The sequence below is a fragment of the Benincasa hispida genome, chromosome 1 (assembly GCF_009727055.1).
Source record: "Benincasa hispida cultivar B227 chromosome 1, ASM972705v1, whole genome shotgun sequence".
NCBI classification, from domain to species: Eukaryota; Viridiplantae; Streptophyta; class Magnoliopsida; order Cucurbitales; family Cucurbitaceae; genus Benincasa; species Benincasa hispida.
This window is the reverse complement of record NC_052349.1, coordinates 69,405,491-69,475,461: the sequence shown is the minus strand read 5'-3', so window position 1 is coordinate 69,475,461 and position 69,971 is coordinate 69,405,491. Positions and strand designations below refer to the sequence as shown.

Below are 69,971 nucleotides of genomic sequence, written 5' to 3'. Positions count from 1 at the left end.
GCCGATTAGTCTAAGGGTGGAACATTGTACTGAAGTTTAATCGGGTCCCCAATGTCGCCTGGAGACTCTTCCAGAAGTTAGATGTGAATTGAGGGTCTCTGTCCGACACAATGGACACGGGTACTCCATGCAATCTTACCACTTCCTTCATGTATATCCGTGCCCACTTATTCACTGAAAAGGTGGACTTTCCAGGTATGAAATGTGCTAGCTTCGTAAGCCTGTCTACAACGACCCATATCACAGTGAAACCTTTAACTGTTCGAGGCAACCCCACGATGAAGTCCATAAACACATGCTCCCACTTCCATTATGGTACATTTAATGGTAGTAAAGAGCCTGCTGGCCTCTGCCTTGGGGCTTTCACCTGCTGGCACACCAAACACTTACTAACGAACTCTGCAACCTCTCTTTTCATATCATTCCACCAGTAGTAACGTTTCAGATCCTGGTACATTTTGGTGCTGTCGGAGTGAACCGAGAATAGGGAACTATGAGCCTCTGACAACAGCTTCTTCTTAATGTCACTAACCACCGACAAGCATAGACGCCCTTGATAAAGGAGGCCACCTTCTGCTGATACAAAGAATTCGCTATCCTGGCCTGACTCCACTCTACGAACCCTCTCCTCCAAATAAGGGTCGTCTCGCTGCGCATCAATAATCTTCTGCCTTAGGCTTGGTTGTACCGACATCTGTGTTAACTGTGTCGCGACCTTCCCCACGACTACTGCAATCTCTGCCTTCTCCAGTTCCCTGCATAGGTGAGTTTGTCCGATAATGAGAGCTATGGAATGGGCCACCTTTCTGCTTAAAGCATCTACCACTACGTTTGCCTTCCCCGAGTGGTACAAAATTTCACAGTCATAATCCTTTACTAGTTCCAACCATCTTCTTTGCCTCATGTTTAGCTCCTTCTGAGTGAAAAGTACTTCAAACTCTTGTGGTCGGTGAAGATCTGTATCTTTTCCCCATACAAGTAATGTCTCCAGATCTTAAGAGCAAAAACCACCACTGCTAACTCCAAGTCATGCGTGGGATAATTCTGGTCGTGCTTCTTCAGTTGACGTGAAGCGTAAGCAACTACTCTACCCTGCTGCATCAATACGCGTTTCAACCCCTTCTTGGATGCATCACTGAAAATGACGAAACCACTTGATCCGTCCGGTACTGTGAGAATGGGGTTGAAACCAGCCTCTGCTTGAGGTCTGTGGAATGCTTTCACAAGCCTCATTCCAAATAAATGCTGCCCCTTCCGGGTCAATCTGAGTTTAATGGGGCGCTATGCCGAGAGAGAATACTTCACGGAACTGTCCTTATGAGCTCTGCTAACCCCAGGAAACTGCCACAACTCACTGACCGTGGTTGGACGAGCCCCAAACCCCTAACTGCTGCTCATCCTTGCAGGATTCCATTGAGAACACCTTTAACTTGGTTACCACATTCCCTAGAAATGGACCTACCTGCTTCACTCAAAATTCAACATTAGAAAACTTAGCATATAGTTATTGGTCCTCATCATCTGAGTTCTAAAACTCTTCGCAAATGCTCCCATGCTCGGTCCTCTGTCTGGAAGTAAAATCAAAAATATCATCAATTAAAAACAATACACGTAAGGGTGTCGAGGAAATTCCTTGAACACCCTATTCAATTCAGATCCATGAACAGCGTACTGTGCAAATTCGTTAGCGAATGAACATCACTATGAACTCAATAATGTCCATACCTTGAACGAAAGGCTGTTTTTGGATATGTCAACTTGGTCGCTTTATCCTCAGTTGGTGGTACCTAAACAGCTCAATCTATAGAAGAAACGTAGCTCCCTGTAACTGGTCAGACATAATTCATCGATCCTGGGAACGGGGATATTTGTTCTTGACGGTCACCTTGTTCAAACTCTTGTAGTTCAAGCTCAGACGTAAACGACCATCCCTTCTTGAACGGTTCACAACAAAAACGGGTTGCAGACCCTAGGTGACACACTAGGGCGGAATGAAACCCTTGTCCAATAACTTCCTGCCAATTGGCCTTCAGGTTCCGTTCAACCTGTCGGGCCATCCTGTACCGGGCCTCGAAATAGGGGTTGTGCCTGGTCCAATTCAATGGCAACAATCTGATCCTTCCATTGCGGGGACAATCCGGGAAGGTCTTCTGAACATCTGGAAAATCCCTCACTACTGGCTCTGAAGTCAAGGTAACTTTGTTCTCCCTGGTGTCTACCACACTGGCCATAAAGCCCCAGGCTCCTTGGTCGAATAGCCTACTGGCCTTCAATGCGGATATCACCTTAGGTAGGATTACGGTTCCAAGCCCTTTAAACTTAAAACTGGCTTTTGTAGTAGGCTTAAAGATAACCTCCTTACGAGAGAAATCTATGTTGGCATGGTTAGCAACTAACCAATCCATGCCTAATATAACATCAAAATCGCGCATATCCAAAATTATCAAGGTTACATCTAATGCGCGGTTTGCTACCTCTACCTGATATGCCTTTATCTTTTCTGTAGCTAACATGATCTCTCCCGAGGGAGTGGAAATAGACAAAACAAATGGCAATGGTTTTGAGTCTAACATGGCGTGTCTCACAAATATAGCAAATATAAATGAGTGCGAAGAACCAGAGTCAAATAAAACAAAAGCATGGTGTCCCAAAATGGGAAGTGTACCTGACTTCTCGGCCTCACGCCGAGTGGTAGAAAATACCTTTCCCTGCTGTTACTGGCGGTTCGGGCCTCCCTGGAACGATCCTACGGGCTGGCTTCTGTGCTCAGGCACATTTCTCCTTGGGCATCTATCTGCCATATGTCTCTTCTGGCCACAACGAAAAAAATTCCTAGAGTCGGCTAAAAAACGTCCCTAGTGTTGCTTACTACAAGTGGTGCATATCGGTCTATCCTCCCTACCATTCCTAGCCTGGGTACTCTATTGTCCCCACTGACGTGGAACATGCACTGTGTTCTGACCCCTCTGCTGATGTTCAAGAGTCCTATGCTCAGCCTTTCTTTTCTACCCTGCGGAGGTCCCAACCCGAGGTGACCTCCTGTATTCCTCTCCCCCCAGGAGTCGGCATCAATCCTCACAGCAGCTCGCAGTGCCGCGGCATAAGTCTGGAGATCCAAGGCATGCACCATCCCTCGCAACCCGCTCCTCAGGCCCTGGATAAATCTCTCGGTCCTCGCTGCCTCGGTGGCCACTAGCTCAGGAGCAAACTGAGACAGCTTATCGAATTCTTGCTCGTACTCCTCCACTAACATAACGCCCTGCTTCAGGTTCGAGAATTCTGCCTGCTTATTGTATCGGGTGTTGGCCAAAAAGTACTTCTCATAAAAACGTTCCTTGAACTATTCCCAAGTTGCAAGGTCACCTCCAATATCGATCATCTTTTCTGCCGAACGCCACCAGATTTCCGCGTTACCAGTCAGCATGAAGACTACGCATTTTAGTTTGTGCTCTTCTGGGCACCTCATAAAACGGAAAATTGTCTCAATGGATGACAACCACAGTTCTGCCTTGGTGGGGTCTCCCAACGATCCATCAAAGGGGCGAGGGTCATACTTTCAGAAATCCCTTAAATGCTTGGCCTCGAGAGACAGGCTCTGCGTGTCCTTATCCTGCGGACGGGTTTGTCGTAACGGCTCAGGTGGCACTGGTTCCTCCTGAGCCTGAGTCTGGGCAGGCTGTCCTGCCATCGTGCTACGGATCAGTTCCTACAGCTTCTCCATCAGAGCGGTTGCAACAGCTTCACTAATTCGGGCTTCCATTGCCTTTTCATCCACTTGAGTCGGAGGCGGAATTGGCGCCGCCGGAGCAGTTTGATTACTCCTCTCCCTCTCTGTTGGTATTTCTTCTCTAACACTTTTCCTTGTTCTACGTTTAGGTGCCATATCCTGTCATAAATTCGTACGTTAGCTAACTATTTCTGGGTCTCTCTCAGACATCATGTGTTTAAAACACTACACACTGTCCTCATATACACATGGAAACTTTCGTTAGTAGAACGTACCTGGCGATGACGAGGAATTCGTTACTGGCCACAGGGACTACCTAGACTTACATAGTAAGTCAGTCTACAGAACCCAAAACATGGGCTCTGATACCAACTATAACGACCCGACCCCCTAGGACTTAGGTTAGGTCGTTACTAAAATAAATGCATGCATAGAATTTAAAATGACGCCCAGTTATGATGAAATAAATGCTAATTAAACAAGAGAAGTTCAAAAGACATTATTAAATGCAATTGTTAGAACAAGAATAGGATGTCCATAACTCGTAAAGACTATTAAAGGTATATAAAAGAAATAATCCTTAATAATAAGTTTAAAATGATAAAACTAAACATTAAGGGAAAAATAAGGACTCTAAATGTCATATGCGGAAGCGTAAAAACTAGAACCAGTGGCTCGATCATGATATCCGCTGTGCCATCGCTGGTGCATCTCTATCCTTATCTGAAACATCAACATAAGAAAGAATGAGTATAAAATACTCAGTAAGTAACCCCACCACTAGGGTCAGGCTAGGCATCTGTGTCCTCTAGATACCCACATATGGCACATAAATACATGTAACATATAAGAGACTGAGTCCTATCCTATTGTAGTTAAGTATGCCCACAAAACTGGTGAATCCTGAAGGAAACACAAACTGGTGAATCCCAAAGGAAACACAAAACTGGTGAATCCCGAAGGAAACACAAACTAATCCAAAAATTGATTCTCATTAAATCCCGTTGAGCTATTGAGGGAACCTTATGGGCCTGTAGCTTAAAGCTCTAACGGTACATGAATAATTAGTTAAACCCTTTAATTTAAATTATTCACCATCCGTTAATGGACGGACACTCCACTAAAGACCGTTTGCACTCTTCATACTACAAATATATTTCTGTGTCTATTGGATATAACCAATCAACAGTACGATGAACCTTCACAAATTGCTCGTAAGTACAACTAGATCAAAATTACCGTTTTGCTCCTGTAGTTACATCTAACTCTTTAAGTACCACTGATTCCTCTAATGAACAATAAATCATAGTCCAACTATGACCAAATTCGTCTCGGTCCAAGAGAGGGTGTGGCACCACATTGTTCAAGCCCTGTAATCAACCCTTAAGGGAGCAATTTATCTACTTATCCTGACGTTGGGGAAGGAGTGAATTCCTTAGAGTTCTCAGGTTCCAAATCAGAAGAATCTCCAAAATGGTAGGCTTGTTAAGTCAGTGATCTATCCACTCTCACCCATACAAATCAAAGGACTGCCTTCATAGGCAAGAGTTCATAACTCACTCAGGATTCAGGTCGTGTTACCTATAGTCATCCTGATAAAATGTAGGTCTCCATTATGAACGGCATTATATAATGAGACTTGTGGTCTGGTCTTATACAAACTCCTTTGTATAGAATATTCCCACTTAGAAGTCTCCACATGAATGATCAGGATCAGATCATTTGTAGCACTTTACAACAATTATAACATCTATAAAATGGACATACTCGTAGTGTCACCAGGATAAGGTATCCAACCGTATTCATCTACTACAGATCATTTAGATTATCACTTAAACATGATCCACCTGTATATCTCTACACATATGTTTAAGCTAGAAGATAACATTGGATGTTAGTTTATTGGTTTGTGGTTAATGCAACTAATTTTGAAATAAAACATCAAATATTTTATTTCATAAATAAAATGTTTGTACATTACAATTACAAACTATAGAACCCTATGAGATTTAGAGCATAAACCATGAGGAATTTCTGAGATCAAATTTGAAAGTAAGCATGTTAAGACAACTTTGAATAAGTTTGTAGAAGAAAAATTTCTAAGAAAAGGGCTGGAAAATAAGTTATTTGAATTATAAGTTAAATCTGGAAATCTTGAATAAGTAGGTAGCTACTTAGGATGAACAAGCAATCAGTTTGAATAGCCAGATAGAGGCATTGGTGAGTGTGCACATGAAGGCTGATTGACGCAAGGCCCTGTGCAAGTGAAGGCGTTAAGCTGCGTGCGAAGGTGTGCAGGCTTGCATCAGGCTGAGCGGGCGTGTGCGCTGAGCGTTGAGCATAAAGGTTGAGCAGCGTTACGTTGGTGTGCTAGTTTATGTGAGTTGGTCTCACAAACAAGCCATAAATATTGGCTAAACTTGTTGTTCATGTTCATAGGGTTAATGACCATAGGAGAAGCCTATCAACCCTAGGAGGAACGCACAAGGCTGTGAGTAACTATAAATGTTTTCCAAATATTTTAGTAAATTCATGTTTAGTTGAAAGTTTATTCTCATGCTAGCTTACTCTAAAGCAAGTTTTCCAAACAAACCAAGTTTAGAAAAGATGATTAACGCATGCTAGTTTTAAAAGAAAGTTTCTAAAACATGTTTAAAGTATTGATGTACTTAGTTACATGAAGCATGCGTTAGAAGTTATGTTTTATGATACAATGTTTTCAGTAAGCTTGTTCAATGGAAATACTTACTTAAAAGTTATGATGAGCTCGATACTGAAGTATTTAAAGAAGGTATCTGAGTAGTAGTACCTAGTTGCAGTAATGATCCTTGACACCGAAGTTATGGTAAGGTGGGCAGGATCCAATTTAACTCTGCGTGCACGTATGAAAGGTTAGTTATGTAGGTGGGATTGGGCAAAAGGGTTCTTTCCTAACATTGGTTGTAAGGTGATTGAGCAAAAGGGTTCTCACCCCAGCCCAGGCTTATATTTGAGGGATTGAGCAAAAGGTTCTCTCTTAAATAAGGATATTCAATGTTGAAAGATCGAGCAAAAGGGTTCTCTCTCAACTTTAGCTATGTTTTCGGATACGATGGGTTTATAAGTTTTATGTGCATGTTTGCTTGGCAGGTTTCCAGTTTTCTAGCTTTCCGTTTAAACATGAGATTTATATTTTTATTAAGTCACTCACTGGGCTAGTAGCTCACCCTATTTTTAAATGTTTTCCTTTCAAGGTAGAGATCATCTCCCCAGCAGATAGTTGCACTGCTGCTCTGCCACTTAAAGTTATAATTGAAGGAAGCCTAGGTGTTTGTTTTGTAAATATTTGTACACATGTGTTGCATACTAGGGACTAGTTTTGAGTGTGTGGGACCCACTAAACCTTGCTTCTGTATGTACATGTTATGAGTTACTAGGTATGGTGCCCTAAGTTTGTCTTAAATGTTTGAAGTTCCGTTAGTTCTTGAATATTAATTATGTTATTTCAAGGTTCCTAAACAGGTTAGTTAGGCAGTAAGTGCCATAAAAGGGTTGGTAACTGCTGCCTTCACATTCTTTTCCAGGTTAAGAGGATAATCTGAGAGGGGGGGCGGGGTGTGTGACATAACGCTTTGCTCCAAAAAAAAAATCAAACACTTCGAATTCGTACATCACATTATTTTAAGGTTTAGTTTTATATGAGCTAGTAGGGGGACCTCATGGACCTAATCTATGGGCTGCAACGATCCGAGATTAACCGGTTAAACTCTTTAACCTAATTAACCACTATTCGTTAACTACAGGGTCACTCCACTAAAGTCCAGTAATTGAACTCCCCTCACTGTAGATATTGTGTCCACTCGATATAACCATGGCTAGTAAGTTAACCATTCATAGATTGTTCGTAATAACGGCTGGGTCAGTAGCTATTTTACCCTCAAGATTACATCTTGCTTCTTAAGTCCCACTAATCCTCTAATAAACAATTATTTTGCGATCCAATCACTAAACCGAGCCCCTCTCAAACCAATGAGAGGGTGGGGCCCCTTTTTCAAGACCCGGAGTCAGAACTAAAGAGAACAACATCTCTACTATCCCTAAAAACGGGTAGAATTGAATTCCATCTTGCACCCTATGTCCCATGCTATCTACCCGGTCTTACCCCTGAAATGGGAGGCTTATTAAACTGGCGTTGTTGAGCCAACCCTCACCCATGCAAATCTAAGGATAATCTCGAATAAACAAGACTTCGTAGTTAGGTCAGAATTAAGGTTAAGTTACCTAGGTCATCATTTTGAAATAGTCAGTCTTAAACAGTAAACAATGTTATAAAATAAGAGTGACTCATTTCTTGGTTCGATCTTATGCAAACTCATTGCATAGGACGCCCTCACTTCTCATATCAATATATGAACGAATAAGGATCACTTCATTTGCAGTACTTTACAACAAATTATAACAATTACAGAGTAGGCCACATTCGATAGTGTTACTATTAGAATATAGAAACATACAACAGAAGAAAACAAGATAATTAAGCATTCTAATTCCTTAATTTTGACATCAAAATAAGTATGTTCATAGGGTATTAAGAAGGTTTCAACACATACCTTTGCAGATCTTCTTCAAACATGAATTTGAGTTGCAATCTTCTCTAATTGAAGTTGTGGACTACCAAGAGATCTTCTCTACTATTCTCAACCTTGAATTTGAGTGATCGAACTCACAATTGAACTGAATTTGTGAAGGAATTGGTGTGGGTTTTTAGAGAGGGAAAAACAATTTCTGCATAAACTAGTTTTAAGTAGTCTCCTGATGCGTTATTTTATGTAGTGAAAATATGGAATGAAATGCTGTGATGGAATTGCGTTGAGCAACAAGTTTTCTCAGTGGAATCCAAGTATAAACTCCACTGAGTTTCCTAGTAAGTTCAGGGTTGAACTCAGGGACTTGGGAAAATGGTATGAGGTGATAATTTTTCACGAAAACTTTGTAGTAACCGGTATCTCAAATATTTGTTTGGTTTGTTGTTTGCGGTAATAAAAATAAACGAATGTGGCGGAGTTTCGAAAAGAGTAGATAAAATGGAAGATGCGATGAGTATGCGGTGAACGAGTTGAGAAGGGTTTCGGCTAACACTTCCTAGGATGCGTTCATGCTATGCGATCATACAACACACATACAATAGTAAACCATCTCTCGATACGAATGCTACGGCTTCTAATGCTAGAACGCATGCGATATATGCGATAAGTCTATAGGACCTACACATAAGCCTCTATTCTTATTTATGCAATGACAAAATGACACACACAAAAATAAGGTGACCACATAATATCATACCTATCTCTAGGGTGCATGCGATGCAGGTTGACAAACAGAGCTTATCTCTAAGTTACTATCTCTTGTTTATGCAGATTTAATCTCGCTCTCTCGAGTCTAGATTCTAACCTAGCTCTCTCAAGTCTTAGGTTCTTTCTTTAGACTCTCTCTCGAGTAGCTCTAAAGGGGTGTTGGGCACAACATAAAACAAGATAATCGCATGCGATGAAGATTCTAGGTCATGTTAGTCTTAGTTCATCTCAACCCATTCAATTAGTTTAGCTACTCATGCGTGTTAAGAGAGTGAACAGATATAGAATAAGAATCTTTCATTGTATAAATATAAAGTTGAAGTACAAAATAACAATGTAAAGAAGAGAATAAAGAGCCTGGTAGCAATCCTTGCTTCCCAGGCTTTTACACTGTCTTTTCTACTCTTGTTCAAAAGATAGTCTCGCTCTCGCGAGAGTCGGCCCGCTCTTTGCTTTCTACGCCTCCAGGTTCTCTCTCAAGTATTCCTGAGCGATCTTCCGGCATCTCTTCTCTTCTCTTGCTCCGCCTTAAAATAAAAAGGAAAATTATGGACAAAGCTATTCTAAAGGAAAATTTTCTAAGTATTCGAACTAGCTGAACTCCTTTTCTAAAGGATGCCTTCGATATTTATAGAGCCTTTGGGGTGAAAGATGACTTCTCTCTTATGATTGCACAGATGGGATGGCTTTAATTCTCTGACTGATGCACCGAATATTTGTCACCGAAAAGTTGAGTGTAGTTGTTATCGTCAGCGGCTTGTCAACTTAATTCGGATTCGACCTCATCAGCTTTTTGTCCCATCGTGATTAATTATGTCTTTCACCCAGATACGCCCACCAAGTTGCGGTGACTCTATGCGGCAATCCTTCTTGAGCAGATGTTTGCGAGCACAAATCACCGCAAAGCCTTACAGTAATGCTGCGCTCAACCGTTGATTTCTTGTGATCGCGCTTTTCGCCTTGCGTCAATGCATATTCTACATAAAAATACAAAAATTAATTGTTTCTATGCAATGGACACATGTGGCCGCAATGTTATGAATTTAATATTTTTTGGACGCAATCTAACATATTTTATCAACGCAAGCCAGGAAGAACAGGTAATAGACATAAAACCATCCATTCGGGTTAATCCCCCTTTTTTATTTATTCATAAAATTGCAACAAAATCACCCCATTGATGAGGTGATGTACCACTGTAATAACATGCATTACTGCACTATATCATCTACCTTCTTTCAATCTCAAAATTGAAGAGTTTTATCATTCCCTTTCATGCAAACACTCAAGAGACTAGCTTATGCCACTTCAAAATGCATGAAATTAATGGGCAAGGTGTGTTAATTTAGGATAAACACCTCTTTACTACACCAAAATATAGAAAAATCCACTACCAAGTTCAAAAATCCAATTTCCATTTTCAAACTTTAATTTTAATTAATTCAAAATTAATTAAAATCAAAACTAATATTTCAATTTCTGAAATTGAAATAAAATGAAAATTAATTTTGATTTTTAATTAATTGAACAAATTTTATTAATTAAATAGTAATTTAATATCAAATATTAAATTAATAACACATCTAATTTTAAATATGAATCATACTCATGTAATTAATATTTAAATCAATATTTAAATATTATAAACTCTCCAATATCGTCTAATTTTGATAAATTAAACGTTAATTAATTATATCAAATAAATTATACAATTTCTAATTTGAATTTGAACTATTCAAATTCAAACCCTAAATTCAATTTGAACACTTCAAATTGAAATAATTCCAAATTCACTTAATTTACTAATTCAAGATGTTCATGTTTTACGAGCTAGTAGAAGGACCTTATGAACCTACAGATCATGAGCTCCAACGATTTGAGATTAATTGGCTAAAACTTTTTAGACCGAATTAATCAATATTTGTTAACTATCGAGTCACACCATTATAGCTTAATAGTTGCACTCTCCTCACTGTAGATTTATTTGTGTATACTTGATTTAACCATAATCAGTAAGTCAACCCTTCAAATATTATTCATAATAACAGCTGGGTCAAATGTTGTTTTACCCCCGAATTTACGTCTTGCTCCTTAAGTTCCACTGATCCTCTATGAACAATTGGTTTGTGATCCAATCACTAAACCAAATCCCTCTCGGACTAATGAAAGGGTGGGGCCCCTTGTTCAAGACCTGGATTTAGCACTTAAAAGAACAACTTTTCTCCTATCCCTAGATCGGGTAGGCGTGAATTCCATCTTGCACCCTATCTCCCCAGCTATCTACTTGGTCTTACCTCTGAAATGGGAGGTTTATTGAGTCAGCGCTGTTCAGTCAACTCTCACCTATGTAAATTTAAGGATAATCCTGAATAAACAGGAGTTCATAGTTAGCTCAGGATTAAGATTGAGTTACCTAGGTCATCTAAGCGAAATAGTCAGTCTTAAATAGTAAACACCGTGATAAAATAAGAGTGACTTATTTCTTGGTCTGATCTTACGCAAACTCATTACAAAAGACGCCTCCACTTCTCAGGTCAATACATGAACGAATCAGGATCATTTCGTTTGTAGCACCTTACAACAAATTGTAACAACTACAGAGTGGGCTGCATCCGACAGTGTTACTAGAATAAGACACCCAACCTTATTCGCATACTATGGATCATTTTAACTATTTATTCGAACCTGATCCACTTTTATGTCTTTACATAAAGTTCAAGTATTCATATAATAGTCATGGATCTTAGTTTATTTGATTTAGTCTTTACAAGTGTAATTTATAAATTCAATAACAACATTATTGAAAAAATGTTGAATAAAATATTTAATCCTACAAACTGTGAGTTTTAGGACATACAACCCAACAATTAATTCATTCTTACTGCTTCTTATTGGACATGTAAATGGGATAGGAAGACCTCCTCTAGCAACCAAAGCATACATGAAGACATAAGGCAGCTTCTTAGAGAAACCTGCCTCCTTGATTTGGGCAGCCAGTCAATTCGGCTCCTTGATCCAAAGTAGAGATTAACAGCACTGCACATCCAAGCTCATCGATTGATGAGTCGCTAGACTTGTATTAAATTTGAAAAAATGGTAATGTTTCTTTAGATTATAGCATTGCATCAATAAACTCTTTTTGATGCTTTGTGGAATGTGGCAGATGCAGTAGTAGTAATATCTCATGACGTCGGGTTTGAAGTAACAACGATGAATTTAATAGTATTTTATTCTTTGTTGATTATGGATTTGTTAATGATTTGGGTTCTTTGGATTCTTCTCTTTGTTTGTGCACTCGTTTTATGAAAATAATGGGACTCATGTTCTTTTCTTTAAGCTTCCTACATTTGTTTAAATTCTTAACAGATCTCGAGTAATTGGATTCATATATGTGGAGTTCATGTGCAACATTTTATGTTTCTGAGTTACAAAAGTTGAAATACTTGTTATGATTAGATGGCTTGGAATTGATTGCTTGCAAAATTGTATGCAAATACATGGTTTGTGAAAAGCCATTGGTTTCCTTTTTAAAATGGATTTTGCTCACTTGAATGAATGTATGTGCATGGCTATTCCCTCTTCAATTTTCACTCTCTGCTCTTCTCCAACTGTTCCATCTTCTTCTCTTCTCTTTCTCTCTTCTCTTTCCTTCTTCTTTATTTTTGACTGACTACTTCTTGGTCTTGATTTAGGGCATGAAGCTTCACAAACCATTGCAGATTGGGAAATTTTTGGGTATCAAAGAAGAGAAATTTCATTAACTCACTTTTGAAAACTTTGAGTTGGTAGAGCTTTTTAGACTTGTCGATTAAGGTCGGACTTGCTTCATTTTAAAACCATTTCTCAACTTCATCTCCTTTGATTATTGCACACAGATTGTGTTATGCTGATGGGTTTTTTTTTTTTTTTTTTTTTCTTTCTTTTTTTGTGCTCTCTTATAACTTTTTCATCTCGATTAGATAGACTTCAAATGAATTTCGACAATCCGCTCAAGTGGACGACGACTTATATGACCACAGTCAGTGACTTGTAATGTTGATTTGAGAATCTCATCTCGAACGACCCACATCTCTTAGTACCCACAACCTAGTGAGTTCAGATCTGTGTTTCCCTTTGTTTAATTAAGATTCCCTGCTGGTTTTTTTTGTTTGAAAAGCATGATTCCGTCTGCAATGTTTCTCTAATTTAGCTTAGCTCCAAGTGGCTGAAATTTTCTTTCTTTGTTGTGGAAATGGAAATAGTTTACAGCATAAATGGTGGGGACATATTTCTCGATACTTGCAGGTGGAGAATCAGAGGTTGTGAATTTAAGCAAAGACAAAGTCTTTGATTTCCCAAGGATTTCAATTGTTTGGAGTTTCGTTGTAATAGTCATCGTTTATTCTGTTTGCCAAATATGTAGTGCTCATTTTAACCCTCCATTCACCATAGCTTTTGCCACTACCAAGAGACTTTTCATGAAAAGATGTAAACCAACTACTCTGCTAATTTCTATTCTTTCTTTCTTGAAGATGTCAATACAATTCAAATTTGCTGAAAATATTTGGTGTTACTTTTTATAGTATGCTTGGACTCCAATTAGCCGTTAGTTTTTTTTTTTACATATTTTAGGTTGTTTTTAGAGTTTGATACTTTTAGAAACTTTTTACATTGTTTTCCTATTCACCTTTGAATTCTTACAAATTTTTTCTCGATGAAGGTTTGATTGGTTATTCATTTAATATTATATATATATTGGCCAAAGTTGGAATGTTATTTGCCGTGGAACTTCAAGTTCCACCTCTTAGCTTGGTAGAAAAGAATGATACAAGGTTGGGAAAAATGAAAAGGAGATTTTGCTGTTTGTGCATCTTAGTCTAAATATTTCTGTATTTGTTTCTCAATGTATAAAAATTTAATTTTTTTTATTATTTATGCTTTCTTAGTTAGAAAAGTTGGACAGGTTGAAGTTAGATGTTAATAGATAAGTTCTACATAAGCCCTTTGAATACATTTGATTTATGTTTTGCTAACAATACTCACTTTGAAAATGTCCATCATTCATAGCATTTGGCAAAGATGTTAGGTTGTATGTCCTAAAATTCGCAGTTTGTAAAGTTAAATATTTTCTATTTATCAATAAAGATGTTATTCGACATTTATTCAATAAAATTATTGTTGAATATGTAGATTGCACTTGTAAAGAATAAATACAATAAACTAAGGCATCAGATACCCATTATTTCTCCCACTTGCCCTAATTCTAACTATCTTGTAGTCCTAGTCTCATTAGATGACCCTTGAACACTTTAGCCGAGAGGGCCTTTGTAAATGGATTTGCCAAGTTGTTTTGTGAGGCTATCTGCGTGACAATCACGTCTCCTCTGTGTACAATCTCTCTAATGAGATGATACTTGTGCTCAATGTGTTTTCCACGCTTATGGCTTTTAGGTTCCTTTGAGTTAACAACCGCTCCACTGTTATTACAATATAAGGTGATCGGCAAGTGCATATTTAGAACTACTTCCAAATTAGTTAAGAACTTTCTGAGTCATACTGCTTCTTTTGCTCCTTCACTTGCAGCTACATACTCAGCTTCCATTATGAAGTTAGTAATACAACTTTGCTTGATACTTCTCTAGACTACTGCTCCTCCATTTATATTGAAAACTGACCCAGAAGTTGATTTCCTTGAATCCATATCGGTCTGGAAGTCAGAATCAGTGTATTTAGTAAGGAACGGATCTTTAGCACCATATACGTGTTGGGATTGGTGTCCTAATTCTCCCGCAGTCTCGTTGTTTTGTAAAGCTACACATTATTCAATGAATAAAATAAGTGTTATTTAATTCTAGCATTTACTCATATCCAATAAACAAAGCACCTTGGTTATCTTATGTGAACTTAAGCATGTATATGTGATATACAAGTGGATCATGCCTTAAGTGATAACCTAAATCGGTCTGTAGTATAAGGATTAAGGTGGGATACCTGATCCTGGTGACACTACGGATATGGCTCACTTTGTAGAGGTTTGCAAGTGTTCTAAACTACTACAGATGATTGATCCTGACCATTCGTGTGGAGACGTGGAGCGGGGGTGTCCTATACAAAGAGTTTGGACGTGACGCCATTGATACTAGAGACTTGCATCTCACCTAAACAACCATAGGTGACACGACCTTAATCCTGAGTGTTTTATGAACTCCTGCCTTTGAGGGCGGTCCTTTGATTAGTATGGGTGAGAGTGGCCAGATTGCCAACTCAACAAGCCTACCTTTTTAGGGACTTGTCTGATCTGGGAGCTAGGAACTCAATCCACAAGATGGAATTCACTCTTTTCCCATAGTAGGGATAAGTAGAGAGATTTCTCCCTTAAGGGCTGATTCTGGGGCTTGAACATAGTGACCACAGCTTCTCTTTGGAAGAGAAGACTCAGTCATAGTAAGATTATGACTTATGTTCATTATAGGGATCAGTGATATTTAAGGAGACAGATGTAACTACAGGGCATAACAGTTATTGGCCCAAGTGTACTTACGAGCGATCTGTTAAGGGTTGTCGCACTGCTGATTGGTTAAGATGGACACATAATATATTTGTAGTGAGAAAAGTTCAACTGTTGGTCTTTAGTGAAGTGTCTGGTAGTTAACGAATGGTGGATCCCATGACTAAAGAGTTTAGTCAGTTATTCACGTACCGTTGGAGCTTCGGATCTACACGTCCATGAGGTCCCCTTAGTAGCTTGGATTCTATTGAGGATCAGTTCTTGGTGTTGATTTGAAATTTTCAAATTGACAAGAGGTATTTTGATTATATATGATATAATTGGTATGATGTATAAGATACATTTAGTGGAGGATTGATGTAAATGAGATTTACATTAAGTACCATGGAATAGAAAAAGAACTATGGTTTATATGTTTCATGAGATGAAATATTAAAACTATAGGTTATAAATATAGTATGATAAATTAGTTATCATTTATGTTTATAATAATATTAATTATTAGATAATTAATAATTTTTCTTTTAAATAACCAAAGTAGTGGGTGGTTATTAGATCATGGTAACCATGATTTTAAAAGGAAAGTGGTTTCCTATTTTGAAAAAGGGGTTTTTATAAAAGATTGAAAAGAATTTTGAGTTTCTCTCGTGAAAAGAAACTCATGGTGGTCGTTAAGTAAATACAAATTTACTAAACGACGACTGGGCGAGCTAAATGATCATGCAGGTGCGAGCTAAACGATCGTGTAGAGTCTGTATCCGACAGACCAAGGTAAATGATAGAGCTAAACGATCGCATAGCTTTTGCTAGACGATCACATAGTTTTATCTAAACGATTGGGTTGACCTATGCGATAGGTCTCCGACTTCTCCCACTTGCCAAGTTGTGTACTTGATCGTTCTTTTCCTCCGTCGTCTGCCTCATACCAAGTCCGAATAGAGCCCACCCTCTAGATTCTCACACCGAGAATACCAAGGTCACCTTGTTAGTTGATGTCAGACTCAACTCGACACCGTTGAGGTTTTCTGGAGGCCGTCTGTGGTGCTATGGAGGTCGTTCATGTTGCTGAGGACGAGCGCGGTGTTCATTCGTGTTGCGGAGGAGATCGTGACCGAGGAGATTGTTGAGGACGAGCGCGAAGTGTTCATGCTGTTTTCGTGCGGTGTTGTGGTCGTGTAGATCAAGTGTTCGTGGTCGCTATGTTCGATCAGAGTTGCGCATCGGAGCATGGAGACGCTTCTACCGATGTTCGTATAGAGTTTGATCTCTATTCATTTGAGTTTATTCATGCTGTAATTTCTCTATATAATTGTATAACCGTTTGTTTGAAGTCGACTGTAAATGATTTGTTGATTCATGATTGTAATTTGGAATAGTCTTGCTTCTGCTACTCATGAAAATCTCGATTCTGATTTCCTTCAATTGGTATAAGAGCATATAGTCTCTCGTTCTTCAAAGATACTTGGGGATGTTTTTAACGGCAGTCCAATGATAATATCCTAGATTGGACTGAAATCTGCTGACAATTCCAATTGCATAGCATATATCAGGACGAGTGCACAACATTTCATACATTAAACTCCCTACTGCTGATACATATGGAATTTGTTTCATAACCTCAATCTCTTGAGGTGTCTTTAGACATTTTCCTTAAATAGATGAATTCCATGTCTGAATGGTGACATACATTTCTTGGAATTTTGCATTTTATATCTAAACAACATCTTATCTATATAAGATGCTTGAGATAATGTTAAAATTTTGTTCTTGCGGTTTCGAACTATTTGGATCCCAAGAACATACTGCGCTTCTCCCAAATATTTCATTTGGAATTGCATAGCAAGCCATCTCTTGACGTCAACAAAAAATTCTACCTCATTTCCTATAAGTAGAATATCATCAACATACAAAACCAGAAAGGCTACAGTTTTGTTGCCAATCTTCGTGTAAACATAAGGTTTGTCAACATTCTGTTAAAGCCATAAGATTTGATCACAGTGTCAAATCTCATATTCTAGGATTGAGATGCTTGTTTCAACCCATATATGGATCTATTAAGCTTGCAAATCTTTTGCTCTTGACCCTGTTTTATAAACCCTTCTGGTTGAGACATATAAATACTCTTTTCAAGATAGTCATTCAGAAAGGCTATCTTGACATCCATTTGCTAAATTTCATAATCATAAAATATAGTTATGGACAAGAGTATCTTAATAGACTTTATCATGGCAATCAGAGAGAAGGTCTCTTCATAGTCTATCCCAATTCTTTGAGTAAACCATTTTTCCACAAGTCTAGCTTTGTAGATCTATACCTTACCAGCTTGGTCTCGTTTTCTCTTATGATCCACTTGCAACCGATGGGTTTTACCCCTTCAAGTTGATCTAAAAGATCCCATACTAAATTGAAGTAAATTGACTCCATTTCAAGGTCCATGGCTTTAATCCACTGGTCCATTGCTTGTTTGAAAGTTAATGGATCATCTAAGCCATCATCTGGTATGATGACTTGAGTTTTAGTTAACCCATGTACCAGTCAGGCTGTTGCACAACCGTCCCACTACATCGACGAAGGATCCCAAATTGAAGTGAATCGTGAGCAGAAGAAAGATCATCCCAAATCCCATTTTTCATTTAATGTAAATTTTACAATAAATCAAGAACAAGATATGCATTTACATAAATTACAGCATACTATAGAATTAGGTTTTAGAAACCTTACCTTTGAATAATTTTCTTCAAGAATCCCTCAAACAGTACATGAACGCCTTGAAGACTTTCTTCAAGAAAACCTCGATCAAAAATGAGAACACAACCACAATGGTTTTCTCGGTATTCTCAAGTAGAGAACCCAGGAGTGGTGGGCTTTGACTATTTTCGAAAGATGAAAATTTTAGTAGAGAAGAGGAAGTATTGAAATTGTTCACCAACAAATCCAATAACCCATAGAGTAGTTATGTTTTTTTTCCTCACTCTCAAATTCAATGATCAAAAGCAAGAAGATAAAGTTTTCTTTTTAGAATGCCAAATATAACAACCACCCATTTACGTGGGTGGAGAGAAAAGAAGGGGAAAAGAGTTGTAACTCCCTCCCTCATTTTTATTTTAAATAAAAAAATGACATTTAATATAAATATAAATATGATAACTAACTTATCATATTATATGTATATTGAATTGTATGTCATATCAAATATAACATATAACCTATAGTTTTAATATCATATGTATCTTTTCTCTCTTATATGACATTTAATATAAATCACATTTATATTAAATTTAACAACTATGAATCTAATTTATATTAATAATATTTGAATCTTATTCAAATATTTATATCCTCTCAAATAATCTATAATGTATCAAATACATTATAATAATTATATCACATATAATTAAAATAACTTGATTATATCATATATAATTAAATTTCTCTATTAATTTGAACAATCCAAATTAATCCAAAAACTGATTCTCATTGATTTCTATTGAGCTACCAAGGAGACCTTATGGACCTGTAGCTTAAAGCTTCAATGGTATATGAATAATTAATCAAACTCTTTAATTAAATTATTCACCATCCGTTAACTGTCGAGCACTCCATTAAAGACTAACAGCTGCACTCTTCACACTACAAATATATTTCTGTGTCCATTGGATACAACCAATCAACAATACGATGACTCTTCACGAATTTCTCGTAAGTACAGTTAGGCCAAAATTACCATTTTGCCTCTGTAGTTACATCTAACTCCTTAAGTACCACTGATCCCTCTATTGAACAATAGATCATAGTCCAACTATGACTAAACCCCTCTCGGGCCAGGAGAGGGTGTGGTGCCACATTGTTCAAGCCCCAGAATCAACCCTTAAGGGAGCAATTTATCTACTTACCCCGACCTCGAGGAAGGAGTAAATTCCTTCTTGTGTAGCTGTGTTCCCAGATCTCCAATCAAACGAATCCCCAAAATGGTAGGTTTGTTAAGTCAGCGATCTGGTCACTCTCACCTATACAAATCAAAGGACCACCAGATAGGAGTTCACAACTCACTCAGGATTCAAACCTATGGTCATCTTGGTTAAATGTAAGTCTCTATTATGAACGGTGTTGTATAATGAGACTAAACAAATGTAAGTCTATACATGAATGATCAAGATCAGATCATTTGTAGCACTTTACAACAATTGTAACACCTACAAAGCGGGCTATACTCGTAGTGTCATCAGGATAAGGTACCCAACCTTATCCATCTACTATAGACCATTTAGGTTATCACTTAAACATGATCCACCTATATGTCTCTACATACATGTTTAAGTTACAAGATAACCTTGGATGTTAAGTTTATTGATTTGGGTTAATGTAACAAAAATATAGAATAAAATATCATATATTTTATTAAATAGATAATGAGTTTATTCAATACATTTACAAACTATAGAATCCTACGAGATTTAGAGCATCAACCCTAACAGTCAAGGTATTCTCAACTTTTGAGAAGGATGTGAAGTACCAGTTTCATCAACAACTCTTGCTTATTCATCTATAGTCTCTTTGGTCATTTCATTTATTACTAGCTTACTATGAGATCGATGATTTTTAACGTGGTCTTCTTCTAGGAAAGTTGCATTTGTCGATACAAATACTTTATCCTCCTGAGGAACATAAAAGAAACCGCCTTTCGTCTCTTCAGGATAGCCTACAAGTAGGCATACTTTTGAACAACGTTCTAGTTTCTTAGGATTGTGGACTCCTATAGATCATGGGCTCCAACGATCCGAGATTAATTGGTTAAATTCTTTATACTGAATTAACCCTCATTCATTAACTACTGGGTCACTCCACTAAAGCGCAATAGTTGCACTCTCCTCACTGTAGATATATTGTGTCCACTCGATATAACCATAATTAATAAGTTAACCCTTCACAGGTTGTTTGTAATAACTGTTGGGTCATAAGGCTGTTTTACCCTTGAGATTACCTCTTATTCCTTAAGTTTCACTAATCCTCTAATGAACAATTGGTTTGTGATTCGATCATCAAATTGAGTCCTTTTTGAGCAAATCAGAGGGTAAGGCCCCTTGTTCAAGACCCAAAGTCAAAACTTAAGGGAACAACCTCTCTATTATCCCTAAAAGCAGGTAGGAGTGAATTCCATCTTGCACCCTATGACCTTAGTTATCTACCCGATCATACCCCTGAAATGGGAGGCTTATTGAGCCAACACTGTTGAGCCAATCCTCACCTATACAAATCATAGGATAATCTCAAATAAACAAAAGTTCATAGTTAGCTTAGGATTAAGGTTAAGTTACCTAGGTCATTGGTATGAAATAGACAACCTTAAGTAGTAAACAACGTCATAAAGTAAAAGTGATTTATTTCTTGGTCCGATCTTATGCAAACTCATTGCACAGGACACCTTCACTCCTTATGTCATTACATGAGTGAATTAGGATCACTTCGTTTGTAGCACTTTACAACTCCTTGTAACAACTACAGAGTGGGCTGCATCCGATAGTGTTACCAGAATAAGGCACCTAACTTTATTCGTATATTATAAATCATTTTAACTATTTACTTGAACCTGGTTCACTTTTATGTCTCCACATAAAGTTTAAGTACTCATATAATAGTCATGGATCTTTTAGTTTATTGGATTTATTTCTAAAACGAAATAAGCAATTCATATATTCAATAACAACTTTATCGATTTATAGAATGAGTTTATTGTTTACAAACCACAAGTTTTAAGACATAAAACCCAACACTAACAACATATCATATATGTTAATTATGTTGGGGTTGATGCCCTAAAGTCTCGTGTTCTGTAGTTTGTAAACAGTTTGTACGAACGCTTATGTTGTTAATATATGATATTTACTTCACATCTTATATTTTTGCACAATTACTTGTTTTATTTGCTTTACCTCAAACTAATAAATATAAAATCCCTGGTTATCTGTATATGACTCAAGCATGTATGTAGTGACATACAAGTGGATCATGTCTTGAGTGATAACAAAAATGGTATGTAGTATATGGATATAGGAAGGAAACCTTATCCTGGTAAAGCTACGGATGCGGCCCGCTTTGTGGAATGATCACAAGTGTTGTGACTTATCACAGATAGTCTGATCCTGATCATTCGTGTTGGGGACATGCGAGCGGGGGCGTCCTATACAAAGAGTTTGTATAAGACCTGACCACGAAGTGTCAACGTCTCGAGCTACAGACATACCAATCTTTACTGAAAAGTAAGAAGAGATAGAAGGGTGAGGCAAATGTTGCTTCATCCTCCAAGACATTCCATAAAGGTTCGACCTCAGGAATGAAGTCTGCACCTTCTACTTTTAACTCTGCAAAGGGGAAGAAGAAGAAGGGTGGTAAGGGAAAAGGGAAAGCACCTGCTAACCCACCGCATGTCGCCCTAAGTAGGCGTTCACAAGTTGCTAAGGGAAAGTGTTTCCACTACAACCAAGATGGACACTGGCAGAGGAACTGTCCTCGATATCTAAAAGAGAAGAAAGCAGCCAAGGCTAAGGCCAAGGCGGATAAAGGTAAATGTGTAAAACCGGAACCCTAATTACTTTATGTAAGAGTAAGCAATGTGATGTCTTCTAATGAGTTAAATGAAGCCATGTTTTAGGAGGGATAGAGGATGGAAGCAAGAAGAAATAAGCTCTTGTGTAGCTAAGTGTAAACCCCGAATTCTGAATTTCTTAGACAAGTATGTTTAGGCAAAGAAATTATACATTAAATGTCTAATAAGTGAAAATCCATGTTATTTATAGGAGTTGTAGAGAAAGAAAAAGGAAAATATATTAAATAACGAAGCCAATTTATTGGCTTGGGCTGGAGGCACAAAATATGGGGTGACGTGACGGTTAATCCTTGAACTCGGGAGGCGGCAGGAAGATTAAAAGGCAGAGGAAATTCGAAAGTTTGGTTTCGGCAATCTACATGAGCAAATTTAGTAACATTAGTGCCATTTGAAAGATGGAAGAATCTAGTTTTCGAGGTTGGTTTGCAGGAGAAAGATTGCAGGAGAAGAAGAACAAAAGTGAGGAATTTGCAAAGGAGGCAGAACTCGGATTAATTAGGGCCCGAGGTGAAGATTGGAATCTTTAGGCCAAATTATAAGGAATTTTTGGCTGAAATTTTAAGGTCAGAAATTTAACTCAATTATAAAAATATTTGTAGAAGGAAGTTTCTTCAAAAGAGGTATGGATTTTGAGTTATGAATTTTTGAATTTGTAACAGAGAATCTGTGCATAAGCAGACAGCTGTTTGGGAAGAATAAGCAAACAACTCACCGTAGAGAGTTATAGCGAGATATGAAGAATGAGGATCTCGCTTATGAAGGAAATCTTGCTAATTTTGTGGTGAAGATCTCCCTCTAGAAGGAAATCTCGCTAGAAATTGGACTGAATCTCGCTGGTAAGGTGAGTATCGCTAGGATGAAAGTTTGCCAGGAAAAGCTTGATCTCGCTCATGAGAATGAATTCACTCATGATGAGTATCTTGCTAGTAAAGCTGTCATTGATGATGAAATTTCCATTAGTAAATGAACTATTTGAGGTATTTTTCTAAGAATTCTAAGTAGTTTAACCGGGAATTATGTCCTTTTAGGCCAAGAAGAGTTAGAAGAGGCGTATAACCCGTTAAGAGGCCAACGAGCTGTGAGTGACTATGTGATGATTTAATGTTTTAAAGATTTAGAAACCATGATTTCTTTGAAGTTATTTCTCATGCTAAGTGTTTATATGAAATGCCAAGCAACATATGTTTGAAGCTATTTCACATGCTAAGTAAAGCATGTTTTTCATGGAATTGACATGATTTAAATATGTTATCTTGTCCAAATACTTTCAATATGTTTTAGTAACTCCATTTTCATGATGTTTACTAATGTATGGGTTTTCCAAGTATGTTTTCCATGTCTAACGCATGCTAGTGGTTTTTTACAAGCTAGTTCAATATGTTTTAAGCCAACTTATTTCACAAAGTATGAAGCATGCGTTAGGGTTAAAGCTAAGGTTGAATGAAGCTTGATGTACTATGTTTTAAATACCTAAGGTTGTCAAAGTACATGCGTTAGTATTCCTAAATATAATGAAAGGAATATTAAAGGTAGAGAAAGTATCCTAAAGAGTTTTTTATACTATATTTGAGAGCTATTTTTTTAATGTTCTTCGAGAACTTGATAGCTTAAGTGAGCCGGATACAGAAAGTAAGGAAGGTATCTGAAGAAATGTACCTAAGCTGTTGACGGTACATAGAAAATTCCAGTGCACGTGTGTAGTACTGAATGAGAGGCCGAAGTATGGGTCTCCTAGGCCATAAACCAGCAAAGAGAGGCCGAATTATGGGTCTCTTGGCCGATAACATAAATGTACCTAAGGTATTGACGGTACATAGAAACTCCATGTGCACGTAGATAGTTATTAATGAGAGGCTGAAGTATGGGTCTCCTAGGCCATATACTAGTAAAGGGAGGCCGAAGTATGGGTCTCCTAGGCTATATACCAGCAAAGGGAGGCCGAAGTATGGATCTCTTGGCCGATAACAGACATTGGGAGCTAGAGCGATGTATGCTCATTCTCAACTAGGGAATAATGATGTTTAATGGTGTTTAAGAGTAGTTATCAATGTTTATGTTTAGAGGAAGTTGCCTGAGATGCCCTTCGGTACATTTAAAGAGATCGTGGTAGGGATCTCCCCTAGCCATAGTTCAGTATGAACAGGTCGAAGTAAAGGTCTCATCTGGCCATGGCTTGGCGTTGGGAATTAGAGCAATGAATGTTCATTCTCAACTAAGATTCAGGTTTCAGTTACAATGGTTTTAAAGGTTTTATGTACATGTTTGCTTGGTGTATTTTAGTTCTAGTATTATGTTTTCAAGCTTTCAGTTTAAGCATGAGATTTATGTTTTTATTAAGTCACTCACGAGGCTTCTAGCTCACGTTTTCAAATGTTTTCCTTTTCAGGTAGTGGTTAGTTCCCAAAAGACTTTTCTGTTGCTGCTCTGCCACTCAAAGAATCAGGTTGAAGGAAACGTAATTGAAGATTTGTATTAGTTAGTACACATGTGTCTGTCTAGTGACCAGTATTCTAGATGGGGCTCACTAAATTATAGTATTCATGTATGGACAATGTTGCGAAACCCTGTAATGTAAATGTGTTAAGTTCTGAGTTAATATGTCTGTATATCAATGATATGTATGTATTTAGGGTTTGAGTAAAATTTAACAGGTTAGATAGGTAGTAAGTGCCAGCAAAAGGGTTGGTAACTGCTGCAGTCACCATTCCATCCAGGTTAAGAGAGTAATCTGGAGCGGAGTGTGACAAAATGTGATTTACTTGTGCTTGAAACTTGTTTAGTGAAGAATGATGATTATGCCTGGATAATTGATTCAGGTGCCACTAATCATGTTTGTTCTTCTTTTCAGGGGATTAAATCTTAGCGACAGTTGGAGGCTGGTGAGATGACGATGCGAGTAGGCACCAGGCATGTCGTTTCAATTGTGGCAGTGGAAGGACTCTAGTTAGCTTTACAGAATAGGTTTCTTGTTTTAAATGATGTATATATTGTTCTCAAACTAAAGAGGAACCTTATTTCTATAAAGTTTTTATTGCAATGTAAATATACTATCTCTTTTAATGTGGATAAAGAGTTTATTCATAAAGATGGTGTTTTTATTTGCACAGCAAATCTGGAATCGAATTTATATGTGCTAAGGTTGTTAGCCATTAATTCCCTCCATAATACTGAATTGCTCAGAACTGTCGTAACTCAATCAAAACGTCGACGAATTTCTCCAAAATAAAATGCCCAACTTCGGCATCTTCATTTAGGGCACATCAATCTCAATAGGATTGAGAGATTGGTGAAGAATGAACTTCTAAGTGAGTTAGAAGAAAATTCATTACCAGTGTGTGAATATTGCCTTGAGGATAAGATGACTAAACGACCTTTTACTAGAAAAGGTTATAGAGCCAAGGAGCCTCTTGAGTTAGTATATTCTGACCTTTGCGGTCTTATGAATGTGCGAGCCCGTGGTGGCTATGAGTATTTTATCAGTTTTACTGATGATTACTCAAGGTACGAGTATGTTTATCTTATGCAACAGAAGTCTGAATCTTTTGAAAAGTTCAAAGAGTTCAAGGCTAAAGTTGAAAACGCATTAAGGGAGCACAGTTCAGGACTATTTGATAGAACATGGAATCGTTTCCCAACTCTTAGCGCCGGAGGAAGATCATATAAGGGAGCACAGTCCATCAGCAAGAGTTATTGATGAGAGTTCATCCAATAGGCCAGTTCCACCTCAAGAGTTTAGGGAACCTCGACGTAGTGGAAGGGTTGCGAACCCACCCGTTTCCTATTTAGGTTTCACAGAAATCCTTGCTATGGTAGCAGATGGGACGTTGAGGATCCGTTGTCTTATAAGAAGGCAATGAAGGATGTTGACCGAGATGAAAACGTTGATGAACCTTGTGTCTAAAAGAAGATCATCCACGCTTCAGTAGTTTTCTTAGTGTTGTACGTAGATGATATCCTACTCATTAGGAATGATGTAGGTCTACTAACTGTAATTAAGAACTGGCTAGCGACCCAATTCCAAATGAAAGATTTGGGAGAGGCTCAGTTTGTTCTAAGTATATAGATCTTTTGGGATCGTAAGAACAAAGTGCTAGCACTGTCTCAGGCATCGTACATTGACAAGATGTTGCTCAAGTATTCGATGCAGGACTCCAGGAGAGGCCTACTGCCGCTCAGGCATGGAGTCCTAAGACACTTCAAGAGGTTAAGAAGATGAAACGGATCAGTCTAACCCAGGCCATTTTAATGTTGCTGACCCGTTTACGAAGGCATCCTTACGGCTACAATGTTTGAGGGTCACCTACGGAGCATGGTTTACAGGATAGCCCGCGGTTGGACAAGGGCAAGTGGATATTTTCTTGTACTGGGCTTTTGCCCTAGTTTATTGTTTGTACTAGTTTTTTTGTACACCACTTCGCTTTAGGACAAGTGAGAGATTATTAGGATGATGCTCTAAGTCTCGTGTCTTGTAGTTTGTAAACAGTTTGTATGAACGCTTGTGTTGTTAATATATTGATATTTACTTCACATCTTGTATTTTTGCTCAATTACTTATTTTATTTACTTTACCTCGAACCAATAAACATAAATCCCTGGTTATCTGATATATTGACTCAGCATGTATGTGGTGACATACAAGTGGATCATGTCTTAAGTGATAACCAAAATGTCTGTAGTATATGGATATAGGAGGGAACCTTATCCTGGTAAAGCTACGGATGTGGCCCGCTTTGTGGAATGGTCACAAGTGTTGTGACTTGTCACAGATAGTCTGATCCTGATCATTCGTGTAGGGACATGTGAGTGGGGAGCATCCTATACAAGAGTTTGTATAAGACCTAACCACAAAGTGTCAACATCTCGTTATATAACACTGTTCATGACAGAGACTTCACTTCACTAGGATGACCATAGGTAACATGACCTCAATCTTGAGTGAGTTGAGAACTCCTGCCATTTAGGGTGGTCCTTTGATTTGTATGGGTGTGAGCGGGCAGGTCGTCGATTCAAACCTACCATTTTGGGTATTGTTCTGATTTGGGAGCTGGGAACTCAGCTACACAATATAGAATTCACTCCTTCCACGAGGCAGGGGTAAGTAGATAGATAGCTCCCTTAAAGGCTAATTTCGGGGCTTTAATGATGTGGCGCCACACACCTTCTCTTGGCTCGAAAGGTGTTCACACATAGTTGGACTATGTTGTATTGTTCATTACAGGAATCAGTGGTACTTAAGGAGTGAGATGTAACTACAAGGGTATAACGGTAATTTGGCCCAACTGTACTTACGAGCATCTGTGAAGGGTCATTTTACTCATGATTGGTTATATCTAATGAACACAGAAATATATATGTGGTAAGAAGAGTTCAGTTGTTGGTCTTTAGTGGAATACCTAACAGTTAACGGATGGTGGATCTCGTGGCTAAAGAGTTTAGTCAGCTATTCACGAACCGTTAGAGCTTCGAGCCACAGGTCCATTAGGTCCCCTGGGTAACTTGGATAAAGTCGAGAACCAGTATTTGGGTTAATTTGAAAAGTTCAAATTGACAAGAGGAAGTTCGATTATATATTGGACTTGTTAATTATATATGATATAATTGGCTAAATGTATGAGATACATTATTTTGGAGGAAATTAGATATAAATATGATTTATATCAAGTAGAGGAGAAAATACTATCGTAGATATGTGATATCAAACTATAGGATAAAAATATAATATGATTATATTTATTAATTAATTAGTTGATTAATTATATGATAATTAATCCAAATTCACGTTCAGACGTGGGTTAGTGGGCAGCGTCGGTTATTTTAACCGAAGAGTTAAAATGAAAATTGTTTTCATTTTTGAGTCGTTCAATCAATCGCCCAAAAAGATTTCGTGAAACGCACGTTGGAGAATTCTAAGCGATTGCTTAAGAAAATCGAGAGACTATACGGTAGCTCTTCTTCGCCTAAACGATCGTCCACCTCGTACTAAATGATCGCACACTATCGCCTACACGATCGGATAGCTTCTCTAAACGATCGTATAGTGTGCCAGTTTTACTAAGCAATCGTGTACCTTTTCCTAAACGATCGTTCAGTAAATCCTACATGATCGTGTAACTCCTCTTAAACGATAAGCAGTCTGTTATGCGATAGCGTTTTTTTCCCTCCCACTTACTTATCACCTACACGATTTTTGTTTCCTTCTTCCTCTACCAAATTCACCAAAGCCCACCCTTTGGGTTTTCATTTCAAGAATACCCGTGGCTCTTTAGTGGTGTTATCTTACCATGCCGTTAATTAAGTTTTGTTTGCATGACTGTTTGTATTGAATGTATAATGTGCATTTCGATCACGGTGAGATCGGAATGATCCGAACGCGCTCATGGAACTCTACGATATGAGATCCTTGAAATTAAACTCCCATTGAATTTTTCTAACAACATATCATATATGTCATTAAACTCCCACTGAAGTTTTCTACTAAGTGTTTAGGTATATATTTATATTCATGTTTATTCCGGCTAATTAAATAACCTAAGTCTATATGGTTTATCGAAGTATCACGTTTATAAATGGATTTAACCTACGATGTCTAGGTGGTAAACGTTTTATTACCTCACACTGCTCACACACACTTATAATACCAATTAACAACGCCCAATTATTCGGCCATAATCCCTAGGTAGGAGGTGTTCTATAAACTGTCAACTTAAAAACCTCCAGCCTTAGACAGGATTATATATCGATTGAGTTCGTAACCGTGTTTTATAAGATAAAGACCTATTTTAACTATTAAAACAAGGGTTTAACCTACGTGAGTATACATCTTATCTTTCTTATGGATTTTAATGACTAATCCAATTTTATAACAACTTATAAAATAATAGACATGCTTTGCATCCATAACATTCAACAAAGGTATTCATAATTTAATTTAATACTTATATTAAACACCAGAAACCCTAAACATGCATACTATATATTATAACTTATTTATAACATATATCCAATGTATGTAACATGCTTCCTATAGTGGAATTTTAAATCTACATGGCATACAATATGCACATACTATTGGGCTTGATGTCTTAAATCTTGTAGGGTCCTATAGTTTGTAAACACGTGTATGAACAAACATATGTGATGTAATAATATGAGATATTTTCTTCATTATTGTCTACGAAATATGAGATATTTTAATTGCGTTAACCACAAACCAATAAACTAAGAACCCTGGTTATCGTTGTAACTTAAGCATGTATGTGGAGACATACAAGTGGATCGTGCTTTAAGTGATAACTTAAATAGTCTATAGTATATGGATAAAGGAGGGAAACTTTATCCTAGTGACACTACGGATACGACCCGCTTTGTAGATGTTACAATTATTGTAAAGTGCTACAAATGGTCTGATCCTGATCATTCATGTGGAGACATGCGAACGGGGGTATCCTATACAAAGAAGTTTATATAAGACCGAACCACGAAATGTTTAGTCTCGTTATGTAACGTCATTTATGATAAAGACTTTCATTTCACTAGGATGACCACAGGTAACATAATCTTAATTCTGAGTGAGTTGGAAACTCCTGCCTATGAGGACGGTCCTTTGATTTTCATAGGTACGAGTCGCAAGATCGCTGACTCAAACCTACCACTTTGGGGATTCGTTTGATTGGGGAACTGGGAATTTAGCTACACAAGACAGAATTCACTCCTTCCCTGAAGCAAGATAAGTAAATAGATTGCTCCCTTAAGGGTTGATTCCGGGCTTAAACAATGTGGCGCCACACCTTCTCATGGCCCGAGAAGTGTTCACTCATAGTAGGACTATGATGTATTGTTCATTAGAGGATTTAATGGTACTTAAGAAGTTAGATATAACTATAAGGGCAAAATAGTAAATTGGCCCAACTGTACTTGCGAGCGATTTGTGAAGGGTCATCGTTCTGTTGATTGGTTATATATAATGGACACAGAAATATATCTGTAGTACGAAGAGTGCGAATGTCGGTCTTCAGTGGAGTGTCCGACACTTAACGGATGCTGGATATCATGATTAAAGAGTTTAGTCAATTATTCAGGTACCGTTGAAGCTTCAAGCTACAAGTCTATAAGGTCTCCTTGGTAGCTTAAAGGATTAAAGTTGAGAATCAGTTTTTGGGTTAGTTTGAAATGTTCAAATTAACAATAAGGAATTTGATTATATATTATATAATTAAATTGATTCAATTATATGTGATATAATTGATTTGATGTATTAGAACATTAATTGGAGGAATTAATATAAATATGATTTATATTAAATTTCATAAAGGAGAAAAATTACTATGGTTTAAATATTACATATGATGTGATATTAAAAATATAGGTTATAAATATAATATGATAAATTAGTTATTATATTTATTTATAATAAAACAATTAGAAGATAATTGTTGATGGTTGGTTACATTTTCTCCTTAAGTCGTTTGAGTGGGAAGTTAGCATCAGTTTTTAATAACTGAAGAATAAAAATGAAAATTATTTTCAATTTTTATGATCACATCTCATTCGATCGAGGGAAAGAAAAAAGCTAGACGATAGCCTTTGAGAGAGTGAACGACGAGGCATCGAGTTTACTAGACGACATCTTCTCGTCTACTAGACGATCAAGTATCCAATCTATACGATAGACTTAGACATTCTCCCACTTACTCGTCGTTTACTCGATCGTTGAGTTCCTCCTTCTCTCTACCAAATCCACACAGAGCCCACACCTTCTGGATTCTCATATATAGAATACCAAGGCAACGGAGTGGTGGTGTCGAGTGTTTTTGTTCGAGGGTCGAGGATCGATTTTTACTTGATTGGGTTCAAGGATCTGACAGTTCATGAGTTGCGTTGGTTGTTCATTGTGTTCGTGCTCGTGATCGAGTTTGCTAGGATGCATGACTGGTGTAGATCGAGGGAATACTTGAAGAAGAGTTCTTCGAAGGTATGTCATTCGATTCCCTTTGGTTTTAAATGAAAAGCATGTTGTAATTTACTCTATGATACATAATTGTTCTTGTATGTTTGTAAATATTTTGTCCTTTCACAATGGTTATGGAACGATCTTTCTTTCGCTCAACGGTTCTCTTGTATAAGAGTTCCTTCACATACATGTTTTAATTTAAATATAACATACATCACATGCATAAATATTTAAACAACACTGATATGGTTCAACTTTGGCATCCCAACTAAGTAATAATAACTAAATTATTAAAAACAAGTCAAAATCTGCTCCAAAAGTGTTTTGGACTTCACAAACCAACCCGAGCTGCCTGAATTGGACCTCTAGGCCTTCAGAAGATGCTGAACTAGACCAAGGATGGTTAAACCAGACCAAAATCCTTGAAAAACAGTTGAATAAGACCTTTCCCATCCGAACCGGCTCACGAACGCGCGCGTTATTGGGCTGGGATGAACAAGTTGCAACACTCATCCCAGCGTTACGACGCCATGGGCTGAAAGATGAAGAGCGTCGTTACGCTCTCTGAATAGTGTCGTGATGCTGCAAGGGCAGTAGCTCCAATCCAGATTTTTGCTACAAACCTTGCTTGCTTTAAGCTTCAATTACAACCTAATTTCGACTCTATTGACTCCAAATAAATTATAGACTCTAGAGCACACATATAAGCTCATCGAACAATAGCCAATTTCAAATTTAACTTAGGAATAAAAGAGAAAACTAATACCAAAATTGATTGAAGCACCATATCAATCCCCAAATATGCAATCATAGAAATTCACCCACCAAACTCAAATTAACATTAATTGAGTGCTTAAATCATGCTCTGATACCAAATGATAGGATAAACAAGCATGCAACGAAACAATCGGAATCAATAAGCACTCTAATTACGTTTAATTTGAGTTCTAAAAGCATGCAAAACAGTTTTCCAAGATAAAAGGTTTTCTAGAAGACAAAACTTTGAAGAATCGTCCAAATCCAAGCTGCTCTCCTCGTAATTGACCTTCAAATAAGCAGTAAACCACCAAGAGTGTCTTTCTACTATTCTCAACCTTGGATTTGAGTGTTTGAACTCAATCAGTCAATTGAGTGTAGGAGATGGAAAGGATTTAAAAAAATTAAATTCTACAGAATTTCTATTGAACTCTAGCAGCCATCCCTTCAATCTAGGAAAAATTATGCTTTTATACATCTCACACATGCATCCACTAAGCCTTCAGCCACTTTGATACTTTAAAGTGCATTAGGAAGAGTGCTAGGTGTTTCAATTTGTAGTTGAAAAATGGAATTCCATTAAAATTTCCAAAATTGGAAATTTTCACTAACTAAATTGTTTTTCAATTTTCTTTTAATTAACTCAAAATTAAATAAAATTCAAAACTCAATTTCTAAAACTGAATTTTAAAAATTAAAAATTAATTTTTATTAATTAAATAATAATTTAATATCAAATATTAAATTAATCAAACACCTAATTTTAAACATGAATCCTATCCATCTAATCTATATTTTAATATTTTAAACTCTCCAATTTCGTTTAATTTCGATAAATTAAACATTAATTATATTGAATACAAACCCTAATTGCAATTTGAACACATTAAATTAAAAACCCTAAATTCAATTTGAACATTGCAATTTGAATACTTAAAATTGTGATTATTTCAAATTCACTCATTTTACTAATCGAAGATGTTCATGTTTTACTAGCTAGTAGAGGTAGCTTATGGACCTATAGATCATGAGTCCCAACAATTTAAGATTAATTGGCTAAACTCTTTAGACTGCTACCGAGTCACACTACTATAGCTCGATAGTTGCACTCTTCTCATTTTAGATATATTTGTGTCCACTTGATTTAACCATAATTAGTAAGTCGACCCTTCATAGGTTGTTTGTAATAAGGGCTAGGTCAAATGTTGTTTTACCCTGGAAATTACATCTTGCTCCTTAAGTTCCACTAATCCTCTAATAAACAATTAGTTTGTGATCCAATTACTAAATCGAATCCCCCTCAGACCAATGAGAGGGTGAGGCCCCTTGTTCAAGACCTGGATTCAGTACTTAAGAGAACAACCTTTTTCCTATCCCTAAATCGGGTAGCGTGAATTCCACCTTGCACCCTATTTCTCCAGCTATCTACTCGGTTTTACCCCTGAAATGAGAGGCTTATTGAGCCGGTGCTATTGGGCTAACCCTCACCTATGAAAATCTAAAGATAATCTCAAATAAACAGGAGTTCATAGTTAGCTCAAGATTAAGATCGAGTTACCTAGATCATCTATGCGAAATGGTCAGTCGTAAATAGTAAACAACGTTATAAAATAAAAGTAACTTATTTCTTGGTCCGATTTTATGCAAACTCATTGCATAGAACGCCCCCATTTCTCATGTCAATACATGAACGAATCAGGATCACTTCATTTGTATCACCTTACAATAGATTGTAACAACTACAAAGTGAGCCACATCCGATAGTGTTACCAGAATAAGGCACCCAAACTTATTCGTATATTATAGACCGTTTTGGCTATTTACAAAAACTTGATTCATCTTTATGTCTCCACATAAATTTCAAGTATTTATATAATAGCCATGGATCTTAGTTTATTGGATTTAGTCTTTCCAATAAACTAGGGTATCAGATACTCATTATTTCTCTCACTTACCCTAGTTCTAACTATCTTGTAGTCCTAGTTGTTTATTGTATTTATTCTCCCATTGAACTTAATATTGTATATATTTGTATATATTTATCCACTAGAGTTTTAGTCTAAGTGGGAGTTTGTTGGGGTGTATATCCTAAAACTCACAGTTTGTGAGGTTAAATATTTTCTATTTTTCAATAAATATGTTATTTGACATTTATTCAATAAAGTTATTGTTGAATATGTAGATTGCACTTGTAAAGACTAAATCTAATAAACTAAGATTCATGGCTATTATTGAGTACTTGAACTTTATGTGGAGACATAAAGATAAATCAAGTTCAAGTAAATAGCCAAAACGATCTATAGTATACGAATAAGGTTAGGTGCCTTATTCTGGTAACACTATCGGATGCATCCCACTCTGTAGTTATTACAATTTGTTGTAAGGTGCTACAAATAAAGTGGCGTCCTATGCAATGAGTTTGCATAAGATTGGACCAAGAAATAAGTTACTTTTACTTTATAATGTTGTTTATGGTTTAAGACTAACCATTTCGCATAGATGACTTAGGTAACTCGATCTTAATCCTGAGCTAATTATGAACTCCTTTTTATTTGAGATTATCCTTAGATTTGCATAAATGAGGGTTGACTCAACAGCGCTGGCTTAATAAACCTTCCATTTCAGGAGTAAGACCGAGTAGATAACTGGAAACATAGAGTGCATGATGGAATTCACGCCTACCCGATTTAGGGATAGGAGAAAGGTTGTTCTCTTAAGTGTTAAATCAGGTATTGAACAAGGAGCCTCACCCTCTCATTGGCCCGAGAGGGATTCGGTTTAGTGATTGGATCACAAACAAATTATTCATTAGAGGATCAGTAGAACTTAAGGAGCAAGATGTAATTTCGGGGATAAAACAACATTTGACCCAACCGTTATTACAAACAATCTGTGAAGGATCGACTTACTAATTATGGTTCAATAAATTGGACACAAATATATCTACAATGAGGAGAGTGCAACTATCGAGCTATAGTGGTGTGACTTGATAGTTAACGAATATTGATTAATTCTGTCTAAAGAGTTTTAGCCAATTAATCTCAAATCATTGGAGCTCATGATTTGTAGGTCCATAAGGTTCCTCTACTAGCTTGTAAAACCTGAACACCTTGGATTAGTAAATTGAGTGAATTTGAAATAATTACAATTTTAAGTGTTCAAATTGAATTTCAATTCGAAATGTTCAAATTGAATTTAGGATTTTCAATTTGAAGTGTTTAAATTGTAATTAGGGTTTGTATAATTATATTCAATATAATTAACGTTTAATTTATCGAAATTAAACAAAATTGGAGGGTTCAAAATATTTAAATATTGATTACATGAATATTTGATATTAAATTATTATTTAATTAATTAAGTTTTTTTTAATTAAATAGAATCAAATTAATTTTTTTCAAATTCAATTTTAGAAATTGAATTTTGGATTTTATTTAATTTTGAATTAACTAAAAGAAAATTGAAAAAATAATTTGGTTAGTGGAAATTTCCAATTTTGGAAATTTTATGGAGTTCCATTTTTCAACTCCAAATTGAAACACCTAGCACTCTTCCTAATGCTCTTTGAAGTGTCAAAGTGGATGAAGACTTAGTGATGCATGTGTGAGATGCATAAAAGCATCATTTTTCTTAGATTGAAGGGATGGTTGTTGGAATTTAATAGAAATTCTACATAATTTCATTTTTTTAACCCCTCTCCATCTTCTACACTCAATTGACTGAAATATTGAGTTACATCACTCAAATCCAAGGCTGAGAATAGTAAAGAAGACACTCTTGGTGGTCTACTACTAATTTGAAGGTCAATTATGAGGAGAACAACTTGGATTTGAAGGATTGTTCAAAGGTTTGTCTTTTAGAAACCATTTTATCGTGAAAAACTTTTTTGCATGCTTTTAAAACTCAAATTAAATGTAATTATAGTGTTTATTGATTCTATTTACTTCCATTGTGTGCTTGTTTATCCTATCAAAAGAAACCACAATTGTCAACAGGTGAAACTTCTGATTGGATTGCCTTTTGAGTCCACTTCTCTTCAAGATAAGTCCAATTGATTTTGTATCAAAGTAGACACTGATATGTAACAGGTATAAAGTTTTGCGACTATTTTTTTCTTGTAGATTTTAGTTTTGATTTGGATTTGGGGATGAGATAGGATGGAGTTTGTTTCTGAGCCTTGGTTTCTTCGATATGTAGGCTTCAAGGAGTCACCACTGCAATCAGTTTTGGAAGAAACACTCGATTAAAGAGTTGAGTTCTATTTATGAAAGGTGGTTTTGTGATGAGTTCAATGTCATAACGAGACTAGTTAGTAGATCCCATATATGATTGGTATTCATGATTATAGGTCTAAATTTTGGCTTCACGAGACTAGTTTCCTCACTTCTTACATTGAATTCTTGAAGATTTTGTTTATAATTATTAGATGTGTATGAAATGTGAACTGTATTCTTCTTTATTTAGATAATAATATGGGCAAACGACTTCATATATATATATATATATATGCTTATAATTTGATTTAAATACATTCTAAGTTTGTAGATAAAAATAATTTTGATTTTACAATAATATTTGAAGTAACTTGTACAAATGTTTCAATAGCAATAAAATCTAAAAAGGAAATAATGTCATTAAAAAGTGCTATTAAAGTTTAAGCATAGCATTTTTTGTTGTATAAAAAAGCTATAGAAAGTTTTTATAACATTAAAATTATGCTATAGAAAATGGGTTATTTATAGCTTTTTGGTACTACAATGAAAAAAATGCTATTAAAAGCTATGAAATGTTTCCATAACATTAAATTAAAACTATTGAATATCAATTTTCTATAGCATTATTTATAGCCATACAAAAAAGCTATGGAAAGTCGAGGACATTCAATAACATCAACCATGATAACATCTTTAAAACGCCATGGAAATGCTTTTATAGTGGTTTTACAATGCTATTAAAAATGCTATTGAATGTATTTTATAGCGTTGTTATGATGCTATAAAAATGCAACAAAAAACTTTCTACAGCATTTTTTTCTTACTCTATGAAAAGTTTTATAGCATTATATTTGCGCTATAAAAAATGGAATTTTATAGCTTTTTTATAGCAGTGAAAAAATGCTAAAGAAAGTCAAGGACTTTCAATAATATGGGTTATGACAGCATTTAAAAAACGCTATGAAAAGTCTACGATAACATTTTTCAATGCTATTATAGATAATATTTGTTGTAGTGTCATTCTCACCCATCCAGATCAAAGAATCACCTTTATAGGCTAGAGTTCACAACTCTCCCAGATTAAGGTCAAATCATCCGCAGTCATCATAGTGAAATGTAAGTCTCTTCAATTAAGGGTGTTATAAAGAGACTAATCATTTTGTGGTCCAATCTTATACAAACTCTTTGTACAAAAACGCACGACATTCTATAATTTTTCTATTAAGAAAAAATTGAAAGTTCTCAACATCAAACACATATTTCAAAAGAAACTTATTGTAATCACGTATAAAGCATGAACAAACTTATTATAAACACATGTGGACTCATAAATTTTAGATTAAAGCATACAATTTCAAGAATCCTTCCAAAATCTTTTTTGCTTTTAGGTGTGAACAAAGCTTGGTGAGCAACAAAAAATAGAAGAAACTGATGAAACCCGAAAAAAATCTCAAATTGATACATGAAGAGAAGAATTAGAGGAGTAAAAATCATAAGAATGGAATAAAAAAGTAAAAAAGAAAGTCGATGAGAAAATTATAAAAGTAGAATACATCAAAGAGTTAGAGAAACCAAAACTTACCAATGGGAAAGAAAAAGAATAAGAGAGGAAGAAAATTGGGAACAGAGATGGAGGAAGGAGTCGGTTGCAGTTGAGACGAGAGAGTAAGAAAAAGGAGAATAAGGTGAGATGGAAACTCAAAATTGTTGCAGTGAAGCTGACTTGTCTAAGATCAAGGTCATCTTAAATCTCTTAAGGACGTTTGGTGCGTAGGTTTGTAATGTTAGGCCTGGGGTTAAGTTATAAAGTTTAGATAGCAAGTTTAAGAAAACTATATTTGGAGGGTAGGTTTTGGAAATTTGGAGTGCAGGCTTAGGAAACCTAGGAATGAAGTGTAGATTTATAAATCTTTAAGTTTGTAAAATATTTTCTTGCATTTAAGCAATCGTTAGATTTTATATTAGTTGAAACTGGACATCTTAGTTATTTTAATATAGTTAAATTTAAAATAAACTAATTTAGAAGAACGATTTGTTTTTTTTTTAATTTATTATTTTAATAATTTGGTATTTTGAATTTAGATAGTTTTGAGATAAAACTTCGTAAACTTAATTTTGTCACTTTTTCTTCTTCTTATTATTATTTTGTTATTTTCCTCTCCTCTTTCTTTTTTCATGCATTCATTATTTTTCTTCCCATTTTTTTCTTTTTAGAGAACAATAAACGTGGGTGTGAATTTGAAACTCCAATTTTTAGAGTATTCTTTTAAACAGTTAAACTATGCTCGAATTGTTGAAAATTTGATCTTTCATCTCTATAATTTTTATATTGAAAAAAAACTATGTCGAGTTGATTGAAGAATAAATTTAAGATTAATACTAGAATGTCCAAATCTATGGAAAAAGATATTTTAAAAAAGAACGCAATGTCGGCTAAGAAAAATTGGCTATGGAGGTGAAAAATAAATTAGTACTAAATTTTGTGTGACCATTATGGTGTTGGTGGCAGCGATCAATCGAGGAGGAGATAAAGATGGAAGGGGAAAAAAATATAAACATTAGTTTTTAAAAATTAAATATTATTTTTAATATAAAAATGTCACATCAACTTTTCGTCGGGTAATTAACGAAAAATTTATTGTATGAATAAATAAACTATTTTTCTAAACCTCATGGGTTGAATATTGGGTTTGGACACTTAATGAGATAAATGCTACCAAATCAAAATCTCATAAATTAGAGTTCGTTGTGAAATTGAGGAGCACAATGGATATAGAGAAAATATAATATAATAATAAAATAAAATAAAATAACTAAAATTATGAAATTTTAGTAAACTTAAAGTAGACTTCTCACCAATGTATGTGATTTTAAGATTCATCAAATGTCACTATTTATAGGTAAAGTGGTAAGTAAGATATGGTCTTACATGGACACCAAGCATGAATAACTACAAAGCATATGGACAACATAAAGATTGACACATGACTTTTAGGACCCTAAGCAATGTGCATCTATTTATTTTTATAATATTTGTTGTCCCAAATGACTATGATCTTCTCGTTCACAATCATAAATTACTCAGATTTAACGGTCAAGCACAATTCAAGAGTCAGAGGAGGTTGTATGCTTGAGGCTTGAAATTCTTCTATCGTTTACCTGATGGCAGCTCAATCGTGTAGACGAAGCTCCAAGAACTAAACAATAGTTCAATTATGTAAACGATAGAATGAAGCACTAGACGATCTTGTAGACAACAGTTGATTGGAGCTAAACAATCGTATAGACGACAACTAAAGAGCTAGACGATCGTATAGACAATTGGATGCGGAGCTAAACAATCGTGTACACGATGTGATAGGAACTACACAATCGTGTAAACGATACTTTAGTAAATGTTATACGGTCGTAGAGTTAGAAATACAGAAAATAAAAATTTAAGTGGTTCGGCCAAAGGCCTACGTCCACTATGAAAATTGGGCGGGTCTCTTTTATTACTTTTCTTCAAAGTTATTATAGAACGAATGTCTTGCTCTCTCACTTTTTCTTATTCTCTTTTACATTATTCTCACATTCGTTTTTCTTTATATACACCGGCGCAATAGTCAACGATAAAGCTCTGGTGGTTACAACACATAACAGAAATAAGTCGACATCGTTTCAACTGCCGGCAATCTTTATTTTCTTGTCTTCGGTTCTTTCTATAAAAATATAATACTCCTCCTTAGATGCCCATATATATATGAAATATGTCTCGTTAAAATCTTACTAGGAAAAACTCAATGGAAAAAAAACCTACGTGAGGAAAAAGAGTACATATTCCATATTATATACTCCTAAAAGAATATAATATATTCATCACTACAAAAATAGTGTTTCTTGCATTTTTTAAATGTCAAGAATGACTTTTCTTGACGTTTTAAAAAATGTCAAGGAAGCCATGTCAACAATATCGATTTTTTTTACGTTTTAAAAACGTCAAGAAAAGTAACACTTAAAATTTAAAAAACTTCAAAAAACACTGACACTTGACATATTTGAAATATCAAAAATTTGAGCGTTCTTGACAAGGAAAAAACGTCAAGAGATTTTGTTAACTTGATAATGAAAAAACGTCAAGATATATCCTACTTGACATATTAGAAATGTCAAGAATATGGGAGTTTTTGACATGTTAAACATGTCAAGAATATCTATAATCTTGACAAGGAAAAAACGTCAAGAAATTTGCTTGTGAACTTTTTAGAAAAATCTATAATGTTGACGTTTTTACCTATAATTGCTCTTGTATTTTGATCCAACAAACACATTTGGTATATATATGACATACGTCATCAATCAAATAAACAATACAAGTATTTTCCATCTTATATATCAACCAAATTTTCACCAATCTCTTTATAAAAACTTCACTTCTTTATCATGACTTCAACAACAAAGAAAACTAAATTTCTACTAGTTCAACAACAAATAGTGGATGCAAAACAGTTGACCACACAAGTTCATCCGCAAGTTTGATATCATTATTGTATCCAAACTTCCTGAGCACAGTCCATGTTATCTCTAAACGCCCCTTCTCAATCAATAAAGCATGAAGAAAGAGGAACCTTGTCAAAGTGAGCCCATGATCATTCACTCCTTCAGTAAGTTTTTCTTGCACAACCCTCTTAACCCCCACAATTTCAGAAGGTTGTAAAGGAGCATTGAAACATTTAACCTGATTACAAGATTAACAAAAAAATAACAATAATAAGAGCTCCATAGAGTCAAGTCAGCCATTGCAGGCACAAATATTACAAATAATAAAAAATTTATAAGGTGTTTGCCAAAAAAATTGTGGACGGACAGGAAGACCTGAAAATGATTCAACTCCGCATCACTCAAAGCACCGTCTTTATCATGATCATAAAGAATAAATATTCGTTTCAACGTCCGGACACACCTAGGCTTTAGAGTCTGAGTTTCTTGATCAAGAAGTGGACCTGTTGGATGAAGTACAGCTTTGTGGGCATTGTAAAAGACCTCAAGGATCTGCCAATCAAATAATACAATGTTGAGAACATGTGATTCTATTGCCTTAAAATGAATAACACAAAAATGTGGGAAGTGAAAATGTACATCAGTGAGGTATAGATGATAAGATTTTCATATAAGCACGAAAAATTGAACCTGAAAATGTGCGGTCAACCCCCCCACCGAATTCCCTATTCCCAAGTTTCATGATCCTATTCTGTTAACTAAACTCATTCTTATTGTTATTCCAGCACCTAGGCTAAATGTGAACTCATTGCACACATATCCATCCTCAACTAAGAAAAGGCAAAGCTCGGGTTAGGGAGAGAACAACACATCCTAAGCTTTAAAGATTTGTAGGATTTTCAACAGAAAACAGATATTCAGACCGAAGTCCAATCAAAACGGGGTTTTTCTTATAGAATGGCTGAAAAGTAAGCAATCTATGTGAGTGGCAAACATGATAGTTTATCCTGAAGGCCTCATATTCTTTCACTTAGAGGGGGAAAGAGAGAAATTGGTGAGAACATGACATCATTACATGATTGTGCTGCAAATAACATGCATTTGAGGGTTGAAAGGAAACTTGCAATTGAGGATCATACTACATCAGAGTACAAAGTGCATCAAAGCAATAATAAACATACCCAAATTGTTGTGTGTATATTAGATGTAACAAAAAACCAGTTTCCTAGTGGAGAGGGATTGATATAAATATGTACAAGTGAACACAATAAAAATCGTGAATATATATACTTTTTTGTCATTGTAAAAGAAATCTCTCACAGATTGGAAGAGGGGCAATCAACAGATGTGGTATCATTCTTGATTACCGAGTGTTGTATGATCCACAAAACCTACATTTATGATATAGCCAATGGAACCATGATGTGCCTTTTCGCTCATAGTCATTGCACAATATGTCTTGGATTCCAATTCATCATTACACTACTTGTACCTTAACATAAATCTCAAATAATATCAAAATGATAGAAATTACTTAGCTAGAACCTTTTTCTTAACCCCCAAATTAAAATTCCCCAACTCCTCTGTCAAATATTTGTTTCCACAATAGTAGAAACTCAACAGAAAAAAAAAAAAACCTCAAGCTCCACTCCTAAACGTCCGCACAACATACAAATAAAAACCATTAATCATTGCTCTTCACACTTCAAACATATAACTTTAAGCAACAAAAAAACAGATAATAATATGCATTAAACATTTGGAAAGCTACTACTCAGATTGACCAAATATTTGTTTGTGTTTCTTTAGAACAGAACATAACACACAATACCAACAAACCAAGTTATGTGTCAACGAAACTAGTTGTCTCAAGAAGATGGTTAACTTAAAATGTTGAAATTCATGCCAAAATTTTCTCACAATTTTGAGAGAAAATTGTGCAAAATTGTGAAATGAAAGTGAAGCAAAGAGTAAAAAGAGGGCAAATACAAGATAAAACTCACCTTAGTACAGATGGACAGTAACCTTAAGCGAAAATAGAGGGATGCAAACTTTGTTATCGACGAAATGCAAATATCCTTTGAACCCTAATGAACTTCTGGAATACAAAAAAAGGAAGGTTAAGTTTCCTAAATACGAATCTCCAAACCCTAAAATACCAAACGAATCTCTGAAATACAAAAAAAAAAAAAAAAAACCAAAGATTGGGCTGAACGCTTCACGTAAGAAAACGAAACCTTGGAGATGAAGCTGATGCGAAGCTACGGCGTCAAGAAAGCTTGAGATGAAACAAAAGCTTGGGCAACAGGGAGGAAAGAGTGGCGGCAGCGTGAATGCTTCCATGGGAGGGAGCTGGTTGACTTCGTTTGAGAAGGAAGCTAGGGCAGCAACAAAGTGGGAGAATGAAAATGTGATCAATCGGGTTCGTTTGAGAGGGAGAACGAAAATTAAGTTCTGAGAAGAAAACTCATAGCATTGCAATGCTATTGAGAGCATTGCATGCGCGTGCATGAGGCGCGGGTGTTTTCCATTTTTCCATCAAAATATGTAGTTGCAATGCTACCTTATGTTCTTGATGTTTTTAAAACATTAAGAAACCATTAATTGAATTTGACATTTTAAAAACATCAAGTACTGTATTTTTCTGGAAAAAATGCACAACCCCTACTTTTTAAAATCAATTCTTGACGTTTTTTTCTTTAAAATCACCTATTTTTTTATATTTTTTCATAAAAGCATCAAATATTTAAAATTGAAAACTTCAAGAAGGTGGTTTTTTTTGTAGTGATTTACTCCCCCTCATGAAAACATCACTTAAGATCTCTGAGTCTCCGCATTCTAATGTTGTGCACCAATTTTTCAAAAGTTGCAACTGGTAATGCCTTTGTAAATAAGTATGTCAAGTTATCCTTCAAACAAATTTTTTATACAGTGATGTCTCCATTTTCTTCAAGATCATGAGTGTATAAAAGCTTCAATGAGATATGTTTTGTTCTATCTCCTTTAATATATCCTCCTTTGATTTGGATTATGCAAGTTGTGTTGTCTTCGTATAATATTGATGGACGACTTTCATTAGAAGACAAGTCACATATTTCATGAATGTGCTAAGTCGTTGATCTTAGCCATACACATTCTCGACTAGCCTTATGAATTGCAAAAATTTCAACAAGATTTGAGGAAGTGACCATTATGGTCTGTTTCATCAATTGCCATGATATAGCAGTTCCTCCACATGTGAATAGATAACCTATTTGAGATCTAGCTTTGTGTGGATCAAATAAATATCCAGAATCTGCATAACATACTAGGTCAAAGTTTGATTTATTTCATAAAACAAACCCATATTAATTGTTCCTCGAAGATAACAGAGTATATGCTTAATTTCGTTCCAATATCTTTTTGTAGGAGAAGAAAAACTTTATCTAGCTAATAAATTTACTGAAAATGCAATATCTGGTCTTGTATTATTAGCAAGATACATAAGTGCATCGATTGCACTAAGATATGGTACTTCAGGACCAGAAATTCTTCATTATCGTCTCGAAGTCAAAATATATCTTTTTTTATATTCAATGAACAGACTTCCATTGAAATATGTAATAGATGTGCTTTGTCCATATAACATCTTTTCAAAAAAATTTCCTATATAAGTTGACTGATGAATAAATATTTCATCTGCTAAATACTTGATTTGCAAACGAAGGTAAAATTTTATTTTTTCGAGATCTTTTATCTCAAATTCTTTCTTAAGATATTCTATTATTTGTGAAAGCTCTTCAGAAGTTCCAATTATATTCAAGTCATCAACATTTACAGTTATAATAGCAAATTATGATTGTGATTTCTTTATAAAAACACACAGGTATATTGGATTATTTTATTATTCTTCTTTCAATAAATATCCACTTAGGCGATTGTACCACATCTGTTCTGATTGTTTCAGTCTATATAGTAATCTCTGTAACTTTATAGAATATAATTCCCAGGAATTTGACGTATATGTTTCAGATACCATAAATTCTTCTGGGATTCTCATATAAATACCATTATCAAGAGATGAATATAATTAAATATGTTGTGACTATATCTACATCCATAAGATGCATATCCATACTTTCATACACAATCAGACCAATTAATTATCTTAGTGTAATTGCATCCATCACTGGAGAAATGTTTCCTCATAATCAATACCAAGTCTTTTAAAAACCTTGTGCAACTAGTCTTGCTTTCTGTCTTGTGACCTCATTATTTCATTTCTTTTTCTCATAAATACCCATGTGTATCCCACAAGTTTGACACCTTCTGGTGTTCGGACTACTGGTCCAAAAATCTATCATTTTGAAAGTGAGTTTAATTCTGCCTCGATTGCTTCTTTCCACTGTAGCCAATCTTTTCTATGTCAGCATTCTTCAATCAATTTTGGTTCAAAACCTTATTTTCAGATATAATATCAAAAACAATAATATACGTAAAAATGTTATCAATAACTACATTAGTCAATTCTATATTTTTCCTATCACGACATAGTTTATTGAAATCTCATTATTATCTTTAGGTATTTTACCTTTCTCACTAATCATGTCGAGAATTTCTTCATGGGTATTTATATCCTCAACCAAGTCTTTTTACTTTAATTATTTTTCATTTTCGAGAATAATTTATCTTTGGAACCCACTGGTCTACTACGTTTCCGCCGTGTTCCAGACTCATTGGTGACGAATTGTTGTGTTCGGATATCAGTTGGAACATTTATAAGTGGTATATGTGACTTAATTACTTTCTTTGTATTTATAAATGCATTTAGTAATTGATTTGTTATATTTTGCAAATGAGTTATTTTCTAAACTTCAAGTTCACATTGATCTGTACGGGGATTTAAATGAGACAATAATGATGCATTCCATGTAATTTCTTTTTTTAATTTCTTAATTCCTCCCCCTAATGTTGAAAATTTTGTCTCATTAAAATGACAATTAGTAAATCGTGTAGTAAATACATCATCCGTCAAGGGTTCAAGATATTTCATAATTGATGGAGAATCATATCCAACATATATTCATAATCTCCTTTGAGGACCTATTTTAATGCGTTGTGGTGGAGCCATTGGAACTATGACTAAACCCCTTTCGGGCTAGGAGATGGTGTGGTACCACATTGTTCAAGATCCGAAATCAGCTTTTAAGGAAGCAATTTATCTACTTACCACTGCCTCAGGGAAGGAGTGAATTTCATCTTGTGTAGTTGTGTTTCCAACTTCCCAATTAGAAAATCCACAAAATCGTAGGTTTATTGAGTCGACGATCTGGCCACTCTCACCCATACAAATTAAAGGATCGCCCTCATAGGGAGGAATTCACAACTCACAACTCACTCAGGATTCAGGCCATGTTACATATGGTCATCCTGGTGAAATGTAAGTCTCTATTATGAACGGTGTTAGATAATGCTACTAAAATTTTGTGATCCGGTCTTATACAAACTTCTTTGTATCGAGTATCGCCGCTCGCATGTCTAATACATGAATGATCAAGATCACATCATTTGTAGCACATTACAACAATTGTAACACCTACAAAGCGAGCTATACTCATAGTGTCAGGATAAGATACCCAGCCTTATCCATCTACTACAGACTATTTAGGTTATCACTTAAACATGATCCACTTGTATGTCTCCATATACAGGTTTAAGTTACAATGATAACCTTGGATGTTAGTTTATTGGTTTGTGGTTAATGTAACTAAAATATCACATATTTTATAGATAAAGTGAATAAAATATCATATATTATTAATCACATAAGAGTTTTTCCATACAAAGTTTACAAACTATAGGACTACGAGATTTAGGGCATCAATCTCAAAGCTAGTAGGGTGTACATATAATAAAATACAAGTACACAAAACAATAAACTAGGGCATAACACGCCCAGTACAATATCTTCCACTTGCCCTAGTCCAGCCATGGTCTATCTCATAGACCCATACTCTGCAAGTGACTCTCAAACACTGTAGTCGTGAGGGCCTTCGTAAACAGATCAGCAACGTTGTGCTCCGAAGCTATCTTCGTGACAATCACGTCCCCTTGATGCACAATCTCTTAGATGAGATGATACTTCCGCTCTATGTGCTTGTCGTGCTTATGACTCCTAGACTCTTGGGAATTAACCACAACACCATTATTATCACAATAAAGTGTGATGGGCTTTGACATGTCTGGAACAACTTCCAGATCAGTCAAAAATTTTCTGAGCCAAACGGCTTCTTTAGCAGCTTCACAAACCGCTACATACTCAGTCTCCATGGTGGAGTCCGCGATACACCTCTGCTTGGTGCTTTGTCATACTACTACCCCTCCGTTAAGAGTGAACACTGATCCTGATGTGGATTTTCTAGAATCCCTATCAGTCTGAAAATCAGAGTCTATGTATCCTATAAGGATCAAATTCTTAGAACCATACACAAGCATGTAGTCCCTCGTTTGATACTTGAGGATGTTCTTAACGACTGTCCAGTGATCTAATTTTGAATTAGACTGATATTTACTGACTACCTCCACTGTATAGCAGATGTCAAGTATAGTATATAACATCGCATACATCAAACTGTCCACGGCAGATGCATAGAGGATCCGTCTCATATTCTCAACTTCTTAAGGTGTCTTAGGACACTGTTTCTTAGGCAATGTAACTTTGTGCCTGAAAGGTAATAAGCCCCTCTTGGAGTTCTGCATCGAATATTTGATAAGCATCTTGTCAATATACGACGTCTGAGACAGTGCTAGCATTTTGTTCTTTCGATCTCGAAAGATCTGAATACCTAAAAAAAACTGAGCATCTCGCAAAACTTTCATTTGGAATTGGGTCGCTAGCCAGTTCTTAATTGTAGTCAGCAAACCTACATCATTCCCAATGAATAGAATATCATCTACATATTGAAGGAGTAATATAACATGCAACGGAAGAAATCAGAATCAATAAGCACTCTAACTAAACTTAATTTAAGTTTTAAACATGTTACACAAGTAAAGTTCATAAGAAGGTTTGTGTTGTACAATATCTTTGAAGAACTCTCTACGAATTCAGTTGGATCTCCATAAATCTGAGCTTGAACCTTCAAGTAGACCACCACTAAGGTCTTCTCTACTAAACTCAATAAGGAATGTGTGGTGGAAACACTCAAATTGAGCTAAATTTTAGATGAACTTAGGTGGGTTGTTAAAGGTATTCAAACAGCAGTCTTTCTATTAAAAACTTCAGAGATCTCTCTCAAATCTCAGCATGTAAGTTCAGTATAAAGACTCAATTCATGCATGGAGAATGCTCGCATGTAGGACAGCTCCTACTTGGGGTTATCATTGAAGAGATAAGTGGAATTGGGTGATATATCACCCCATTTGAGTTTAGTGGATTTTTCCCAAAAATTGTTAGAAAAATCTACTAACTCAATCAAGATTTGAAATGATTTTCTCTAAATAAAACAATTTTATTTAAATAATTTAGTTTTATAAAATTAATTCAAAATAATTAATTTAAATATAACTAAATTTAATTTTTAATTAAACCTTTTCATTAAATTAAACTATTATTAATTTAATATCTTAATATTAAATTAATAAAATACCAATTCTACCAATATGATTCAATTTCTTATTATTAATATTTAAATCATAATTTAAATATTAATTGATTCTCCAATTTCATTCAATTTTCGATAAAATTAAACGTTTCAATCATATCGAATACGATTAATTGAAACCCTAAAAATTGAATTTGAATGTTTCAAATTCATAACCCTAATTTCATCCAAACATACTCAATTTATTAATCCAATTTATGAGCTTGTAGAGGGACCTAATTGACCTACATATCATGAATTCCAACGATTTATAATTAATTGGTTAAACTCTTTAAAACTGAATTAACCACTATTCGTTAACTATCAAGGCATACCACTATAGCTCGATAGTTGCACTCTTCTCAATGTAGATATATTTCTATCCATTTTAACCATAATCGGTAAGTTAATCCTTGACAAGTCGTTCGTATTTACAGCTGGGTCAAATTACCATTTTACCCCTGTAAATGCATCTTGTTCCTTAAGCTCCCACTAACCCTCTATTGAACAACTGATTCATAATACCACTTATGTATCATGTCCCTCTCTACCACGAGAGGGTAGAGATCGTTGTTCAAGACCATGAATTAGTACTTGAACAACCTATCTGCTAACCCTAAGACAGGTAGGAGTGAATTCCATCTTGCAAGGCTATGTCCCCAGCTATTTATCCGGTCTTATCCCCAAAATGGGAGGCTTATTGAGTAGTACTGTTGAACTACTCTCACCTATGCAGATCAAAGAATAATCCCAAATAAACAAGAGTTCCTAGTTACCTCAGGATTAAAATCGAGTTATCCTAGGCTATTTTAGTATGAAATAGTCATTTTTAACAGTAAATGGTCGTCTTTATAAGAAAAATTAACTATTTCGAGGTCCAGTCTTTATGCAAACTCATTGCATAGGATGCCTCCACTCACTTGTCTCTACATGAATGATCTATAGATCACATCATTTGTATCAGCATACAAAATGGGTCGCATCCAATAGTGTTATCAGGATGAGATACTCAATTTCATCCATATACTTATAAACCATTTAGGCTATATACTATAACTTGATCCTATTTATGTCACTACATAAAGTTAAAGTATTCATACTATAGCCATGAATTTGTTTATTGGATTTTTATAATAGAATGCAATATCAACAACTTTATTGAATAAAATACTCAATAATATTTTATTGATAAATAGAATATTTAACACGAATTACAAACTGCGAGTTTTTAGGACATCCCAACACCTAGAAAAACTACTAAACTATTGATGATCTTCTTGTATACACAAGGCTCATCAACATTTTGATCAAAGCCATAAGATTTGATCGCAATATCAAATCTTATATTCCAAGATCGAGATGCCTGTTTCAGTCCATAAATGGACCGATTAAGCTTGCAAACCTTTTGCTCTTGACCTTGGATTATGAATCCTTTGGGCTGCACCATATATATGATCTCCTCAAGATTTCCATTCAAAAAAGCAGTTTTGACATCCATTTGTCATATCTCATAGTCATAATATGAGGTAATGGATAGGAGGATCCGGATAGACTTTAGCATGGCAACAGGCGNGTAATGGATAGGAGGATCCGGATAGACTTTAGCATGGCAACAGGCGAGAATGTCTTCTCATAGTCGACTCCCTCTACCTAGGTATAACTCTTTCCCACCAGTCTAGCCTTGAAGGTTTGCACCTTCCCATCAGCATCCTGTTTCCTCATGTAGATCCATTTACAACCTATAGGTTTAACCCATCAGGTTGATCTATAAGATCCCATACGGAATTGAAGTACATAGACTCCATTTTGAGATTCATGGCTTTGATCCATTCATTTTTGCCAACATCCTTCATTGCCTTCTTGTAAGACAATGGATCCTCAACCTCACCATCAGCTATCATAGCTAGGATTTCAGTTAAACCCATATAGCAAATGTGAAATTTTAAAATCTTACTAATTTAAAAATCTTGTAGCCTTAAATACATCCACTCATAATGAGCTTTAGGAAGAATAACTATTTTTTGATGAGCATACATTTCTTTCAAATTTTTCCACAAGATACGGGGATCTTTTATTGTAAGATACCCCATTTTGAATCCCTTGTGAAGATGATGACGAAAGAAAATTAGAGTTTTTGCTTTGTCCTAACTAGATGTCGTATTTCCTTTTTTAATTGTTTCTCTCAAATTCATAGCATTCAGGTGAATGTCGACATCTAACACCCATGATAAATAATTATTGCCAATAATGTCAAGGGCTACGAATTCCAATTTTGTAAGGTTTGTGGTGACAACACTATTACAAATATTGTTTTTAATTTAATATATACTAAATAATGAAAAATAACATTTAATTTATTAATTATAATAAAGAGGAAAAAATCGATCTACCTTCAATAGGAGCTCGGGCTGATAACGTGTTGTGAAATTGAGAAACACAACGAAGCACAATGGATATGGAGAAAATATAATATAATAATAAAATAAATATAATAATAAAATAAAATAACTAAAATTTTGAAATTTAGTGGAAATTTGAAGTGGATTTCTCACTAATGTGTGTGACTTATCCACCAAATGCCACTATTTATAGACAAAGTGATAAGTAGAATGTAGTCTTACATGGACATCAAGCATGAATAACTACAAACACATAGATAACATGACGATTGACACATCGCTTTTAGGACAAGCAATTGACATCTATTTATTTTTTAATATTTATAATAGTTGTATATTTTTCTAGATATTGTTATATAAATATTAGAAAACATTATATGAAGAAATAATTAAATGTGGAATAGACGTCAAAAAAAATGTGAAAGATATGGGGTGTGTGTGTATATATATAGCGTGTCTATATATAAAATAATAATAATAATTCATTAAAGATAAAATATTTTAGCTAAATTAAAAATAATAATAATAAAAAAACCCTGAACTTTGTCTTTTAAAATAAAAGTTGAAATATTGCCCTTACCTTTCATAAAAAGGTTTTGAAACTACTCTGAAGTAAAAATTCTTTAGAATTTCATTGGAAAATGTTCGATTTTTTACCGTAACATGCTAACTTCAAATTGAATTAATTAAGATTTTAATCTTAAATTCAATTATTAAAAAATTATAATTCTTTTAATCAAATTACATTTGAGGAATAAAAAAAATAAAGTTTGAGTTCAAATTTTTATTTGGTGCTAAGTTATTACCAACATTTTAATACTTTAAGTTTAAAAAATAATTCTAAATCTTCGAATTAGTTAAATTGACCAACCAAAAAAATGAAAAATGTTAAATTAAATCAGGACTTTCTATATATATAGCCTAAATAAATATACCTAATTATACAATTGTAATCTAATGGGCTATTATTTTATATAAAAGTATGACCCAATTACATTTAAGGAAATTAAAAAAAATCATAAAGTTTTAGTTTTAGTTTTTATTTTGTGTTAAGTTATTACTGACATTTTAATCCTTTATATTTAAAAAAAAATAATTCTAAATCTTCGAGCTAGTTAAATTGACCAACGAAAAAATGAAAATATTAAGTTAAATTAGGATTTTCTATACATTAGCCTAAACAAATATATCATTTGTAGTTTAGTGAGCTATTATTTTACATTAAAAAAAATATAGCCCATATTACTTTTTTAGCTTTCAACATGTAAGGGAAGTTTCTTGTGGTTTTGAACTTTCCAAAACAATTTTCTTTTAAGAACCTATACAAGTAAGGAAAATATATCTCTAGGAAAATATATCTCTAAAACTCCCAAAATTGTTGCTTCATAAATGAAAGCAAAAATCAGAGAGAAGTTTTGAAAGAGAAAATGAGATATATTTGATATATATAGCACTTTATATTTGAATCTTGTATAAATAAATTAGTGTATATTTGATAAGTGCATGAACAATACAATTTGTTTAATATATTATCTTATATACTAAATAATATATTCGATGTATATTAATATTTTTTAGTATATTTGTAAACATGCCAAAAAATAAACCATGATATATGCAATGTATATTTACATTTTCCACTATATTATTAGTATATTGACATTACTTGAGATCTCAATAGATAGGTAATCGATTTTCAACTAAGAAAAATATAAAATATAAAATGAAAGAAACAATCATTTTAAACAAAGAAGGGAATAGAGAATTAAAAAATAATCTAATGATAATAATATTTTTTTAAAAAAAAAATCAAGTATATTTTAAAAATTATTATTGTAATTAAACTGAGAGTCTCTTTGGAATGACCTAGAAAAAAAATGTTCACTAGTGGGGTTCCAGAGTTGGTGGCCGGAGGATGGCCGACAGTGGTCACCGGAGAGAATAATGTCTAGTTGAATTAAAAGAGTGGAGTTACCTTATTACTAGAATGAGACCCATATATTTATACTTTTTCTTCTGAATTGGTGTTGTTGAGAGTGCATGTAAATGGGCTTTTGAGTTCAACTACATGCCAATTTCATTAATCAATTAAGAATATTTTTTATTTGTTTTTCTTTAATTTTGATTTTGTTTTTTAAAATATCTTTTGTTTTATGGGATTTGGGTTTTTTTTTTTAATTTGAATTTGAAATTTGTTTAAATTACTTTAATACAATCTCTCACATCTAATAGGACAAAGTTCTGGTAAATTTTGGATTAATAATCAAAATATTGCGACACGATTTATGTATAATTGTGTTCAAATCATGCACCAAATCTATAAACATTATTGTATTATATGAATACTTGATATCAATTTTCATTTTTGAGTATTACAAATATGAGGTAAGAAAATTTGAATCTCCAACTAAGAAAAGAAAAATATATGTCAATTGACATTGCATTATGTTGAGTTGATCTTGATTGCAAATTATAGATTCATTAACCAATAGATATATATAATTTAACACATATTTTGAATCATTTATGAGAAGGAAAGAAAATCCAGAGAAATCAGACCTATGAATTTTAAGTTTCTACCAATTCAATCATACCAAATGTGCTTAGTCATTTTCCAAACTACCATAACTATAAAAAGATGGTTTTTTTTTCCTTTCTTTAATTATCAATATCAGTTTTTTTCAGTTAAATTAAGTAAAAGAAATCCCTTCCTTAATTATATGTTTGAGATTGTGTTTGATTTGGGCAAAATGTAGTGAAAATGAAAAATAATTGAGTCTTTCCTTGCCCCCATCACCCTCTCTGTGCTCCATTAAATTGGCTGTCAGCCCAAATTTATAAATGGAAGGAAAGACATTCATCTTCTTTTTGCCTTTCTTAGCTATCTACAATTTCTGTTTCTCAGCAAAATGATTTATGTCACTAATAAGATCTAGAACGGTGTAATCTAAGGCTCTTTTAGGTTATAGCTTAATTCTCATCAAACATGTACTATTGACTAACAAGATCAAAATTAAAGTTCGAATCTCCCATCCCATATATAATTTAATTAAAAAAAATTGTAATTAAGTTGTCAATCTAAGCATAGCTCAAATGTTAAAAAATGTATGCTCTAGTCTCTAAACTTTTTAAGTTTCTTCTATATTGATCCTTGAACTTTTAAATGTTTATTTTCGTTTCTAAACTAAAAAGAAAAAACAATCATTTTGGCCTTCATTTCTAACTTTATTTGACTTGAAATTATGTCCATATATAAGATGTTAGTACACAAATTCAAAGCTACACTATTAATTTTTTAAAAGAGTAAGGACAAAAATACTTATGTTTAATAAGTTTAACAACTAAAATAGACATTTTTAAATAAAGCTCTAGTTATGAAATCGACAATTAAATAATATGAAAAACATATAAAGAATCAACATATATACATGGTTATTTAGAGAGAATGTTTTCTGAATACACAAATGACACATTTAGGGTCAAAGAGTTTATATATTGCACTACATAATCTTAAATAACTACAAATAAATTCAAGGCATTTTAACGAACTAAAATAGATAAATTGGAGTGGTTAATTCAATTTTTTTAGTATAATAACTATGGAGATGGAGGATCAAACTTTTAACTTTTAAGAAGGAAGATCAAACTAATTATCGTTGAGCTAAGCTCGGTGACAGATAATTCAAATAAGGGCACTAAAATTTAAGGAAGAGTGTGATATGATGTATTTAAAAAAGAGAGTATGATATGATTTAAAAAAACAAGAAAGAAATAAAAATAGAGGTGGATCTATGGAAGGTGTGCATTAATGTAAAAAGACAAACAGATAAAATCTAAGGTTTGAGATCCGAATTTATGTTTCAGCTTTAAAGGAATATCACATTAACCAAAAGTTGGAAGAAGGATTCTTCACGACACAGTCAAACCACCTCGCTTTGAATTTGGTGTTTTTTTTTTTTTTTTTAATTATTATTTTGAATCTCATTTTCGGATTTTAATATATAATCAATACATAATGCTTTTCTTTTTTCTTTTTTTTCCTCACAATATTTACAAATTAAGATCTAGGTCCACATTTTAAACCAAGCCTCTTGTTCGTTCTCAATATGTATTTCAAAAGTAAAATAATATATATATCATCGATAGACCAATTGTGTTTTTACCGACTCGAATATAATTCAAAATGATAAAATTTTTACGGATTTTTGTTTTGTGTCAAAAGGTTAGATTTTTTTGTCCGCAATTATGATGTGATTTTCTAAAGATAAAAAAGGTTATTTTATTACTTCACAAGAAAACATTTAGTCCATAATTTTTTAAAAACTTGATTAATTTGTATACACTTTTGTTGACATGGACTAAAAGTGTGTCAACAAAAGATTTATTTGTTGACAGACACTTCAAAAATTCAATCCTTTTTTGCCACACAAAAGCACCATAAAATGTAAACTTAAAAAAAAATGGCAATGTAGTTTCTCGATAAAACATTGTTGGAAGACTCTTTGTTGATGACAAAACACGAAACGTTGAAAAAAGTTAACTTTAACCGATGGTGTCCATAAGACAAAAAAATTGTCCACTTTTTTCATAAGTATATGCAAATGTCATATTATTATCTACAATTTTTATAATGGTTGGCAAAATCACCATTTGAGCCAACGCTGAAGTCCTTACTATCAGCAAAAGTAGTGTTTTTATTGACAATTATGAAAAATTGTTAGCAAATACACTACTTTTGTCGACGGTAAATTTTTAGCATCAACAAAAGTAGGAAATATTGAAACTTGTGGTTAATGCGTCACCATTATTGATTTTTTCTAACAATATCTTTAAATTGAAAAAATATCAAAAAAAGTCCAAAATTCTTATAATAGAACCTTCGATGATTTTCGTCACGAAAACCTTATGAATTATACCAACAATTTTTAACTTTTTCAATGAATTCTTGCCTTAAAAAAAGGTCAAAATTCATGTAGTGACGGAAATTTTATTTATGACAAGTTCTAAGTTTGTTAATATGTTCCAGTACATTAATGATAAAATCCTCCTTACAATACTTCAAATTTGATAATTTTTCAAGGTCCAAGCTACATTATGATATTAAACAAATTTAGACTTCATGAATAATTAATTAAAACTAAAAGTACGTAAAAGTTATGCATGGAAAATAGATATGGTTTAATTTTTCACTACCTAATCCCAACTTAAAGTAAACTTACTTTAAACCTAATTTTGCTTTTTGTTTAACAGTTTCCTTTTGTATTAATGTTTTGATAGAAAGTACAGGTATTTTTTAAAAAAATAATATTAAAAAATATTTAATGTTTAAAAAAAAACAAAAAAACAAAAAAAAAAAAACACAGTAGTTGTTAAGTCAGGTTTGGACAGAGAAAATAGGAATATGAAAGTTTGAAACCAATGAAAATGGATATTCATGCATTGCATACTGATCATAAAAAGAAAAATGAAAAAAAAGAGTTTATGATTTTTCTCTGCTTTCTATGGCTCTGAAAAAGTTGTATTATTTCAAGACATACTTTTCTGTTCTATGCTTTTTTTTTTTTTCACTTTGTCCTTCTTGTAGCCATTACCCATTTTTCTCTCTCTCTCTCTTAAATAATCTCCTTCTTACCTTTCTCTTCTCCTTTCCATTATTGTAGATTCTTCACTCAATTCGAGGTCTTTCTCTCTCTAAAAAAAAAAACTCTTTTTTTTTTTTTGTGATTTTCATGAGTTCTTGACTTTCATTTATTCAAAATATAACAACAAGATCCATTGAGTACAACACAACACTATTTTAAAAATTTTAGAAAAACAACATTCATTGTTCATCATACAGTACAAGAAAAATTTAAGAATAATATAACTCATACAATAAAATGGATTAAGATACCATTTTAGTGGATATATTTTTTGTCTTTGTATTTTTAAGTATTTAATTTTAGTTTATTTATTTTAATTTTTTTTTTAAATAGTCTTTGTAGTGTGTTGATATTTTGATGTCTCTATTAATTGTTCCTTTATAATTTTGAAAATATATTCATGTCTTTTTTTGCATTAAAATTATTATTATTATTATTATTATTTAATCAAACTCAATACAAATTAGTACTGAATGACTATGTAAGATTTATTATAAGTATAGAGATCAAAATTGAATAATTAAAAATATAAAAACTAAAATAGAACGAACACTAATTAGACTTCAATATTTAGAGGAAAACAGCTTAATCCATTGGATTAACGATGAAGGGAGGGAGAGTGTGATTCTAAAATTTCATTTTGGGTTTTGATATAATCTAAATTAGTAGGGTTTTGATGCTATCATTATGTAAATAATGTTATAGAATATGATTTCCAACTCAATTTTAAAATTTCGAAGAAAAACAAATCACCATGAAAAGCATATTCACATTACGGTTATATCTCAAGAAATTTTTATTCACAACTATATTTTTGGTATTCATCTTCTCCTGAGATTATATTTCCATTAGTAAAACATCCATTACAATCAAAGAAAATCAATCAAGAATATATAGATAGATAGATAGATGCTTGTTAAATCCAGAGTCTTGGACTTTTTTATGCATAGAATGATATGGAGGAAATAATAATAATAATGATGATGATGATAATAATAATAAGCCTTTTTTTCTTAAACAGGATATTTTGCTAGCTGTTGTTTGTTGAGTTGTAAAACAGTGTGCAACTATTTAGAAGCAGACTTTATATCTCACTCAATCATCGACCTCATGATCAGAGTGTCCTTTTCCTGAAAGACTGCCAACCCAAAAATTATTCCAATTTCTTCATATATATCTCTAATTGCTTGCTGAGATCTCTGTTATATTTTCACACCTCTAAGAGGAGAAATAAAGCACTCTTCTAAACCATAATCTCTCTCTTTCCTTCTTTCTATCTCTATCTCTTTAAAGTTCCAATGACTGAAGAAGAGTCTGTGAAAAGAAAAGTGAAACAAGTTGAAGGAGACATAAATGAGGCTGAAAATATGAGAAATGGAGGAGTCAATAAAGGCGCTTGGACTGCAGAAGAAGATCAAAAATTGGCTGAAGTTATTGCCATTCATGGTGCAAAAAGGTGGAAGTCCATTGCAGCCAAAGCAGGTGCCTTTCAAGTTTCACTCCTTTTTCTTTCCACTTTTCCTATAATTCCAACTTCTTTAGAGAGATGCAAAGCAAATTTAAGCTTAATGGGTTTCTGAATTTTGCAGGTCTCAATCGGTGTGGGAAGAGTTGCAGACTAAGATGGCTCAATTATCTCAGACCTAACATTAAGAGAGGCAATATATCAGATCAAGAAGAAGATTTGATTCTCCGGCTCCATAAACTTCTTGGCAACAGGTCACATTTTCTTTTCCTTTTCACTCTGCAGTTTTCTTGGTTTTATTAACTTCTGTTTCATAAGCTGAAGAGTTTTGGTTTTCTGGGTTGGGGCCGGTGGTGCCTGATTGATCTTCTCAGGTGGTCTTTGATCGCTGGGAGACTGCCAGGGCGAACAGATAACGAGATAAAGAACTACTGGAATTCTCATTTGAGCAAGAAAATGAACCAACAGAGTGAAAAAGAAAGTGAAATTCTCAAAAGAAAAGGGTGTAAAAGAAAAGTAGACACAGAGTCGAGAGAAGAGGAAACATCTCAAGAATGTGAAAACAGCTCAAACTTGGAGTATGATGTCGATAACTTGTTTGATTTTTCCAATGAGGGACCTGATTTAGAGTGGATGAGTAAATTCCTGTAATTGGGTATCATAAGCAGCAACTATAAGCTTAGGTTGTTGGTGCACTCTCATGCAAATCGTTACTGATTTATCTAAAATTTAATCGTTTCACTCATAGCCTTAGCCAAATATTTGGTTGCAGATGAACAGATTCCTACTAACTTCATCTTGTGCTATCTACTCTACCGGCTATCATCGACTAACGAAATCATATTCCAAAGATTGTAATACTTTACACTTCTCTAGGGAATCAGCAAGAGACATCTAGTGCGAATATGGTAATCTCCTAAATTTAGAGAGAGAGACAGAGAGACAGAGAGACAGAGAGAGATCTTGTGCTACATATAGTAATCCTCCAAGTTGAGAGAGAGAGAGAGAGAGAGAGAGAGAGAGAGAGGGAGTTTGCTAGTGCACTCATTAAGAGAGTTTCTAGATTTTGCCTCATAATCCGATGCTGTGGTGGGGATATGAAAAGAATCATTCTGATAGACAAGAAAAACAAAATGTTCACTTTCTGTCACGAGTTTAGTCCAAATTTTCAGATGGTCAGAATCAGACAAATAGTGCAGACCAGCATTCCTCCACCACATAACACTCAGCCTGATATGGTCTTGGTCAGCGTCTATATCTTGTCAATCTTGGATTTTACCCAAACAAAACAGATGTGTACAAATTTACAGCAAAGTTTAAGTACTAATGTACTTAATATACATAACACCCAGACCATCGCTCAACTCATTGTATTTTTATGTTTCCTCCAACCTAAACCATTAAATTGGCCCCTTTGGAGCTTACTATTAGAATTATATGTTCCCAGCTAGTTCTTATCATGGAGAAAAAAGAAACAAAAAGATAATTTGTATTTATCCGGCATGATAAACGTGGAGTACCAGAATAGTTATGAAGGCTAAACAGTAAACACGAAGTAATGTAATCTCAAACTGACACACAAACTGATCTCTTTCATCAGACAAAATATGGCACTTATGAGGACTTGTATTGGTCTCAATAACTGTAATGATGTAAAAAGAAAAATATGGAACTGAGTAGGGTAATCAAGAATTTGGGTTTCCATATCACTATTTGGAACAATATATCCTTTAGCTTCAATATTCAACGTTAAAACAATTAATTAAAGAGGTCTATCAAATAAATAATTAATTAATTACAGAACTCTAGACCTTGACAAGCATGACTCTAGAACTTGACTGATTTGTTTCTCCGTCAGGGAAAGCAGCTAATATGGAGGAAACTCTAACACTACAGTTTGTAATGGATGAGTTTAAAATCACAGTACTAGAATGAATTGTACAATATACTATTTACAGCCTCAGCACTAAGCATTACCATGCTGAAAATTAGCCCCAAGCCATCGAGCAGGCATAATTTACAACCAATTTCCCATCAATTCCAAAGTTCTGCAAATAGGCACACAAAAAAGAATAATCAACAAGATACCTAGCCATCAGGACTTGAGAAAACTTTAAACGCATGTGGATATGAAAAACCATACATTTATACTTAGGTAAAGAAACATTGAGAAATTGCTATGAGGTCAGGAATAATTTTATCCATACCCAACCCTCAGAGAAGGGTGATGAAAAAACATTGAAGGGACTCATCTGATTTGATGTTATATTTAATTTTCAGATAATCTAAGAGATCTTATGGATATCATGCTTCAGAAAGTTTTCAAATTTTGATTGCTTAAGTCTTTTTCCTTCACCTCATAAGAATATACAATGATGGGTATTTTCAAGAATGATTCATGACCAACATCAACATCAGAAGGCTACACTACACCTTCAATGAATATACCCCCAGTTAAGATGACACTTTTTGACCGGCCAATACATAGATACTTTTTAAGATAGATTCCAACCGATTCACTCCCCCAACACACACACACACATCCCTCCCCGCCTTTTCTTCTTCTAAAAGTTAATGAAAACAGTGTGCAAACGCAACTTGAACATAAAGAGAAAAAATGAGTCAATATCAACTCACATTATATAGATCAATAACTGTCTCATCTGGACCTGGTGAGAATGCACTGTTGACAAACACAAACTTCAAAGAATATAAACAATTAGCATAGAGAAGTGTCATTAATTTCAAATCAATTGGCAAATGGAAGAGAGACTATTCCAGAAGTCAGATGAATACCAAGGTGTCCCGTTGAATTGACCGGCGTATATAATCAATAACTTTAATAAATTTGTCTGTTCCGGGCATCTGTCAAATGTATGCAATATGTGAATGAACATTTTCCGTGAACTTATAAATATAGAAAACCAAATTCCAAAAGGATAAACTTTAATAGATGAGCTGCTGTATAAAATTTTGTAAAACCATACATTCTGAGACCGGTGATTCCATAAGTTTGCTCCAGATTTTATAAATAGCAGAGTCTTGTACAGAAAAACATTCACTGCATAGCAGAGATAATACCCACCTCCCCAAATTAATCATATTATTTGGTCATCATCTACCCCATGAAAATTTCTTCAAGTTGTTATAATCAATAATTTTTTTTTTTTTTTTTTTTGGGATGCAAAACTGAACTTTCATTGAGGAAAAAATGGAGGGGAAAAAAGTCAAACAAGAAGCTCATAAAAAGGAGAGCAAGCTATATAAGAAGGGGCTCCAATCAAGTAAAATGTGATTCCACCGATGTGATGCCCAAAGAGCAATAGAAAATCTAACAAGATCCCAAACATCCTACAAAAACTCTTACAAAGTTTCTGCTATTAGCCACATGAAAATTATTTTTTTGAATATTTGCTACTACCACTAGGATTTGCACCGACGGCCGCTCCGCCCGAGCTCGAGCTCAAGCTCAAGGTTTTGCAGCGACTGTTGCACCCTCCTACACAACACATGAAAATTATTTGGGACAACGACACTCCACATATCTTCACAATAATATGATATTGTCCAGTTTGGGCTTAAACTCCGATAACTTCGTTTTTTAGTTCACCCAAAATGCCTCATACGATTGGAAATGGTTGTTCTCAGTTATATACTCTTGGTCTTCCCCTTATCTAGGCAATGTGGGACTTTGGCCACATTCTCAACAAAAATCATATCTTGATGGCAATGTGAACTTTATATGGGATAAGGATGTGGCATTGCATCCATGAGATCTAATACTTATGTAACAACAAAGTTTAAGCTTCATTCATTTGGCTCTTGGATTAATCGTCTACTTCACCTATTAGCCTAGTCCATCTAGCTCGCTCGCTCGCTCGCTCACACACACAACACACACACAATCTTACCTACATATGCATACACGATTACTAGAATCAGTCGGTTATATTTCAGTTTTATGATCCTAATCAAATGATCAAAAGTTTCCACAAGGATCAAGATTGATTTCCATTTTACTTTTTAAACAGTACAATACAAATTTCAACCTTTAAATCCATGAACTGAAGAAAATTGACGTAATACAAACCTTAAACTTGGTTTGTTTGAGAATAGGAGCATCCCCAGTAGCTCTCAGCAGGACAACCACTGCCAGAAACGAAACCAAAATAAATCACGATGAATCTTGATCGAAAGCGTCATTATGAAAGCACCGTAGTAAAACAGAAATTGTAAAACAATTTTTCTTCCGTATCAGATCAACTAAGTCTGAAGATTGAATAAAGTTTGAACGTTCAATTCATCAAACATGGAAAAATAAACAGTGATTGAAGATGGATTTGTTCATACGTCCTCTAAAGCTCACCTTTTCGAGCAGAACTAGACGACTCTGTAGAAGCCATCGTTTTCCTCCGCCGTGGACTGCAGAATCGCCACCCCTCCTTGTGGGTACGGTCTCTGATTTCGATCTAAAGATCTTGTTTGGGCAATTTTGTACAGTTCGAGGCCTGAGTTTGGGCTTTGCAAGCCCAAAAGCCCACTGGGCTTCAAATTTTTGGTTCATTGCCAACCTGTAAATTCCTTCAAGAAGACCCGAATAGGGTAAACAGAAATGCTGACTAGTGACTAAAATAAAGAACCGTAATGAAATATGGCTAAAACATTTTGTTATTCGGAATTATGACAATCAAAGGGAATTTTGAGATTTTAATTCCATTTTACTCTTGTATATACACTAGTATCAAATCATAACTAATTACCGAGTTTCAAAAAAAATTCTAAGATGAGGAATAGCTAAGAATGTTTACTATTTCAACTTTTAGCTACCATGATTGAGAGTAAGGTTTGTCGAGTCTGTTGATCAATTAAAAATATCATACTCCTTAATTTTTTGGAATACAAGTGGTATTGGTCGATCTACAGAAAGTCGAAAGTGTTGCTCAAAGAATATGCTTAAAGTTCCAAAGTAGTCGAAAATGGAAGGTTTTGATATGCTTTTGAATATGATTGAAAAGTAAAGAGTGTGAAAAGTAAATGTAGACAAGAAAGTGTGTGAAAGAACAATTGTTTGAAAGTCTAGCTTATGTTTTCGAGGTACCCCAATTGCTCACTTGATCGTAGAATACATGCAATATACTTCTATTATTGCATATATATGCTTAGCTAACACATTTAATAATGCTAAAATGGAAATCCAAAATACCTAATCAATCAACACATTTAGACGTAAAGCATCCTAAACATGTCAATCAACCGCATTAAGTTCTAAAGATATGTTGGAATGGTTGCCCGACGAAAAGTGATAAGAACGGAAACTCAGAAATTAGCAGAAGCAAACAAAACCTGCTAAAAAGAAATTTGTGAAAGCTTGAGTCATGGATCACGCTCTTCTTAAGACGTTTCGCAACTTTGTCCTTTGCGCAAGCAGTTCGAAAAGAATGTCACGCCGCCCCCAAAATAAAACAGCTCATATTAAATCTGTCTCGATCAGAACTGCACCAAAAATCAATCGAAAATACTCACACCTTCTAGATTGTGCTCGGAAAACATAGGAAAAAACATGCAGTTGAGAAAGAAAACACAAAATAATTGCAATTATTTTCAAAATTATTTATTTTCCAAGAACTGAAACACTGTTTATTAAAAAGCCTTGAAGGCCAACGGTGAATGTGCAAAATGGAGTAACGTGCGCGTGTTAAAGGCAAAAATGGATGGTTTGCCTAGAGGAATTTAAAAACTTAATTAAAGAAAAAATTATAATCCCACATGCCACACCATGCCCTACTAGACGGACAGTGGCGGCGCGCATGTGTGGAAAATCCATCAAATCCTCATTTGCCTAACTCCTCATTCCTTCTAAAACTTGGGTACCCTTTGGAGCCCAAATCTACAAAACAAAAGGTAGAGGTAAATATGAAGACATCTTGTTCTCCCAACCAATGTGGGATTCTCCACTTTTCTTTTTCTTTCATTTAAAAAATAAGAAATTTTCTACAACAATCCACCACTTGAAAATTTTAAAAACACAATAAAATATTTTCATCAAACAATATCAGTCTGTACAACATTGTGCATAAAGGATCTCAGTGAAGAGTCCATGAGCGAAAGCAATGGATTGTCCCAAAACCAATTTTTTAGAATTAAATTTTACAAAATAATCAAAGATAGCTTATGAAATTAATCATACAAAATACAACATACTTATGAAATTAAAAAAAGAAAACATAATAATAAATAAAGGTTTCAGAAGGACTTATCCTTGAAGATCTCAATACTTCATGTTAAAACTCCTTCTGTGAAAAAACACGTACAAGTTGTAAGGTCAAATGGGCACAACCAATAGGAAACCTCGGTATTCTCAGGTGAGAATTCAAGAGGTGTGGACTCTGGTGAATTTGGATGAGAGAGAAAGGAAGAATTTTTTTAGAAGAAGTGAGGAGTAGGGAGTTTTCTCGGGGATATCTTTCACAGAACTCTTCTGTGAGAGTTTTTACAAGAAGAAGAAGACTACCCCAAAGCCATCCATTCCACTCACATAAAAGTAGGGAGAGAAAAAAGGGAAAGGGAGTTAACTCCCTCCCTTAATTAATTTGTTGATATAATTAATTTATTTAATTTAATTTAATATATATTAATATGATAACTAACTTATATATATTAAACTATATGTTATATCAAATATAACATATAACCTATAGGTTTAATATTGTATCATATACAATATAACTTATAGTTTCTTTTCTTTCACTAATGACATTTAATATAAATCACATTTACATTAAATTTAATTATATGAATCCAATTCATATAATTAATATTTGAATCATATTCAAATATTTATTTCCTTTTATAAATACTTAATATTTTAATGTATCAAATACATTATAGTAATTATATCACATATGATTAAAATTTAATTAATTATATCATATATAATTAATTTTCTCAATTAATTCGAACAATTCAAATTAATCAAAAAACTGATTCTCATTTAATCCCGTTGAGCTACTGAGAGAACCTCATGGACCTGTAGCTTGAAGCTATAATGGTACGTGAATAATTAATTAAACTCTTTAATTAAAATATTTACCATCCGTTAACTATCAGGCACTCACTAAAGATCGAAAGTTGCACTCTTCGCACTACAAATATAGTTTTATGTCCATTGGATATAACCAATCAACAGTACAATGACTCTTCATAAATTGCTCATAAGTACAGTTAGGTCAAAATTACCATTTTGCCCCGTAGTTACATCTAACTCCTTAAGTACCACTGATCCCTCTAATGAATAATAAATTATAGTCCAACTATGATCAAACCCCTCTCGGACCAAGAAAGGGTGTGGCGCCATATTGTTCAAGCCCCGGAATCAGCCTTTAAGAGAGCAATTTATCTACTTGACTCGACATTTGGGAAGAAATGAATTCCATCTTGTGTAACTGTGTTCCCAACTCCGCAATCAGACGAATCCCTGAAATGGTAGACTTGTTGAGTCGGTGATCTGACCACTCTCACCCATATTAATCAAATGACCGCCTTCATAGGCAAGAGTTCACAACTCACTAAGGATTCAAGTCATGTTACCTATGGTCATCCTGGTGAAATGTAAGTCTCTATTATGAATGCTGTTATATAATGAGACTAAACATTTCATGGTCTGGTATTATACAAACTCATTTGTATATAATATCCCTACTCACATGCCCCACATGAATGATTAAGATCAGATCATTTGTAGCACTTTACAATAATTGTAATACCTACAAAGCAGATCATACTCGTAGTGTCACCAAGATAAGGTTTCTAGCCTTATCCATCTATTACAGACCATTTAGGTTATCCACTTAAACATGATCCACCCGTATGTTTCTACATATATGTTTAAGCTACAAGATGATCTTAGATTTTAGTTTATTGGTTTGTGGTTAATGTAACTAATTTTGAAATAAAACGTCAAATATTTTATTACATAAATAAAAAGTTTGTACATTACAAATACAGACTATAGGACCCTATGAGATTTAGGGCATCAACAACAAAAATCTCCCACTTGACATAAAGCTAGTGGAGTATACATTGTAAATGTCAAATTGTAATACAAAGTACATAAAGCAATAAACTAGGGTATGAAACGCCTAGTACAAAATCTTCCACTTGCCCTAGTCTAAATGTGGCCTATCCCATAGACCCATACTCTGTAGATGACCCTCAAACACCTTAGTCGCGAGGGCCTTTGTAAACGAATCAACAACATTGTGCTCCGAAGCTATTTGTCTGACGATCACGTCTCCTCGATGTACAATCTCTCGGATGAGATAATACTTCGACTCGATGTGTTTCTCACACTTATGACTCCTAGGCTCTCGGGAATTAGCCATAACATCACTATTATCACAATAAAATGTGATGGGCTTTGAATGTATGGAACAATTTCTAGATCCATCAAGAATTTTCTGAGCCAAATAGCTTCCTTAGCAGCTTCATAAGTTACTACATACTCGGTCTCCATAGTGGAGTCAGCAACGCACCCTTGCTTGATGCTCCTCCAGACTACTGCTTCTCCATTAAGAGTGAATACTGATCCTGATGTGGATTTCCTAGAATTCTTATCAGTCTGAAAATCAGAGTCTGTGTATCCAGTAAGGATCAGATCCTTAGAACCATACATGGGCATGTTGTCCCTTGTTCTCCATAGATATTTGAGGATATTTTTAATGGCAGTCCAATGATGAAATATTGGATAAGATTGATATCTACTTACTATCCCCACCACATAGGAGATGTCAGGTCTCGTACATAACATCGCACACATCAGGCTGCCAATATTTAATGCATAGGGGATCCGTCTCATTTCCTCAACCTCTTGAAGTATCTTAGGACATGGTTCCTTACACAATATAACTCTGTACCTGAAAGGTAGAAAGCCTATCTTGAAGTTCTACGTCGAATACTTGACAAGCATTTTATCAATGTACGATGCTTGAGACAGAGCTAGCGTTTTATTCTTTCGATCTCTAAAGATCTGAATTCCTAGAACAAACTGAGCCTCTCCCAAATCTTTCATTTGGTATTGGTCTCTAGCCAGTTTTTAACTTCAGTCACTAGACCTTCATCATTCCCAATGAGTAGGATATCATCTACATATAATACTAAGAAAGCTACGGAACTGTTAATGATTCTCTTGTATACACAAAGCTCATCAACATTTTGATCAAAGCCATAAGATTTGATCGCAGTGTCAAACCTTAAGTTCTAAGATGGAGAAGCTTGCTTCAGTCCATAAATGGACCGACTAAGCCTGCAAACTTTATGCTCTTGACCTTGGGTTATAAATCCCTCAGGCTGCTCCATATAAATGGTCTCCTCAAGATTGCCATTAAGAAAGGCAGTCTTGATGTCCATTTTCCAAATCTCATAATCATAATATAAGGCAATGGATAGGAGGATTCTAATAGACTTCAGCATGGCAGCAGGCGAGAAAGTCTCCTCATAGTCGACTCCTTCAACCTGGGTATAATCCTTTGTCATCAGTCTAGACTTGAAGGTTTTCACCTTCCCATCAGCATCTTATTTTCACTTGTAGATCCATTTGCAACCTATATATTTTACCTCATCGGGTTGATCTACAAGATCCCATACTGAATTGAAGTATATTGACTCCATTTCGAGATCCATAGCTTTGATTCACTCATCTTTGTCAACATCCTCCATAGACTTCTTGTAAACAATGGATCCTCAATATCTTCATTAGCTAGCATAGCTAGGATTTCAATTAAACCCATGCAACAGACAGATGGGTTCGCAACCCTCCCACTGCATCGAGTTTCCTTCAACACTTGAGGTGGATTTGACCTACTAGATGATCCAACTTCAACAACTCTTGTTGAGGTATTGGGTTCTTCAACAACTCTTATTAAAGGTTCAACAGTTTCTTTGGAAAGTTCATTCAACATAATCTTACTGCGGGACTTGTGCTCCCTTATGTGGTCTTCTTCAAGAAAAGTAGCAGTTGTTGATACAAACACATTGTTTTCTTTTGGGTCGAAGAAGTAACCACCTTTCGTTCCTTTGGGATAGCCTACAAATAGGCACAATCTTGAACGAGATTCCAGGTTCTTAGAATTAGCCTCAAGCACATGTGTTGGGCAACCCTAGATTCTAAAATGACGTAAACTAGCTTTATGACTATTCCATAACTCCAAAGGTGTTCTGGTAACACTTTTGGATGGAACGCAGTTCAAAATATATGCTGTAGTCTCCACTGCATAACCACAAAACAAGTCAGGTAAGGAATCGTAACTCATCATAGACCGAACCATGTCCAACAGGGTTCAATTTCTCTTTTCTGATACACCATTCTGCTGAGGTGTACCAGGTACCGAGAGTTGGGATACAATTCCATGTTCTATCAAATAGTTTTGGAATGTCAAATCTATAAACTTTTCACCTCGATCAGATCGAAATGTCTTTATTGTTTTACTCAATGCATTTTCATCTTCAGCCTTGAATTTTTGAACTTTTCAAAAGATTCAGACTTATGTTGCATTAAATAAATGTACCCATATCTTAAATAATCATCAATAAAAGTGATGAAATATTCATAATCTCCCCTAGTTTTTACATTCATCGTACCACATAGGTCTAAATGTACTGGCTCTAAAGGTTCGTTGGCCCTATGACCTTTTCCAGTAAAGAGTTTTTTTAGTCATTTTGCCTTCAAGACACGACTCACACACAGGTTAAGAATTTTCTTCTAACTCGCTTAGAATTCCATTCTTCACAAATCTCTTAATCATATTGAGATTAATGTGTCCTAGTCTTAGGTGCCAAAGTTGAGAATTTTCTTTAGGAGAAATTTTAAGACTTTTATATTGAGTTATTGTAGTTTTAAACATCTCAGTGTTATGGAGGGCTTTAGTAGCTAACAACCTTAGCACGTATAAATTATTTTCTAGTTTAGCTAAACAAATATTGACACCATTCTTAGAAATAAACACTTTTATAAGAAAAATAATACAATATGATTGTTCTAGCGACCACTTTACAAAAATTAAGTTTCTCTTTAAACCAGGAACTACATATATATTTTCTAGTAAAATGAATTTTTTTTATAAAGTCAATTGGAGACCTCCCACTGCCACAGTCAAGACGTCGTGCCCAATTCCAATCCGCATCATCATCTCACCATCATCAAGTTTTCGCCAAGAACTAATTCCCTGAAATGAAGAACAAACGTGATTAGTGGCACCAGAATCTATAATCCAGACATAATCATCATTCTCCATTAAACATGTTTCCAATACAAGCAAATCAAATTTATCTTGCTTGGCCTTCTTCTTTTCTACCAAGTATTTGGGGCAGTTCCTCTTCCAATGTCCATCTTGGTTGCAATGGAAACAGATTTCCTTTGCAGCCTTAGCTTTCTTTTAAGCAATGGCCAGTGGGTTAGCTTTCCCTTTTCCCCCTTTCTTCTTCTACTACTTTTATTGTCAGATGAAGAAGGTACATACTTTGTCCCAGAGGTCATTTTGCTTCACCCTTCTGTCCCTTACTTTTCATCAAGGGCTGGAAGGTCTATAGCTCATTAAGGATGGTGGTTAGGTTGTAGTCAATTCTATTCAAAGCAACATTGCTCTGGAAATAAAAACTTTGAGATAAAGATTCCAAAATGAAGCTAACCTAGTTGGCTTCATCGATGATGGACTCATTCATCCCTGCCAGTTGAAGTGGACCATCATGTTGAGAAATTGTTCTCGAACAGATGCCTGTTCTTGCATACGAACATTGAAGATGTGTTTGATAGCGTCATACCTGAGTTGTGCGAAAGATTGTCCGAACATTCCCTTTAAGGACTCCATGATCTCATGGGCCGTGAGCATGGACTCATGTATCTTGGCCAAGACTTCTGAAAGACTAGCCAAGATGTACGCTTGGGCCTTTTCGTTTGCCCTTGTTCATCGCTCGTATGCTTCTCGAACATTTCAAGCAACATTGGGAATTGGAATGGGAGGATAGTCCTCCATCAGGACGAAACAAAGGTCATCGATTATTAAAATTATGTTGATCGTGTTTTTCCATGATATGTAGTTTTCGCCGATTAATTTATCAGCGGCGAGTAAATTTAAAGTCGCGGTAGCCATTGAAATAAATTTGCTGAAACATACAAATTATTTATAATTAGTTTATTTACATTAAACCATTAAGACAACCGATCAATTTTTAGCAAATAGTCTAGTGTACCCTAAGTGACATCTATTTGGCAATGATGTTTTAGTGAGGAAGACAACAGT

At 34.7% G+C, this 69,971-nt stretch overlaps 2 protein-coding genes and 2 long non-coding RNA genes across 4 annotated transcripts; 2 read left to right on the top strand and 2 right to left on the bottom strand.

Annotated features, from left to right (window-relative positions):
• Window positions 1–12,014: 12,014 nt before the first annotated feature.
• LOC120072545 lies at window positions 12,015–13,524 on the top strand. The gene is made up of 4 exons (XR_005480535.1): window positions 12,015–12,156; window positions 12,753–12,873; window positions 13,020–13,149; window positions 13,345–13,524. It is a non-coding gene; the product is annotated as an uncharacterized LOC120072545 (long non-coding RNA).
• A 27,105-nt stretch (window positions 13,525–40,629) lies between these two features.
• Window positions 40,630–43,065, bottom strand: LOC120071974. The gene is made up of 3 exons (XR_005480381.1): window positions 42,788–43,065; window positions 42,554–42,648; window positions 40,630–41,102 (listed from the first exon to the last, which is right to left on the bottom strand). It is a non-coding gene; the product is annotated as an uncharacterized LOC120071974 (long non-coding RNA).
• Window positions 43,066–57,360: 14,295 nt separating this feature from the next.
• On the top strand, window positions 57,361–59,168 carry LOC120070704 (transcription factor MYB3-like). The gene is made up of 3 exons (XM_039022553.1): window positions 57,361–57,695; window positions 57,803–57,932; window positions 58,053–59,168. Exons 1-3 carry the CDS (start codon window positions 57,512–57,514, stop codon window positions 58,327–58,329), a joined length of 591 nt encoding a protein of 196 aa, XP_038878481.1. The 5' UTR covers window positions 57,361–57,511; the 3' UTR covers window positions 58,330–59,168.
• Window positions 59,169–59,357: 189 nt separating this feature from the next.
• LOC120070712 (ubiquitin-like protein ATG12) lies at window positions 59,358–62,158 on the bottom strand. The gene is made up of 5 exons (XM_039022565.1): window positions 62,045–62,158; window positions 61,769–61,827; window positions 60,475–60,543; window positions 60,316–60,378; window positions 59,358–59,726 (listed from the first exon to the last, which is right to left on the bottom strand). The coding sequence occupies exons 1-5, from the start codon at window positions 62,079–62,081 to the stop codon at window positions 59,667–59,669; spliced, it is 288 nt and encodes a 95-aa protein (XP_038878493.1). The 5' UTR covers window positions 62,082–62,158; the 3' UTR covers window positions 59,358–59,666.
• Between the last annotated feature and the right edge of the window lie 7,813 nt (window positions 62,159–69,971).

Coding starts and splice junctions, on each gene's coding strand:
- LOC120070704 (XM_039022553.1), top strand. CDS start 57,512: ATGACTGAAGAAGAGTCTGTGAAAAGAAAAGTGAAACAAGTTGAAGGA. Junction 57,696..57,802: donor GTCCATTGCAGCCAAAGCAG/GTGCCTTTCAAG, acceptor TGAATTTTGCAG/GTCTCAATCGGTGTGGGAAG. Junction 57,933..58,052: donor CATAAACTTCTTGGCAACAG/GTCACATTTTCT, acceptor TGATCTTCTCAG/GTGGTCTTTGATCGCTGGGA.
- LOC120070712 (XM_039022565.1), bottom strand. CDS start 62,081: ATGGCTTCTACAGAGTCGTCTAGTTCTGCTCGAAAAG. Junction 60,544..61,768: donor TCAAACAAACCAAGTTTAAG/GTTTGTATTACG, acceptor TACATTTGACAG/ATGCCCGGAACAGACAAATT. Junction 59,727..60,315: donor CAGTTATTGATCTATATAAT/GTGAGTTGATAT, acceptor GCCTATTTGCAG/AACTTTGGAATTGATGGGAA.